The sequence below is a fragment of the Misgurnus anguillicaudatus genome, chromosome 22, assembly GCF_027580225.2.
Source record: "Misgurnus anguillicaudatus chromosome 22, ASM2758022v2, whole genome shotgun sequence".
NCBI lineage: Eukaryota > Metazoa > Chordata > Actinopteri > Cypriniformes > Cobitidae > Misgurnus > Misgurnus anguillicaudatus.
The window spans coordinates 45,186,964-45,259,052 of NC_073358.2; the positions used below are offsets into that span (position 1 = coordinate 45,186,964).

Sequence of the window (72,089 nt, forward strand, 5' to 3'; positions counted from 1 at the left end):
TCTCTCTCTCTTTCTCTTTGCACTAAATGGCAGTGCCGTGTTTGGAGAATGCAGATTAAGGGGTGGTATCATTGACTCGCTTCCTACATCACAAAACAGGCTGAAATATCTGTTTTTTTCACATGCTTGCAGGGAATGGTTTACCAAACAAAGTTGATCTTTTTCACGTTTCCTAGGTTGTCCCCTTAAAGTACAAATTGGATTTTGAGTTAAAGTCATTTTCTTAAAAATAAGATGTCCTAACTGTCACTGTCCCACAGGTGGGACGCTTGGCATTACATATTTAAAACAATAACCTACACCAATCTTGACAAATATGGTTGGAAAGCTCTAAGAATGTAGTTTTTATATTTTAACACCATTTTGCAAAAAAAGTGACGTAAGAGTAAGAGTCATTTTCTAAAATGTTGCGGGCCAACAGGTGGGCCCAAGGTGTTATTACATATTTGTTTGAAATATCCTAAAACCTGAAATAATCTTGACAAAATATATATTTTGGAAAGCTCTAGGAATGTAGTTTTCATATTTCAAGGCCATTTGATAGAAATTGTATTGTGACAGTCATTTTGATAATTGTCATAGACCCCGTAGGAGTTCGTATATTCATAATTCTAATATTTTGAATCTATGAATCTTCAAAAATCTTGACAAGCTATATATCATTGGAAAGCTCGAAGAATGTAGCTCTAAGAATGTAGTTTTCATATTTCAAATATTTAATTTGCAATAACAATGCAGAGACAGTCATTTATTAATTTGTGACAAGATAATGCACATACTGGCCTTTGTTGGTAAAACCAGTAAAAGTCTGACAGAAACCTCATTTTTTTGTGATTTTCACTTGAAATTTGGTTCAGAACTAGTTGAGACTTATGTCTTTATTGTTGTCATGTTTTGCGAATAAAAATCATATATTTTTATTATTTTTAAATCTGAAATACATACTTTATTGCATTATTTTTTATTATTTAAAATACATTTAAACTATTTTTAAATGTAATATTCCCAACTTCTAACACTTCAGTGAAAAACTTTAAAGTGTCTTCTTAAAAAAGAGACCAAGATTTTGCTTCTAGACCAAAAAAGTTGACGTTATAGTAATTTGAAGGTGCATATCACCGTTAAAGGGTTACTTTTTATACATTTTGTAATGCATGTCTGGCCGTGACTAAGAATGAGAAAGTAACAAATAATACAAAACAACATCTGTTGTAGGACGGATTAAAAACTATTTTTTTAAATACTTAAAGATTTATTTAAATTTTTACATCATTTACAGTAAATAGAATTCGGCTAGCTTTTAGATGCTGTTCACCTTTTTTTAAAAATAAAGGTTCCAACATTTTAATCACTGCTTAACTTTTATGCAGTTCACTTTAATTATTTAACAGTGAAAATACACTTTTTAAAGTACAAATATTCAATAAAGCCTTTTATATAAAATAAGATCTGAAGAACTTAATTGTTAATAATCATAAAATACTTTTAAAAAATATTGTGCTTTAAATGAATTTTATGTAAAAGTACCTGTCAAGTTAACTTACCTCTCACAGTTCAGTTTATTACCCACAACACTTCCATAAACAAAGTGTGATTCCTTTATTCTCTGGCAGATGGCAGTAATGTGTCTGTGTCTACTTACTGTTGCCCTGATCAATGTGGAAGATGATGACAGATAACATGACATGATAAAAATATCATTTATAAATGTATGCATTACGCAGGTACTTTTATTCAAAGTGACTTACAGTGCATTACAAGATACAAGATTTTTATCACTATGTGTGCTCCTAGGTTGAACCCATGACCTTTTGCCCTGCTAATGCAATACACCAGTGAGGTAAGTAGGAGGATTATATATTACAGGAGCATATTATATTATATTTTATAAATATATTACATTATACATTTAAATAACATAAGATAAATGTGATCAATATAACCTTAGGAACATCTCTCACCTCTGGATCTATGCCAATTGCTTAGGGAAAACAATCTTAAGCATCAAAAGAAAAAAGGAAATAAACACTTCCAACAAAGCGAATGTAGTTAATTGTCAGAAGAGGACAATATACAAGCTAAAATAAATGATGATATATAGGTTAAATACAGATATTTTGTAGTTGGGTTTGTTAATATATTACACAACAAAGGGTTAAAACAACCCAAAAATTTGAGTGCATTTATCATTTCTACTCAAGTTTATATTGCAAGTGCAAGGCAACTCAGTGCATGACAAAACAACTACTCTATTATAAAAATGCATGTGTAACCATGTACAATGTAACCAAGCTGTCACGGGGAGTACCAAATTTCAAAAAGTACATCTTTGCACCTAAGGAGTTCATATTAGTACCTCGGAAGTACCAAATGTATGCATATCTGACTGTACAGAATGCTGTTGCTTTGCCTGTGGGTAGTTAAAGTGAATTTGTTATTGGGGTCGATGATGTTGTTGTTGTTTTTACAGTCAGACAGGGGATGTGGGCGTGTAATGGGTAAACAACAAAGACCCTCCACTGTCAGCCATTCTACAAACAAAGCGCAGCTTATCCTACCAGTAGCAGTCTGGTACAGACAACACAACAGCAAACTGACAATAAGCAAGATCCCGCTCGGGCAATTTACACAACAAACTTACACTGTAAAAAAAACTTTGCTGCCTTAGGATTTTTTGTTGAATCAACTCAGATTTACAAGTCATGTCAACAGAAATTAGTTGTCACAACTTATAAAATAACTATCACCTGTAGTTATAACAACTCATCTCTAGTCAAGATAAATAATAGAAAGTTGAAATGACTTGTAAATCTATATTTTATGGCGTAATAGCACTTTGGGGAGTATTTCGACTCGGCGCAGTAACACCCTCCCTCTCCCATTATGAGAGTGAGAAGGGAAGCGGACTTTTCAGGCGAGTCGAAGTACTCCCAAAAGTGCTATTACGCCATAAAATATAGTTCCTCTTTTAAATCTGCTTAGAAAAGCGCTACGTTTTATTTTGTACCACCAAACTTGCTCGTATAAGTACTCGTCTTAAATAGGAAAAACGTTGATGTGTTTGGTCACTTCTAACTTTATCTCTAAATGGTAGCATTGAATGAATGGGGCTAAGCTAAATGCTATCGAAGTGTTGCAGCGCGCTCCAGCGCTTACGTGCACGCACACAGATGACAGAGGGATGTATCAACAATTCTTAGTTAAGGTAATAACATTTAATATTGAAAATGAGTAGACTATTCCTTTAACTGAGCTATAGGAACATAAAACAGTGGATTTGCAATAGACTCAATTTTTGACCTGTGTCTAGGGCTTTTAATAATTCAAAAAGGCTGTTTTACTGTAGTAATATCAGTTATATTGATTTTTAGATTTAAGCAATTGCTAAAATAATGTAGACAAAGCTAAATGTTTCATAGTGTACTAAAAGTTATTTCAATAACAGCTAAAAGTCAGTTTTCAGTTAAGACCAAACTAATTTTTTACTACCTTAGGATATTTTGTTTAAAACACATGCAAATGCTGATAATCTTTTGTTTAGATAAAATACAAATAGACATCTATTACCCCACACTGTTGAGTTGTTGGGTCATGACTGCACCACTTTAGACGTTTCACAACTGGTTAAACAATCGTTACTTTGGTTAGACTTATGTGCAAGATTGCAAAGATTTTGATGTGGCTGCAAGAGTTTATTAAAGTCCCAAACTTTATAGTCATATTTTTCTGGACCTATAATGAAATTATGTATTAAGTTCTGCAAACATTTTCCCGTGTCAAACCCAAACTTTATAAGTTTTTTCTTCTATTGAACACAAAATTAAAATGTTTGAAGAATTTTTTTTCTCAATATAGGCACACGGGGATAAAGGGGGTGAGGAAAATATAAATATAAAATATTTCTTCCACGTTTTTTTAAAGGTATTGTGTGTAGATTTTAGCGGCATCTAGTGGCCGGATTGTGAATTTTAACGGCTCAGTTCCCCCCATTTTGAAATGCATAGAGAAGCTACAGTAAAAAGTAGGCTAAATGTTGGGAGTAACTTAAAAAATTACTTTATATACAAATATTTGTACTTTTTTTTACTTAATTTGATTTTACTTAAATTTACTCAGCATTACATTTTTGTAAATGTTACCAACTGAAGTAATTTTTTTAATATGTACATGTTTGTAAGAAAGTTTTTTTTCTAGTGCGATGTGAATATAAATGCTTTAAAATATATTTTATTAAATATATTTCAAAATATACAAAAAATGGCAATAAAAAATTTTTGGCCGATATTTCTAAAAATATTTCATATATTGGCCATTTTTGCTATATTTAGAAATAGGGGGGTTTAGCTCCCATAATCTTAGACATAATTCGAACACTATTTTTAGCACAGTTTTTTTGGCCATTTTTCTGATAGTGTTTGAATCACATTCTTAATGAAAGAGATTTAAGCTTACTGCAAATAATCAGCAGTTTTTCAAAAGCAAGTGTTTCTGAATGCTGCTAAAAGTCAGATTTATTCGTAAACCTGCTGTCTATTATGTGTACTGAAGTAAAGGGCCAAATGGAGAACATGAGAGTAAGTAGTGAAACTTGTATAGATTGTTTATAGTTATGTACACATGGTCTTTTGCTAATGCTATCTGTCACTTGCTACTCGAGACTGCAGAATTAGTAGGGACACTGCATTTAGGGTGGGAGCGTCTGTGGCTTTTTACCTATTGTTTTGGGAGTGTTTGAAGGATAATAATGGGGTGTTTAAAGTCACACCCATTCACACACACACAGTACAGAATCCAGCTGGTTTAGTCCCAAGACGATGTTTACCCAACCTGAGATTACACATTACTGTTTGTGAACAGTCTGTTCCTTTCCCACCTGCTTCTGGATGAAGAAAATGCTCGCATTCATTTTAAGGAGGGTTTATTGTCAGAAATGCAATATAATATACGTAACTATATTTTGAGTGTACTCCCATAATGGACTGTACTGTTTTTTTATTTTAGAATAAGATGTTTTTATCTTCATACACCGTGTAACCCCTTACATAGAAGTTGTCATTTTGCCCCACCATGTTTCTACAGTAGTCCTAAACGGACAAATTGTAAAGTCGGATCTACTTAAAGTTTTGAAAAGGTTTAAAGTTTTGAACTGTGAAAATATATTTTATAAACTTTCATATTTTGTCCAGGATTTTTTTTTTTGCTGTATGGGTTGTAAAATTAGATATATTTTATAAATTATTGATATATGAATGTTAAAACAAAATATATTGTCAAATTAAGAAATATATTTCTTTCTTTCTTTCTTTCTTTCTTCTTTACGCCATTTCAGGATCTATGGCTATAGTCATGGCGAGAACTGGTTAATCCATATACACAACTTGGGGGAAAGACAATTTGGCATTTCCAATTTGCCTAACTTGCATGTTTTTGGCCTGTGGGAGGAAACCGGAGTACCCGGAGTAAACCCATGCTGACAAAGAAATATATTTGATTAAGCTTTACTTTCCACAAAGTGTATTAAGCATATATTTAAAACATATTAAAACCAGAGAAATACATTTTTTGCCATATGAGTAACCATTTTTTACCCTTCAAATTAATGTAAATAATAGTTTGAGATGAATTTTTGAAAAGCCCCTTACCCAATCCTAAATCTAAATCTAACAATCTGTCAATTCCTCCAGAAAACAGTGTGAGGCGCACTTGAGGGCTTACATTTATTTTAGAGAAACATATTTTTGATTTGTTTATTGCAAACTTGGGGCAAATAATGAACAGAATTGCTTTGTGGCAGTGCAGCATGAGAATTTTAAGTTCATGAAGTATTTTAATAAAAACCAGGCGACCCCCCAATAGATATTTTTGTGCTTTATAGGGGTCCCTTAATGCTTACAGGAGGTCCGGGACCACCCCAGCCCCACATCAATTCGAACACTATGCCATTTAGGTAAAGATGTGTATACATAATGTACCTCTGAGGTACTAATATGAACTATTTAGGTGCCCAGTGACCGTTTTATTGACGTTGCATTAGTGTTAAATAACATTATATTCAGCAATGTTAGGTGAATGTTGTAGTGAACATACAGTTAACATTTATTAGATGTCACAGCAAAAAAACATTTCCTGTATTGTAGTCCTATGCAAACTACATGAGATTCTAAAGTAACTGAAATAGTGTTATGGGAATTTCAGAGGCTGAGCATTGTTGTATTTTTAGGCGTGCAACTGCAGTCGAGCACACAAGCGCCTTGGTGAATAAATTGTAATGCTAATTAATGGTAATTAGGTTGGCAGCATTGGCACTGCATTGAAATTTCCTCAACGGTCAGTTTAACTCACAAACTATTGGCAAACTTTGCGAGTCGAATGTCACAACAACTTTGCCGTGAGTCAGTTTTCACTGAAATTGGTGGTTGGTTTCATCATCCTCAGGGTTATCTGCCAACTCACATGTTATTTCACATCTAACAACTCACTCGGCCCAAACCCAGCATGTCCCTTAATCGCAGATGAAAATGAATCAGCCATGAAAATAGAGAAAACCAGGCAACTTTAGGGACTCGCTGCTGTATAATTGAAATGATAATGTGACAGATTTGTGGTCTTGGGTTTATTTGTGGACTTTCTGGATGGACTAAAAACACATAAGATGGAAAGTGAATGTAATGGACTGAAACATGTATGTCTTAGATGTTACAGTCTGCAGGGCTATTGGGTTAATCCCATGATATTAGAGAGGTGGATGAGGTCACAGTTTCTTTATCAACATTTTAGTTCACATAACATGAGCCTGCTACACATGGGGCTGTCCCTGCTATTGGTGTACTACAGAGGGAAACTAGTAGAGAAACTATTTGCTTCATGAGACGAGAGTAACTAAGTCCAGAAGTTAATGTTTCATTTCCCTATTTCTGTTTGACACTATATAGGCCTACACCCTAACAAAATAGTACAATACAAAGAATACAGACGTTATGTTCCTGGGGAGAAAATGGTTATTAACATTAATATTTAAAACACTATCAATACTCCATGTTATAATTTTATGTTTTAGATTATAACAATAACGTATAAGGTATTTCTTACAATAATGTATTTTGTTTCACAAAAAGGTTCTTTGTGGTGGGATGCGCAAGATGGTGCTGGGGGGTCCAGTTATTTTTATTATAAATTTAACCATAAATATAAAATTAACCCATGATTTACTCACCCTCAAGTCATCCTCGATGTATGATTATTTGCAGAGGCGGACACTGCTTGAATATTTTAAGTAAATTTTCCAAGCATCTGTGCTTTATCAGACTGTTTGTCATGGGAAAAAATTTACTTTACTTAAAAATGTTCACTACATTCTAAAGCATAGAATCATAGTTTGTATTATATTGCATATTAAATTTTATTTAATACCTAATTACATAAAATTGTGTACTTTTACAAAAGTATAAGTAAAAAAATAGATGTTTAATGTACTTAAATATTAAATATAAACCAAAAACTTGAAATTATGAAATGTCATGGAGTAAAAATTATGACAATATGCTTTGGAATGTATGTTTTCCAAAGAAAAACACTGATAAAATACAAATACTTCAAAATTTACTTTTATGTAGAAAATAAAAATACTTAAGTAGTGTCCGCCTCTGATTATTTGTACAAATTAGAGTTATATTAAAAATTTTGGTAGTAATGGTAGTAAACAGGGACCAGGGAACAACTTTTGACTTTGAAGCCCCCAAAAATGCATCAATCCTTCACAGACGTAATCCCCCACATGGCCCCAGGGAGTTAATAAAGGTCTTCTGAGGATAACAGATATGATTTTGTAAGAAAAATATCAAGGTTTAAAACTTTATATACTATAATACCTAGCTTCCGGGTCAATGCTCATTTTTGGCATCTTGTATGGCATGATCGGGTTTAATCGAGTTTCTATGCCCCAAGGTTTAAATAATTTTTAAAAGCCACAAAACATGGCTGACGGAGAAAAACATTATGCCCGCATTTGACTATCACATTGTTAAATTTGGTGTTTTTATTAAAAAGAAGCAGTATTTCTATATAATAATATGATGAGCTAAGTTTTATTTTTCATGCATGTATAAAGGGTTGGAGGCATAAATTAGGGGACATCATACGCAAATGAAAGGCCTGGTCCTTCTGCGTTACTATTTCATTATTTAATAATTTTCATTATTTTATCAATTTCTGTATTTTGCTACTGTTTTAATCCTTAATCCTCAAACCTTTATTATTTTTCATGCAAAGCATTAAAACCTTTTTTGGGGAAAAAAAACCCAATAGTGCTACATCTAGATTTACAACGTTGATTGAACGACTAGTATGGTGTAAGGTAAACAGCACTGTTTGCTCACCACACAGACCCATTTTAATGAAATGAAGGTGTCAGACTTCACATTCAACAACTGTAACCCAGGGCTACACCTTTAATACACAATTCCTCCACTGTTAACAGGATAAGACCAACTGTAGATCATACCGTTTTTATGCCATTCCAACTTTATATAAAAATGTTTTTAGCTATATAATCTACAAATGCATTAGTGAATGTCACCTTAATTCAAACCCAATCATATAAATCATATAAAGTTGCTGTAAAAGGTTCTTCACGGTGATGTCATAGAAGAACCCTTTTTTGGTTCCCCAAAGAACCTTTTAGTCTGTTTATTTTTTCCTAACTTATTATAGTCTGTACACCGTAAAAATACTTTGCTGCCTTAAAATTTTTTGTTGAATCAACTCAGATTTACAAGTCATTATAACTTACTTCTATTTATTTAAGGCAGCAAAGTACTTTTTACAATGTACAACCCTTATCTACTACAAAGAAAGTTTCTGTAAATGTTAAAGGAACCATACAGCCATAGCCTACCATACAATTTTTTTTTTAGGAAACTTTATGTTTGTATGCAGATTGTATGTAAAAGTATTTTCCAAACAGTCCATTGACTTCATGCAAATTTATGTTGTACAACCAGCAAACCTTTTTCCCTACACTTTCAGGAGGGATTTTTAGGACATGAAAAGATTCTCCTTTGTTCAACTGCTCTTTTGAACACATACCCACATCTTCGCTCAAGTAATGTTTGACAATAAGCCTTTTACAACTGAAGCCAAAATAACATACTTCAAATGGTACAGATCAGAATACACAAGCAACAAAGATGAATGGGGGTTTGACCCCTTGATGTCGTTTCCTAAAAAAATGAGAGGATTAAGAGGAGTTTTCTGATGCAATCACTTGTAATAGCCAAATACTGAATTTCATGTGATTTCTTGCAATTCACTACACTTTGCATTTGCATATACCCATTAGCAGACCTTTTATATCCAAAGTGTTTTACAAATGAGAAAGCATTTGACATTTTGTCTAAGGAGGCAACAAGAAGAGACGTTTACATCTAGGGAAAGATGAACAGTATAATAGTCCAACATCTATATACTACAGTTTAACAATTTTTATTAATGCATGGACTTTGGTGCAATAGTCCCTGATGCTACTTCCAAAAAAACTAAAAAGATTAAAAAATAAATAAATAATAATAATCTCCAAAAGACACACGTGATCAACACTGATACAATTTAAAGGAATTCAAAATCAGAACATTGCAGTGAATTTCTGCAATATATTTCATTTCGTTTTGTTAAAAATTAATTTCTTAGGAATTTTTTTGTCTTATTATCTCACTTGTTGACAAACAATAATGGTACAATTTCGCCTTCCACATAACTCGAAACTTGCATCAGATATTTTAACCAAAGAGGAAAAACCGACGTCATGTGACGTCACCGCGCCCTATAGCCAATCGCGTCGCACCACGACGATAGAAAAAGAACGCGAGCGCTTCCACTTCTTCAATATTCAGAGATCGTAAGGGGGAAGTTACACGGGAATTAAGGCGATTTTTCGGACATTTTCCCACCCCTGAACAGGATCTTAGCTCAGATCCTGACACAGAAAAGCATACAGTATGGTTGTCGTAACAGCAGGCGTCGGAGGGGCACACAAAGTCCTTCTGATATCGGGAAAACAAAGCGCTTCGGCCGGCGCGACGCAAAGCGGATTCAGCCGTTCCATATCTGTCATGCTATCGAACCAGGCCTCCTCTGATTCGGACTCCAACAACTCCGGACCACCAATGCGTAAGAGGCAGAGACTCACACATCTGAGCCCAGAAGAGAAAGCACTTCGAAGGTAAGGAGATTTAATATAATCCAGTCTGTGTTAACTGGTTTAGTAACGAATGATTTCACCTGGGTGGTCAGTAACGTTATTTACTTAAATGTTTTTTTTTTACACACAAACATTTCGACACGTCATTAAAACAAACGATAGAAATGAACCCAATGACACTTCCATATGGAAAATCTGAATCCAAGCCAAGATCCGTGAGCTTTGCCGGTCAGTTCCTCCCCCTCTGAATCATATATCCACATCTGCTTGCGTGGCAGGGCTGTGGCCGGGACTGCGCATGCGCCGTTTCCTTCTCAGTTTGACGTGCCAATATGTTGGACCGTTTAAGATTAAACAAATAATCATTTACATATGTAAATATAAAATAAATTCGTAAACCTGAAAAAAAACATTTAAAGTTTACCTCAGATTTGTTTAGCACGTTTGCAAAGCAGATTTACAAACAACACATAAAAGAAAGACACACAGAGACATAAAAACTGTATAAAAATAAGAAAATTATGTAAAAGATGCTGCACATTTGTTTAATAAAATGTGCATTGCAAAAAAGTAAAGTCTTCTTTCTATAAAAATCGATTTATTTTTTGACCGAACATGGAGTTTTAATAGCAATGCTTTAATATCTAGGAAACTGAAGAACAGAGTTGCTGCACAGACAGCAAGAGACAGAAAAAAGGCAAAGATGGGAGAGTTGGAGCAGCAGGTCTTGGAGCTGGAGCTCGAGGTACTACAACATTATTGTTGATTTATCTATCAACTGAGAATAATTTTTTTGAACAAGGATTTTAAGTGACTATTCCCCCTCAACAGAATCAGAAACTTGACCTTGAGAACACGCTTTTGAGAGAGAAGATGAGTGATCTTCTGAGTGAGAATGAAGAGCTAAGACAAAGACTAGGGTTGGATACCCTGGAAACAAAAGATGAGGTAAACCAGTCTGCTTGTAGCATCAACAGCTCAGTTGGCTAATAAATATATAAGGACGGTTGATTCCTCATCTAATAATGAATAGAGCAGTGGAAAGTTACTTTAGTTTTTAAATAAAGCCTCGGGTGCATCCTCCTAACTCTCTGGCTCTCTTTTAGGTTGAGGAGATGGAGTCCAAAGTGAGCGATTTGGGTTTGGTGACCGGGTCTTCTGAGTCCGCAGCACTCAGGCTACGTGTGCCTCCGCAGCAGGTGCAGGCCCAGCAGTTACCAGATCTGAAGACTTCACCATGGATACTCACAGCCCTGACCCTGCAGATGATGAGGTGAATATCAGTGTGGATGAAACGTTCCTTGTTTAGGCTAAAACTGAGCTGAATTAGTCAACAACAAATTGTGTTTAATCTAATTTTCCCCAATTTCCTTTCTTCTGCAGTCTGATCTCCTGCTTGGTATTCTTGACATCCTGGACCCAGATCTCTTCCTCAAGACTGGGATCCCAGATGCTCAGGAAGCTCAGCAGCCACTGCTGGATGGGGGTGCCGGAGAGCAAGTACCTGCCTCCCCGTCTGCATCTTTGGGGACCGCACCAGTTAAGCTGGAAGCCCTTAATGAACTGATCCACTTTGACCACATTTACACGAAACCCGCCGAAGTGGCGTGCGAGGAGAGCATTTGCGAAGTAAAAGATGAGGAGATTACAGACACCATTGCTTTTTCCGCAGACGATGAAGAAATTGAAGTCCAAACGGTGTCCGTTAAAGACGAACCGGAGGAAGTGGTCATCCCGGAGACGGATGAGAATCCCAGTGTGGTTGATGACTTCCTGTCGGACGTCTCTTCCTTCAACGACTACGAGAAGGTTTCGTACCTGACAGATGCATACAGTGACTCTGGATGCGAGAGATCTCCATCCCCTTTCAGCAACATCTCATCCCCTCTCTGCCCTGAGAGCTCTTGGGAGGACATGTTTGCTTCCGAACTCTTTCCCCAACTGATCAGTGTCTAAAATAAATTTGCGTACAAAAACTCGCTTGCCTTTGCTCTTACCAGTGTATCTGCCACCGTGCTTCATAATGATGTACAAAAGAGTTTAAATCCCTCTTAGACCAAAGGCGTTGCTTTAGGGCTTCTGTTGTAATACTGCAGGTCTGTATTGTATGGTTTTAGCGCAAAGACTTTTTTATTTCGTAGCGGTTCGATGTACAATTCAAGAGCAACTCAGTATTTTTGTTGGGGAAAGAGAATTGGGGGGGTAATTGTTTTAAATGGAAAACTATTTATTTGTTTATCTCTCTCTCTCTTTCGGAGTCTTCTGTATCATAATCTGTCTTTTTCGGACTAATTAATGCTTCATGTACAACCTAATTTTATTGTAAATGCTCTCCTCGATCATATTGCATTAAAAAAATATTGCATTGCACAATACGACTTTGTCTGTGACTGTAGGGAGTGGATTTTGAATGCATGCCAAAGCTTCAGCATCTGCTTATTTCGACATTTGAAACTTTCTTTAAAGAGACACTTCACTTTTTTGAAAATATGCTCATTTTTCAGCTCCCCTAGAGTTAAACTATTGATTTTTACCATTTTGGAATCCCTTCAGCCTATCTCTGGGTCTGGCGGTATCACTTTCAGCATAGCTTAGCATAATTCATAGAATCTGATTAGACTGTTAGCATCACACTCATAAATGACCAAAGAGTTCCCATATTTTATTATTGATATTACGCAGTGCCTGAAAATTGTCCCCTGCTATTAAAAGTTACCAAAGGGACTATTTCGGGCGCTGCGTAATATCATTGTGCCTGCTGCAGCCATGTTACAGCAGCAAAGTCCTTTATTATTAAGTCAGAATGAGAGTAAAGTTGCTAGCCATATCGGCCTAGAAAATCGCAACTTGTAATTATCCGTCGTTCTTGGTACACGATGTAGCTACAGAAGAGTCAAGTTTTAAAAAAGAAAAATGTCGAAACTCTTTGGTCATTTTTGGGCGCGATGCTGATGCTCTAGTCAGATTCAATGAATTGTGCTAACCTGTGCTGGAGTGGTGCTTCCAGATCTGGAGATCGGCTGGACGGATTCCAAGACGGTGGAAATCGGATGTTTGGCTCTGGGGGAGCTGGAAGATGAGCCTATTTTTAAAAAGTGGAGTGTCCCTTTAAAGCATTCAAGAGCTTCACTATAAACAAAGTTTACAGGAATTGTCTGTGTTCGATAAAGTCAGCTCTCCTTAATCTAAATAGATGTGCTTTACAGAGCGCTTATCCATATTATGGCACTATGTAAAATTATCGGTAGTCCTAGAACCACAATCTCTGGTATTTCTGGTACCAAGTCAAACTGCCCTTGGGACTTTGCCATCTGCTTTCTGTATTTTTTTAAATGGGTGATAAGATAGGCGTATAAAGTAAATGATTACACAACATTTATCAAGTCAAAACCTCTTTCTATTTGAAGGCCCGCTGAGGCACGACAAATAGGGCTTCTGTTTTTACGAGAAATTTCTGTTGCAATATTTCCTGTGTTCCCGTTTCAGTGGAAAGTAGGATGGTTGTGGTGTGATGTATGTGAAGGTTTGCGTCGACAGGATCTTGTAGGATGGTTTACACCTACAGGGCTAATTTAGTCAACGATGGGTGGCGGCCAAATACAGGGGTAGACGTATTAAAACCCTCGGGGGGTTAAATTCCAAGCAACGCCCCTCTTGAAAATGATAATACAAGTTGTTCTTTTGAACAAAGACTACAATGTTTACTGCAATGTTTGATACCTCTGAATATCCACCAACAGATAAACATGACGGTAGTTTATGTGGCAGACTTTCTTTTGAAGTCAAACTTTCCCTCTGAACACCTCAGTTTCTTTGTAAAACCACATTGTGGTACATCTCACCCTGTATGCTTCACACTTTTAAAAGGATGTGCTATTTTTTTTACAATTTTTTTTAACACATTGAGGCGGTTTCCCAGACAGGGTTAAGAGTAATCCAATTTTAGGCGTTAAATATATTAGGACATTTAAGTCAACAATGGTGTGCATCTTGAGTCAAAACAAAGACACTGATATACTGTATGTTATGTCAGTACAAGGTATTTTGAAATAAAGGCAGCTCAAACATGCATTTTATTCTGAGACTAGCTTAAGCCCTGTCTGAGAAATCCCCCCATTATGTCCAAGGCTTAGCTAAAGCCAGAACTAGGCCTTAGTTAAACTAAGATGTTTTATAGGCATGCCTTAGAAAAGCACGCTACTGGTGTGCATCTTGAGAGAAATCAATGGCACTGGCGTATTTTAAGATCTGTCGGTGCAAGTTATTTTCAGTTGAGACAGCTCACTACGCAGTCTCACTAAGGTTTCGTGATATAGTCACATAAATTTTTGATTTTTTTTGTGATATCACGAATTTCCGTGTTTTTTTGTGATCGTATAACGAATTCCTGTTTTCGTGTGATTATCACGTATTGGTTACTCAACTGCTTTTTCCTATTTTCAAACCATTTTCGCTTCGGTTTAGGGTTAGATTTGGTGCTTGCTAGAATGTCACTTTATATATTGGTTTATACTATTTTTTCTGATTTTTTTATGTGTCACCTGGCGTTAGGGTTAGAGTTGGGTTTAGGTAAGTATGTCATTTTATGTAAATCTAACCCTAAACCAAAGCAACAATTGTAAAAAAAATAGGACAAAACAGTTAAGTAACCAATACGTGATAATCACACGAAAACAGGAATTCGTTATACGATCATGAAAAAACGCAGAAATTATGATAATATCACGAAAAAAGAATCAAAAATGTACGTGACTATATAACGAAATTTCGTGAGACTGGGCTGTCTATGACTAGCCCTACAGTGATAGTTCACCCAAAAATGAAATTTACCCTGTATTCTTTGTTTTGCTAAACACAAATGAAGATATTTCTAATTAAAGGTGACATAGAATGGTTGAACGGAGTATTTATCCTTGTTCTGTGATGTGACATGTAAACAAAATTTTTTTTGTTTGGGTCTGTAATGCCTTAGAAGCTTCCTAAAAACCTCTCTCAGATAGCTCTATTAGGGTGGGGGATTTCAAACAAGTGGTTTTGCACCTATTTGGCTCCCCCTACTGGCTTAACTTGCAATCTCATTACTGATTGGCTGACTTTGCTGCCACTCAAAAAATGTAGCCAATTATTTTAAAGTGGAGGGGCAGTTAGATGCCTGTGATGTCATAAGCATCAGTTTTTTCAGATTGGGCTGTTTTCTGGCTGACATTTCTAAAAGAGGAATATCTATGAGACTGAGATGTTTAGCATGTTTAGCACTTTTTGTATGTTTGTAAATGTGGGTAGACTACCACTATTCAACAAAGACAAGGTAAAAATGTTTTTTCATTCTCTGTCCCCTTTAAGCAGAAAACAAAAGCACCATTGACTTACATATTTGGAAAGAAAAATACTATGGAAGTCAATGGTGCTCAAAGACATTTTGGTTACAAACATTGCTCAAAATATCTTCTTGTGTGATCAGCAGAACAAAGAAATTTATACCGGTTTGAAACAACATGAGGGTGAGTAAATGATGACAGAATTTTCATTTTTAGATTAACTATCCCTTTAAGCTTTGTCTTTGAAACCAGGAATATGTGTCATTTTGTGTTAAAATAAATAAAAGATGACAAGTTGTGTTAAAAGTAACAATTATAACACAGAGATGTATCTATTTTGGAACCATGCATTTAGTGTGTTGTCCCAAAAATAACGTGTGTGTTTTTTTTCAACACATCCGTTTTTAGAGTACATGTCAGAAGATGCCCTGACGTCTACAGAGGTAGAAGTTTGCAGCGGATGACGTAGATTTTTGGGTGTTGTCTTGTGTAACCTAATGAGACTTTTTGAAAGAATGAGACAATGGAATATATATGCCGTTGTCACTTGCCATCCAGGTTAAAGTCTCATAATCTAAATTTGAGATTTGGACCATCAAAGTTTATTTACTGATTTCCCTTTGATCTTACTCAGTCAATATTGAAGATATCAATGTTGTATTTTCACAGAATGTTCTTTACATTATGTAGGATTATTTTATGTTGGAAACGACTTTAGCTAGGTTTACACAGAATGGGTCACATTTATTCTTTGTGATGTGGCATTAGATTATTATTAATTATCTCATTGTGGATCTAGTGGAAATGGCAAAGTTCATGCTTATACAATGCTCTTCAAGCTCTTAAAATGGCACCGTCATCTTGTGGGCGATTAGGATAAAGCCTTCAGTAACTCTAAGCTTACAAGTCTCAGCAAAGCTATAAGGAGCCCGGCAGCTGATGGACATTGGGTGGGAAATACCCACAAATACCACTTGTCTCAGTTTCAGGGACTGTCCAAACATCTGACTTCATGCATCACATGCGCATGGCTACGGTTTTAAATTTTTTTTCATCTGTCCTACCAACTGCACATTTTATGATGTTCCTGTATTACCGGTAGAGCATTGTGTTAACGGCACAAAGGTCATGGGATCAATTCAGGGAACACAGATTATAATACAAATATACCATGAATGCACTGTAAGTCGCTTTGGATAGCATCTACCCTAGCCATAAATGTGAAATGTAAAGGTTTACGGAAAATACACGGAAAATGCGTCCGTGATTTTTCTGGGAATGTTTGATTTTTGGTTTATTCACACTGCTAATGATTTTCCGAAAATATATATCCCGTATATATCCCGTAAAGACACGTGACGTATTTAAAGTACTGCACTTGGTTGTTTTTCCACAGCGTCTGAAGTTTGCTAGTTATCTTTGATTTCTCTCTCTAGAAGAGAAATATTTTTGCTTTTCCAACCACCCAGTACCAACTCATTGTTGTCATTAAACATATAAACAAAATTTTAATGTTGTCAGTACATGCTTCAACATTAAAGGAAACTAAATCTATCTACAACAATGTGTTGTACTTGACCCATAAGGGTAAACACTGAGCTCACTGAACAACATAACCCAAATAACGGCCTGTAATTCCTGTTCAGGTGTGTGTAGTTTCTGGTTTCAGACTGACTGAATGCATCTGCAAGACTAGAAATACAAGCTGGCAATGACGTTAAGACAAAACTAAACACACCTTTTTGGTTGACTTCTCTGTGTTCCATGTTGTACTTCCTGTTTAAACAGGAAGTTGGTGGTGAGGTTTTTCAATTAATTTCATGTTTTTTTTTTAAATATCTTTTCATTTCATTAATATTTCACTTGGTAAACTCCCCTCCTAAGATCAAGCATCAAGGCTCACTGTGACCAGTTACTTAAAACAGTTCTGGTGTAAAAATACTATATGTTTACTGTGACATATGAGTAAGTGCGTAGGAACACTGTCCATGTCTGCAAGATCAAGCAGATGGCCAAAAGTGGAAGCACGACTGACATTGAGATAATTTGTTTTATGAAAATGAAGAAGTAATATGAGTAAATATCCTGAAGTGGTTGTGACAGCATGCTGTTTTTTAATAGATAGAGCCTAGAGGGAGAGAAATGAAATAAACCATATTCTGCTGTTGACATGGTTTGACTTCCTGCAGATGTGGTGCAAAAATATTTTTATCACCTCCAGACTATCAGCCATTTCCTCTGTATAGAAAGTGCATGAGATAGAATATGCAACAAGCTTTTTTTAATGATGCCTAAGTAATGATTTCTGCGCCATCAATATGCTGCAGTGCTCACAAGCAGACAGCCAATGAGCAGGCGGATAAACATTTATATTTAAAGTACAGGCAAATTGACACCTGAACTTGCTGTTAGTTATCAGATAAAGACAATGAATATTTAATGCAAATGACTTTAATTTATGCACTGACTTTATATACTTTATAGACTTATATACTGGCCTTAAAGGAATTTACTCTGGACTGTTGCACTAGAAAGCTAAAGGAAGTAAGAAGAAATATTACAAAAAATCATTCAGTTCTGGTAAAGATTGCAAACCAGGTTTTTCTAGTTAAGCACGCCTGAGTGATTGTAAATTAGATGAGGAAAACACACAGCTTTGTTTTGCTACACTTGAAAAATACTGTTTTTTTGCAACTGTTATTTAAACTACACTGGGTTGTTTTAACCCAAATATAAACATTTTCTGGGTTAACTTAACCCAACAGCTGGGTTTGTCCCTTTTTGACCCAACGCTGGGTTGAAAAAAACCCACACTGTCTTTGCTGCCTTATTTTTTTGTTGAATCAACTCAGATTTACAAGTCATGTCAACTTACTATTATTTATTTTGACAAGAGACTTAGGGGCTGTCCACACGGAGACGCGTATCACTGCATACGTATAAATTTGTTATCGTATTGGCGTTTCATCCACACGGATCCGGCGTTTTGGGAGACTGAATCCGCTATTTTTTGAAACCGGGTCCTAAAGTGGATAAATCTGAAACCGACATTCTTGCGGTTTCGTCTGTACAGCTAATCCGTATATTTTGTGAAGCGAAAACGTCATCACATCACGTGTCGGAAGCGTCACATGTAACAGCAACAACAATAACGGCGGACTACATGATTGTGTTCGTGCTACAGAAGCTACTAAAGCCTACTAGCTTTATTACAGCAAAATCTATTGCTTCTATGCAATTGTGGTGAGCAACAGGCGATAATGGACAACACCATACGTTGGTTATGCGCATGCTCAAAGTCTTCTTCTCCGTGTATAGTGTATATCTGTGGCAGAATTACAGCGCCCCATACTGGTCCGGCATATATACTACACCGCTTTCAGTCGGTTTCAGTGGTTTCGTCTTTACGGATTATTTTTTTAGAGCAAGGAAAAAAAATGATCGGATAGGGAATGCAGCGGCTTCGTGTGGATATAGCCTTATAAAATGAAGTTGAGTTTTTTAACTATATTTTATACGTTATAACAACTCATCTGTATAACAACTCATCTCTAGTCAAGATAAATAGTAAGTTGAAATGACTTGTAAATGTAAATCTGAGTTGATTCAACAAAAAAATGAAGGCAGCATAGAATGTTTTTCCAGTGCTTTTTTGTATATTTTGTATCCAAGACAAACATTATTTGCATCTTGTACTGAATCTTGGTTTCACTACAGCACTGTAAAAAAATTGTGTTACTTTAAAACAACTTGGTTTTGCAAGTCAATTCAACCTACTTTAAGTTTTGACTTGTGATAAGTTAAGATTGTTTAACTTAATTTGTTAAGTTAAAGTAACATAAAAATACATTATATGCTGATTTGACATCCATGCTGAATTTTTTTGCAGCAGGTGCGTACTTTAGCAACATTGTTAATTAATTGACATACATTTACATTCTGTTTTTTTAAAGTTGCATAGCTGATGGCCATAAGCATAGACTGAAATGTAAGCACTTGTTGAGTTTTTAATATTAGTTTATGTAATAAGGGCAAGGTTAAAGTGATCTCAGTGTGTATGTCATCATAACCACTGTGACACAGGACATCATTCAGTGAGGTCAAGATCAATGAATAAGTGTCAGAATGACTGCATAAGAAATGTTGTCTGTCGGGACTTTGAAATAATTAATAAATTCCTAAAGCTGTAATCGTTTTTAAAATATGTACCACAGCTGTCACTGGGGCTGTACCCATTTTAAAAGTACAGCATGCACACCGTAAAAAAATGCAGCATGAACTTAAAACAACTTGGTTTTGCAAGTCAATTCAACTTACTATTTTATGACATGTGATAAGTTGACATAATTATTATTTTTCAGATATCTATTTAGAAGGCAATATGCACTGAATGTAAACTTCAAGGTTAAAGTCCATTCATGGCTTCTTTTAATGTCAGGTGACCTATAGATAATAAGGTACATTGGTGGAATGGCCAGTGTGCTGCTGGTAATTGAAAAGTAAATATTGAATTTTCCTTCGGATGATTATTGACGTTGTGATAAGGCGGAAGGCCAATCTACACTTCCCAGCACTTTACACAGACAAACAACTAAAAGTGAAACATGCACACTCTTTATGTCTTCATTTATGTAAGGCTATTTCAAACTACACTATTTTAGTATTATTTCAGATGGCAACCTCCGGCATTTATGTTCAGGTGCTTGGCAGATGTGATTACTCATGCTTGTAACTACAGCTGCTAGACACTAAATTGCAGCGTCTGTTTACACCAAATAAAACCAAACAGTCCCTGTGAGGACAGTTTAATGTTATCCTCCGAAAGAGTTTTCAGAGGGGTACAGATGTGTTCTGGACCCAGACGCTAAAGTGTTTTAGAAAATTCAGCTCTACTCCCCCGGGTGAGCTTTGACCCCTCAAAAGTTCAGAGTTCCTCTCGCTAAGAGTAAAAAACATGACTGCTTATCGTGTCGGATAAGAAATTTAGCTTTTAAATGGCAATCATAGAACCAGAAACATATGGTGTATTTGTCAAATAAAGACTTTAATACCAGAAAACTCTCAAAAAACAACAACTGTACTGTTACATGTTTAGAAATTCCTGAAGTGACACAATCATTTGCTCAATACAGCCTGACTGTATTATTGATTTCCACATTACTGAGCAACACGATCTGAGAGAAGAAACAAATGGATGCCTGTCACGGGTGCCTGGAGAACGGAGCACGGCTGGTAAAAACATCCTTGGGTTTGTCCCACCATGACACATAATTCAATTGTGCAGTTAAACAAACGTTAAAACATCACACAGAGAAGCTGATATAAAATCTTGTTTGAGAAAGAGGACAGTAACATGATGGAGACGAAGACAGTAACATGATGGAGACAAACTAAGTGAATCTCATTTAATCTTCAAAGTGCATTTCTTGAACAATTCACACAAAAACTAAAAGAAAAGAAAGAAAATGGAGCCTTTTATGTTGAAAAAAAAAACAAAACAATTAAACACATTGTCCCCCAAACTATTTTAGTACTGTAATGCAAAAAGCATTACTATTACAGTAATGAATATATTTTATTTAATTCAATAGCACTTTTCACATTAAAATTACAGAAAAAAACTGTATTTTGTATTACGGAAAATTTCTGTAATTTATTGTGCCCGTTATTTTATGGTATTTTCCGGCACCCCAGCTGCTGGAATTTTACCGTTTTTTACAGATTTTTTTACAGTGCTTTACAGAAACTGCATGTTTATGCTAGACAATAAAGTTGTTAGCTAGTAAAATTATAGTGTTTACAGTTGAGGAAATTAATCTAAAAAAGGCTGGGTTATTTTCAACCTACACTGTAAAAAAATTAACTGTAAAAAAATTCCGTAGAAATTGCAGCTGGGTTGCCGGTAACTTACTGTAGATTTAAATTTATGTTTTTTACTGGCAACATTTTGTTCAAAGTTAAATGAACATTAAATATTTACAAGTCTTTGTCTTTACAGAGTAAAACTAAAAAAACAGCATCAAGCAAAACATTCTGGGAAACAAAATCTGAAGCAAAAAACACAGAAAAAGGTTGATGATGATTTCTGGTTCCCAGAATGCTTTGCATGAGGCTGTTATTGTATAGTTTTGAGGCTGTTATTGTATAACTTTGAACAAACTCTTGCCAGTAAATAACATAATCTAAACATTAAATATTTACAAGTCTTTGTCTTTACAGAGTAAAACTAAAAAAACAGCATCCAGCAAAACATTCAAAATCTGAAGCAAAAAACAGAAAAAGGTTCATGATGATTTCTGGTTCCCAGAATGCTTTGCATGAGGCTGTTATTGTATAGTTTTGTTCTGTAAAGATAAAGACTTGTTGATGTTTGGCGTTTATTTAACTTTGAACAAACTCTTGGCAGTGGATGGCATGGATTTGAATCTGCGGTGGATTACCGGCAACCCAGCCGCAATAACATTGAAATTTCTACGGATTTTTCTAAAGTGTAGCGCTGGGTCAAAAAGAGACAAACCCAATCCACTGGGTTGTAATTTAATATATGCTGGGTTGCTTTAACCCATTGTTCTGGTTTAATTTAACCCAAGGCTGGATTTGTCTCCCTTTTGACCCAACGCTGGGTTGAAAATAACCCAGCATTTTTAGTAGAAATAAATTCATAAAGTTATTATATATGGCATATATGCTCATTTTAATTCAGAAATTATAAACTTTCTATATAATGCCGTATTACTGTATTAAAGTAATACCGCATGATACGATTTTAGGTGTTTAATATTCTTAAAGGGGACATACCATGAAAATCTGACTTTTTTCATGTTTAAGTGCTATGATTGGGTCCCCAGTACATCTATGTACCAAGAAAATGTAATAAAGATCAACCCAGTAACTTGATTTTAATAAACCATTCTCTGAAAGCACATGAAGAATGAGATCATTGAAATGTGGCTCCCCTTATGATGTCAGAAGGGGATCTTATTATAATAATACCACCCCTTAATCTGCACTATCCAACCATGGCACTGCCATTTAGTGCAAGGAGAAAGAGAGAGAAATAAAATAATTGACAGCACAATTTACTTTCAATTTCAACAAACCAACATGTGATCAATGTTTGCATTTCATCAACTCATTTGCATTTTAAAAGAACACCCAAAATGGCACATTTTTGCTCGCACCTACAAAGTGGCAATTTTAACATGCTATAATAAATTATTTATGTTTTTAAGCTAAAACTTCACATATGTACTCTGGGGACACCAAAGATTTATTTTACATCTTAAAAAAAGTCTTTTGAAATGTCCCCTTTAAATAATATTAGGCTTTGGTACACAAATACAGAAGGTTTTTGATTTACAGAAAATGACTTTAAAAATGTTTCATGAGATTCAGATTGGAAAATTGGAAAACAGCGAAAGACCAGGCGAATGATAATTTACGTGTAGTGTGTTGCCCTCTTGGTGGTCTGTGGTTGGTTGAGTCTGCGTTGTAACCATGAATCGTACTCGGCCTTGGGCATCTTTACTACATTCTCTCTCACAATCCGCAAATGAGAGAGAAAGACAGAAAGATAAAAGAGCACTTCTCATAATTACAACCCACTCGCATCCTAACCTCCCAGTTACTGACAGTACCTTATTACCCAACTGGATAATCCATCATTATACGGCCCAAATGATGGCTTGTTACCAGCAGCCTGTCTGGACATGGTTTAAGGGAGTCAGCAGAGTTTTGGCAGTTACAATTAAATGAGATAAATAGCTCTGAGAGTTGCTAAACCTGAAATCTAAAACGTCGATAATTACAGACTCATTAGTATGTAGATTGAAAGAAACTAAGCCGAAGGTGCGCAATTTCTTTTAACTTTGCTCAACGTCCACAACACACAAAATATGTGGACTTATTCTGGTTGTCTAGGGTTATTGCTGACCAAGCTGATCATGGGGTTAACAATTAACACTCACTATATCATCTCAGTATGTACTAATTAACTACTTTCACATTCATTGGCCAAGACTAAAACTTCATTCACACAGCACTTGGTCCCAGAAAATTTCTGTAAATTTGTCAGAGAGCCTGTATGAACACAAACACGTTCTGTAAATGTTCTGGGATCGCTCCCGTAAAGGGGACCAATTTGCAAGATTATTCACCAGCATGTGAAGCATATCACATGGTCCTTACGATCTTATCATAAACAAAGATGCATACGTGTGGTTTCGTGAGAGAGAAATCACGGATTATAAACAAACTTCAGACGCTTTGAAAAAACCAAACAAGTGCAGGACTTACGTCACGTGTATTTACGGGATGTTTATGGTATGTGTGTGAATGCACGTACAGATTTTGGAGAATCATTGGCAGTGTGAATGAACCAAAAATCAAATGACAAATCCCCAGTGCACTTTCTGTGTATTTTCCGTAATCTCTGTGTGAAAAGGGCTTAAGTGTGTGTGTACAAAATGTAATTCATGTTAAAAGTGATTGAAAAAAGCTGTGACGTGTCGCACATTATCGGACAGAAATGCATCGCCATCTATTGGCCTGGCATGCATTATACAGCGTTTTAGTTTTTTCATGGGTCCATGTAAGCAGGTGATTCTCACGAAAACTTGGTTTTAAAAATGTCAAGCATGAAAATGTAAAAATTGCTTAAATTTACTTTTTTCCCACCAGACATTGAAAAACAAAGTCTGGAGTAAATGGGAACATTAATTTAAAAACTTTTACTCATCATTTAACACTTTTTGTAACATAATTAAAAAAATTAGTCCTAAAAAATCTCATTACCGCAACAGTCAGAAAACATCAACACTGACATATTTTCAAAATGACATGAAAAACCTGAAAGAACACAATTTGGAGATTCTGCACATGCATTTAAAATCAAAGTATTGTGCTTCTATTAATTAAATTAACATTTAATAAGCATCTGTTGCGGTAATGATAATCAAAATGTTGTGTAAGCATTCTGACAAGACAATATTTCAAATTAACTGTAAAAAAATTATCTTACCTGGTAGCCATCTTGAAGTAACTGGTCCATGTGCTTGGTCACTCAAAATCAAACTTTATTAAAATTCTGTATGTGTACTTAAACTGTTCTCAAAAAGTGTTGCGGAGGATGAGAACATCAGGCATGGACACATCATTTTCTTAATTTTTCTTCATTATTATTATACATGAATATTCACTAAATATTTTTTCTGTCATCTAAAGTAGTCTAGCAAAACATCCATTTATTTTTTTTCTTAATATTTTTGTGTTAATTTGATTAAATTACAACATAACGCATGTTCAAACACAGCCGGACACATTGCGGTAATGAGAATTTCAGCAGAAAATGAGATAAAATTTACAATTATAAATTTTTATGTTGAAATCACACATTGTGCAAGGTAGAACACATTATTGTGTTAATTCTGATGCTTTTTAATGTTACTATATTACACATTTTAAAGCTAAAATCATTAGTGCAGTGGTGTTTCAATGGTTTCGTGAGAATCACCCATGCGCAGATCTTTTTGACAGCATTACACTGCAAAAAAAGATTTTCAAGAAAAAAATTCTTAGTATTTTTGTCTTGTTTTCAGTAAAAATATCAAAAAATTCTTAAATTTAGATGCTTTTTCTTGATGAGCAAAACGATCTCTAGTTTTTAGACCAAAAATATCAAATTTAAGTGATTTTGTGCATAAAACAAGCAAAAAAAATCTGGCAATGGGGTAAGAAAAAAAATCTTGAACATTTTTCTTAAACACTAAATTCAAGAAAAATTCAAGACAAATTTGCTTACCCCATTGGCAGATTTTTTGCTGAAAACAAGATCAAAATACTTAGATAAAAAGAAAATTTTATCTTGAAAATCATTTTTTGCAGTGTATTATGCGGACATAACATTTTTCAAAAACTTTTGAAAACTTTTCTGTTGTTTTACATCATTGTTATGTAAATGTAGCCTTTTTAAGATTACTGTTTATAATTTAGTTTAGTGCAGGAAGAAGTATAGTATGTAGGCAATGAGAGGTATTGCAATTTTTGAATGCACATGCGTCAAACGTCAGCGCATGTGTACAAGTCAAATAAACTATGCTTTGCAAGGGTGTGTGTTTCCTTGTCTAGGAAACCACTTTTTTTTTCAACAAGGTCAGTTTAAGTCCTTAAAGTCTTGTGCCATGGCCCCTTTAAAAAACGTTTCATGCATTTTAGCTGTTCATTTACATGATGCGGTTTTGGGGGCCTAAAAATGCAAACTTAAAAAAAAAAACGTGCAAAGTTCAAATTTTGAAAATAATATTGCTACTGTAAACTAAAAAAGCATGAATTTGTGTGACATTGCCAACTACTGGCCTACTGTGCGCGTGAATGCTTGTGTATGCATAAAATGACTTACTGACCTTGTTGGAAAAAAAAAGTGGTTTCCTAAAGACGAGGAAAGACTGGATCACATCTGTGCGAAGATAGATTCAGCAGCCAGGCAAAAATGTAAAGGATTAGTCAATTTTCTGAAAAAAAATCCAGATAATTTACTCACCACCATGTCATCCGAAATGTTGATGTCTTTCTCTGTTTCGTCGAGAAGAAATTATGTTTGTTGAGGAAAACATTCCAGGATTTTTCTCATTTTAATGGACTTTAATGGACCCCAACACGTAACAGTTTTAATGCAGTTTCAACTGAGTTTCAAAGGACTCTAAATTTTTGGCAAAAAAAGCACTTTTAAACCACAACTGTGATGCGCCAGCGCGACCTCACGTAATACGTCATCACGTCAGGTCACGAATGATGTATGCTAAACTACGCCCCAGTGTTACAAGTGTGGAGAAAGAGGACCTTTCCCATGTTGTTTTATGTCGAATGAGACTAATAAATGTCTTTGTGTCAGTTTATTGTTTAAAATGGTCCGCAAATGTGCGTTTCATATATGTAACACGTGACCTTTTCATGGCATTACGCAATTGTGTGAGATCGCGATGGCGCATCACAGGACCGGAGATAGACGAGAACTTGTGGTTTAAATGTGTATTTTTTTTTTGTTGTCAAAAATGACAATCTTTTCTCTAGATAAGACTATAAGTGTTGGTGTCCATTAAAGTCCATTAAAATCCTGGAATGTTTTCCTCCAAAAACATAATTTCTTCTCGACTGAACAAAGAAAAACATCAACATTTTGGATGACATGGTGGTGAGTAAATTATATGAATATTTAAAAAAAAAGGACTAATCCTTTAAGGATTTATAGCTAACATTGTATACATTAACTGTACACAGCAACATATAGCTCAGTGTTGTAGTTGATGCACTTTAGCTATGATTTGAACTAAGGTTATTTTGCTTGTTATCAGAAAAAATAAAGAGACTCTGTTGTTATTGAAACTTTGCTGAAGTCTACCAGAAGTTAAAGGACAAGTTCGGTATTTTACACTTAAAGTCCTGTTTTCAGATTGTTTATGGTGAAATAGAACGGTTTTGACTGAATTTTTGACATATCACCTCACAGCTCTACAATGGGTTTAATGGTGCACTGGAACAATCCTTCCTAAAATGCATTGAACTTTCATTTACAAAGCAGGTCGGGGGTGTTCACTGATGTGCTCACGCAGGGATCGCTGCAAGAGATGCTTTCCAACAGGTGTTTTAGCATTCGTTGTGGACCTATTTTTCCAAACGCCTCACACGTGTACATTCTTCCGCTTAGAGCTTGAATAATAGACACTCCAGCCCAGATGGTGGCGCTAATCCGCCATTGCCAATTACAAGAATACAAACAAAGTTCCCGGCGCGGAGTAATACCGTACCTCACAGCACATCTAATACAAGTCAATGGAGTTGGCAAAAACTACGCTAAAACCTGTTGGAATGCGTATTTTGCAGCGATTTTTGTGTGAGCATACCAGTGAACACCCCTGACCACTCGGTGAGTTTCACGTCTTTGTAAACGAAAGTTTAATGCATTTTAGGAAGGATTGTTCCTGTGCACCATTAAACCCATTGTAAGGGAGGTGAAACACAAACACGCGAAAATTCTCGGGGCAGCCGCATATGTCGAAATTTCAGTCAAAACCGTTCTATTTCATCATAAACAATCTGAAAACAGGGCTTTAAGTGTAAAATACCGAACTTGTCCTTTAAGTTTGGGCCACCAAAGATGTATGTTTATGTTGCTGCCGCTGAATCCGTCCATAAAAGAGCTGGCAAAACATTTTTAAAATAATCCTCAGCTAGTACCTTGTAAACATTAGGTGATGTATTTACAACTGACAAGATCATTATCAAACTGATGAAAGGCCACATGAAGTGCAGTGTAGATACAAATAGGTGTCTTGCCAAACAAAACTGCAGTTAATCTGTCAGAGACTACAAAACAGAAACAGTAGATAACAGCAGCTGACAGCTAGTAAAAAACACTATTCATGCCTGTCATTCACCTTTAATCTCTTGTTCTGTTTGTGATAACAGTATATGCACTTACACATATAGACTTACACGGGCTTGTCTCTAAACTTCATGGGGTCTAAAGCAAACATTTTTTTAAGGTTCTCCTTTAAATCACACAGCCGTCCTATCAGAGTCACCATGTGTGCAGTTTATCACCTTACCACTATATGGACATTTCACTTAAAGGGGCCATGGCATGAAAATCTGACTTTTTCCATGTTTAAGTGCTATGATTGGGTACCCAGTGCTTCTATCAACCTAGAAAATGTGGAAAAGATCAACCCAGTAACTTAGATTTGGTAAATCATCCTTTACAAGCACATGAAAAAAAAATAGGTCGTTGAAATTTGGCTCTGCTTATGATGTCATAAGGAGCTCTTATTATAATAATACCACCCCTTTATCTGCACTATCCAACCACAGCACTGCCATTTAGTGCACAATTGAGTTTTAATTGTAACAAACCACCATCATTGTGATCAGTGTTTTAATTTCATCAGCTCATTTGCATGTTAAAGGACACACCCAAAACGGCACATTTTTGCTCACACCTACAAAGTGGCAATTTTAACATGCTAAAATAAATTATTTATATGGTATTTTGGGCCTAAAAATGAAAAAAAAAAAAAATACGTGTAAAAATTTGGAAAATAATACTGCTACTGTCTCCGTGTCAATTAAAAAAACATGAATTTGTGTAAATGGTTACGCCATGCTCATTCATAATTTATGTTTTTGACATTGTGTGACATTGCCGACTACTGGCCTAGCATGCATAACACAATGTTTTTGGTCGTTTTTACAGATCAATGTAAACAAGGGTCATTTTGACAACATTGTTATTGTGTAAACCTACCTTAAAGGGATAGTTCACCAAAAAATGATCATCCTCAAGTTGTCCTGTATACACAAATGAAGATATTTGTAATCAATCAGGAAACAGGAGCACCATTGACTTCCATAGTAGGAAATAAAAATACTATGGACTAAGTCAGTGCTGCCCAAAAACAGTTGTGTTACAAACATTTCTCGAAATATCTTCCTTTGTGTGCAGCAGAACAAAGAAGTTTATGTAGAATTGATGACAGAATTTCATTTTTGGGGTTAACTGTCCCTTTAAGACATTTAGAAAAAATCCACATAATTTGTGTCTTAATTTTAAACTGTATATTTTTTGCCTTAACCTAACAAACTTCCTTTCAGTGAACTATTTAGCTTAAGATGTCCATTTGTGCTGTCTTTAACACAAATTCCACTTGGAATGATTTTTTTGTTTAAATAGAGTGATTTTATTAATTCATTTTATTTGAAAAGTTTAACTAAATTAACTCAGTAATAAATGACAGTGTCAAAATCACATTGTGTACAGTAAGTGTGCAGTAATTGTATAGTAAGTGTATACCTCCATAGACACACATAGGTCCAGACAGCAGCGCCCCATGTCTGGAGGGAGTTCAGGACCCTGAGGAAGCTGTGTGGATAAACCCGCATTGTAAGGCCTTCTGTAAATCGACTTAACTTCTCCAGCAAACATGCGGCCCTCCCATCTAAGAAGTGTTTGATGGGGGTCACGCTACCGAGCAATCCTGAAAGCCTTCAACACACGCACGCATGCACGCACACATGCAAGCATAGACACACACAAATATTGTGTTAGTGTAATGTTATTATAAACACCAGCACACACACTCTTGTACATCTGCAAACGTTCGTAGGATTAGGTGGTTTACTGAATCCTGTAGGGTCATTAATGTAAATTTAACAAACACGCGTAAGTGGTTTAGGATAAATGCTTTCAAGAGCACTGAAACTGACGTAGACCACCGAACATCCACTTAACACGCACCACTGGGTGCTGTATGGATCTTCTTAACACACCGCAGCAGTCACTTTTGACTCATGCACTGTTGCCGTAGAGACCGCAGAGGTTAAAGAGGTTGCATCACAAGGGATTTGTCCACGGGACATTGTGTTACAAAGAGACAGATATCGCTGGACCCCAAATTCCCACCTAGTTCTAGAAAGAGAGACAAGAGGAAAAGAGTGAAGGATGTATTGCAGATTTTTCTTTTTTAATGCGGTTTTAATGATTACAATCTTTCATTTTGTTTCGGCTCTCTACTATGTCACTTTATATTTTCATTTTGTCATCATAAGATGCTTTTATCTCATTCAACATGGCTTCCTTTTCATGTACGAGTTGTGTGACAGGGAAACTTATTGCATAACAAAACTAATAATATCATTTAAATACAAAAAACCAACATGTTAATATTGTACAATAATGACGCACCAAACTAAACAATGCACAATAATAATGTACAAAACATGGGAATAAATCTGAAAAGCTTTGGGGTTTTTACATTTGGGGCTACACCCTACATGCTTTTGCACGCATGTAGGGCATAGTGTCAAGTTCTATTCCCATGATGCACACATTTTCATCATTAATGGAGAAGGCCGCTTTACACTATACATATGCATATTTCCCACACCTAACTGGTAATCCTTCGCATAGTAGGTGAACATTAACATTACAATCACGCTTTGAGCCAAAGCCGCTTACAAAAGCTTAGGGAAGAAATAATATATAAATGCTATAGATTACAAAGTTTTAACCTTTTCATTTTGTGATGATGAGTTTTTGATCAATTCATTGCACAACCATTCGGCTAATTCAAAATAAAACATTTTGCAAGCACACTGGTATCTGTACTGTACTTTACTTTGGTCATATTGACCCAGTTGTTTCTGGGTCATACTACACTGCAAACTAAAATCTAAAAATCTATGAGCAATTCCACTTGATAAAATAGGATGACAGAGTTTAAATTCATTTAATTTTCTTTTCATAAGTGGTTTGTAATATGCTAAGAAAAAGTCAGACACACCTCTTTATGCTTTGAGACTTTGTCTTTTTGGCCTTGTTGCGCTTTCTTTCAGGATGGACTTTGGCTGATACATTACTATATAATAACAGAGACATACATTCATGTAAAAGTTCACAATAATCACACAACAAGACAGTAGTCTGGTGTCATCACCTTCTCACATGATCATCACATTCTCATTATATTCACATTACATTCTTACAGGTGATCGGTTAACCTGTCTGGTGCTCCGGTACGCTTCGTGGCCAAACTTTTAAAATCTTAAATGATAAGGTAACACTTTAAAATAGCCAATTAGAAGGAAACATTACAGGCTATGAGACCTTTTTAATATCTTAATTCTCCTAGACATCAATGAGAATAACCAGAGAGCAAATGGAAAGTTTTGCTTGCATCTCATGAGGAAAAAAAGATCCAGAAATGGTCACAAACTGAGCTCAGATGTGTCAAGTCTTCAAAAAGTCAATATTATTGAAGAATATTTCAATATGTACTCAAACATTTCTTATAAAATTTACCCAAATCCAGATTATTAAACTACATTAATTGTACATACTCCTAATACATTTTATAAGACGTATATGCTTTAGTTAATGTAAATGGTTCATAAGCAACAAATAGATATACAAGACAGCTGGTACCAGTTAAGCATTTTGTTAAAATGACAATATCTATATGTCAATAATATCGTTGCACTATGCAAACCCACCTTGTTTACAATAATAAAGGACCATATGCACACTGTCAGAAAAAAGGTTTAAAACTGTACATTCTCTGTCACTGGGGTGGTTCCCTCAAAGGTTCATTTTTGTACATTTATGGGTATACAACACATTAAAATGTTATAACTTTTGGGTAGAATATTATACCATATTGTGTACCTTTAAATTTGGTAACAGTTAAATGTTAGGGGTACAAAAACATTTGAGGGTACCTTTAAAGGTACACAATAGATCCTTAAGGTACAGTAATGTACCACAAAAGGTTTTTTTGTTTTTTTTTTTTTTTTTTTTTTTTTTATGTACCACAAAAGGTACATTGTATAGAGGGTATGCACGTGACGTCACCTTTGGTGAAAGTGACTGCGGGCACGCCCACTGACTGGCAAAAGACAGAGCGGCAGCATTTGAGTACAGCGTGACATCGGCGAAAACACGGTGAAATCGCGTCTAAATGGGAAACAGCTGTTGTGCGATAAACTGAACGAACAGATTTAACAAGAATTCTGAGCTATCGTTTTACCGACTGCCAAAAAACACAGAAAGGAGAAGTAAATTGATCGTTCATGTCAACGTCCACAGACCACAGGTGGGTTGACAAGTTGCTAGGGCATAGACTGTAAAAAAAGATGGACGACGCGACGTCGCCTCCCCACCATTGTAATGAATTGAAGCCAAAAATGTCCGACCACGGTCGCCGCCATGTTACGTAAAAACTTCAGTTTGGAGCCAAGGCATGCGCAGAAGGAATCGTCCGTGGAGCCAGAGGCGGAGCCGCGGCACCAAACCTCCGCCCAAACGCTCACGCGGCCAATTCAACCACTCCAATCATAACGACACGCCCCGTTTCTATAGCATCAAATTACAAGCTAAAATGAAACTTATCACAAAAATGAACACTTGAACATATATCAGCATGATAACAACTACTTGAAAGGACCAAAACCATCTTTCGAAAACTTTTATTGGAAGTGTAAATTTTTTTTTATTTAGAGCATAGTCCCATTCATTTGAATGGAGAGGGCGGGGTTATGACTTGTACTGCAGCCAGCCACCAGGGGGCGATCAAAGAGCCAGAGGCTTCACTTTTCAAGGCTTATGGGGCACACCCGTGCTAGGGTCACTATAAAGCAGAGGTTTTACTTTCTACTTAAAAGTATTTTTCAAGTATTTGTATTTTATCAGTGTTTTTCTTTGGAAAACATACATTCCAAAGCATATTATCATAATTTTACTCTATTACATTTCATAAATACAAGTTTGTGTTTTACATTTTAATATTTAAGTACATTAACGTACTTTTACTCAAGTAAAAGTACACAATTGTTATGTAATTGGGTATTAGAGTGTAGTGAAGTAATTTTTCCCAAAGACAAACACCCTCACAGATGCTTGGAAAATATAACTAATGTAACTAAGTATTGCACACCTCTGCTATCAAGTCCAACTAAATTTAATTTAAGCTTATAGTCAGTTTTACTTACATTTTCGAAGTAGCCGCTATGAACACCAGTCATTTTATTGAACGTTTGCCACTCAACAGGGCATGCTCCGGCATGGTCACGTTGAAAAGTGCATACCCTCTATTATGTTTAGTATACCTGCAAACTACCCCAGAGACAGAAAAGGTACAGCACTTTTTTTTCTGACAGTGCACGTGTAAATTATCCAAGTGCGCCCTCTGCTGGTCTACAGATATATATCACTGTAATTGCGATTCTTTACAGACCTCATTTACCAACAGCTGACAGAAACAAACATTCAGGCTCCATATCCAACTAATAACCATTCAAACAGATCTATCACTATGGATATATTTTCCTCAAACACTACACCTCATTAACCGACACAATACACATCAATCTTGTCTGTGAGGATGGAGTTTTTGCATAAAAATAAACTAGGTTCTTAGATGAAGATGAAAAGAGGCATAACTCAAAAATAGATTGCTTCATAAATACAAACTATAATATGCGTTCCCCTGGCTTTATTATCTATTAATAAATTGGGAGATTAATTATATTTATATAAGCTGTAATAATAAATAATAAATGCTTACGTTAAGTCTTTCCATCATTGATGATGTAATACATTCTCAGAATGCTTTTATCTTTATGTAATTAAACTGGAAACAATAAGAAAGATATCTTTACAGTCCAGTCTCTTAGATTTTGCCCCTAAATCTTCAGGATTATCCATTCGCTTGATTAACCGTTAGGACGATAAAACGTCTTAATCATAATATAAACAGTAATAACTGGGCAAAAACAAAGGCAGCTCCCAAGCTGTAGTCCGGACTCAATTGATCTTCTCTGTCTGATGGATTTTAGCTTATTATCTTCAGGCAAAAATGTAGGACACCTATGGTGTCTGTTAGGCCCCTATCACGAGATGGGGCCCCAAATCGCCACAGGGACAGAAAACGGTAAAAATGTGATACACAGTGAAGGCATACATCTTAAAACCCAGTGAAGGAGTTCAAAGGGATGTAAGATTCTTACAAAATGGCTTTTTTTTCCAAAATGAGATTTTCAACAGTGTGCACCGATATACACGACAATAGGGCAATTGTGAAAGTGTCTTGATGGATATTTTTCGTCTGTTTTTGTCCTAAGAGCACAGCACAGCACTGAAGTGCATGATAATGATAATAATGACACGGACTGTTGCCATGACAATGTGCTTCATGTGATTGTGTCAGCAGGGTAAGTGTCAGTGAGATGGGAAACAGATAGCGCTCATCATTCGGCCCAAACCTTCTAGAAACAAGGCACTGCAGAAACTCACTTATAGGGTGCGAATCGGTCAGCGTGTGTCTGCGTGAATTTCACGGCCTCCTCCTGTGTACCCAGGCAGCAGGCTAAAAAAAGTTCACTTTTTATATTTTAATAACAAATACGAAGGAGAAATATTGTGCACGTTCAGAAATAAAGGTACAAAACCTGTCCCTGGGGCGGTACACATTCAAAAAGTACACTTTTTTACCTAAATAGTGCATATTAGTACCTCAAATGTTGGCATCAAATACATATCTGTTCTGTACCTAAATGATACATATTAGGACATTTTAAAGGGTACTGCCCCAGCTTTTTTGTATTTTGAGAGTGTGTACTATTATTTTGAGTAATCGTATGTGACCTTGGACCACAAAACCAGCCATAAGTAGAAGTATGGCCAACAATACATTGTATGGGTCAAAATCAGGGGCGCCGTTAGGGGGGGTTCAGAGTATGCCAGGCATATGGGCCCATAAGTCCGCTAGGGGGCCCCACCGTCACCACTTTTCCGTTTTTTTTATTGTACACGTTTAATTATTACCACTGTAGTAAAATGTAAAGTAAATTAATATAAAACTACTGTAAATGACTTGAATTGAGACACTTTAAAAAAAACAGCGTGCAATCATGACCTAGATGCAATTACATATTTGGCGGTTCTGGTGGTTTTTAATTTGATTGTGCGGGTATGGATTTGGATGAGTAGACAACATCTTTGTTTGGGATCAGTTTGGTGGGTTTGCTATGCAAAGTTACCACAAATAGTCGACAGCAGGGGCGTAGGCAGAAATTGTATTTTGGGCGGGCCGGGGCAAAAGTGAGTGGGCCTATAGTTTATATTAGAATAAAATGACTTGAATAATAATTAAACCTTAGAGTAGAAAAAAAAGAATAGACAAACTGCAAAGCAGTGACATCTTTACTTTGCAATTTTCGGCAAAGGAAATAATAAAACACTGTCTAAACATGTTCAACCAACACAGAGCTCAATAAAGGCTGGACAAACCAGGCCAGCATAGACAATAAACTGTCTTATTCAGGCTAATCAGCAGTGCAAAAACAGTTCACCTGAAATAAAGTAGGCTAAACGTAACAGAAAATTGAAAAAATGAAAACTCTCAGCAGAGCACGGTTTGAAATAAATAAACGTATAGCAACTCATTTAAATTAAACAATGCAAGTTAACCTATAAGGCGTACATCTATACACAACACACATTATTAGATCACTTCAGGAGCAAAAATAAGGAAACGAGTTAAACAACAGGCCTACCTTTGTTGTTTTCATTCTACAAGATGCAAGCGCCTGGCAGGGACGGATTATGGCGATGATGTGCCCTGGGCACGGATGTCTCAAAGGCTCCCCTTTACCAATTTTTTGGGCAACAGCGTTGCACCTGTATGCACAGGGCTCAAGTGTTGGTTCGCCTCTGCCTGTATGCCCCATTTTACAGGATTAACAATTGCACTAATACGCGGGGAGAGAATGCACACAATATTCTGTACTTTCACACCACAAATTGGTTTATTTATATCTCACCAGTATCTGACAACATACTGTACAACATACTCAATCAAAAAGCCCGGTTGCATGAAAGTCCTTAAGATAAGAAATCCCTTAAATATAAGGTTAAGGGTGATCTTAATAAAGAATGGGTTGCAAGAAAAAACCTTAAGTGAACCTTAAGGCTGTCAATAAGTATTTACCCTTAAATGCTAAAGTATTACCTTAAGTTCTGTTATGCGTTGCTACAAAGTCCTTAAGTCCCATTTTTCCCTTAAAACTTAAGGGAATATAACAGGTCCCTTAACCTCACACGCGATGGCTGATTTTATGGTTATTTAAGAAAATGAAGTACCAAAGCGCATTTCTAACGTTTGGAATAATCCCTTAGAGAAAAGTGATGCGCATTTATTAGGAGAATAGCGGTTTGATCGTCCGTCAATCTAAACAGTTTCCAGTTTGAATTACTTTCAGGTTTTAAACATGCGGCACTTTACAGTCTGTTATTTACGATGTTTCATTGTACACAAATCCGCCGTCTGTTGAGCTGCGTGGCACGCAGTGCGTGCGTTGATTTGTTTACGCTGTGAGATTTTGTAATTATAGCAACCGCTCCTTCTCTGCTGTCTTTTGGCAGAGCCTATTGTAAAATACTTAGAATAGACACTTAGGTAAGGGTGACAGTTAAGACCTTTGTTGCAATGCTCTTAAATAAATGCCTTACCTCAGAGATTTTTTTCTCCCTCAGGGAAACCCTCACTTAAGGAGTTTCATGCAACCGGGCAGGCACACCTCTCCAAATCATATCACAGGAGAAAATTCTTATTTGAAAAATTGGAATCAATTGAAAACATGCGCTGGCCGCGAGTGTAAAAGCTTTGTGTGTCCAGCCCCTTAAATCTTAGAATAAAAAGTTGGTTTAAATTTACCTTAGCTTCCACAACATCATCAAAATCCAGTTCCCTCACAAGATCGCATTCAATGGCCATTAAAGACAGTGAATTTAGACGTCCTTGACACATTTTGCTTCTTAGTTCGTTTTTTACTCTTGCCATTAGAGAAAATGAACGTTCTACTTCACAGTTGCTGACCGGCAAGGTGATGAAAAGCTGTCCTTTTTGTGCTTTCTTATCACTCATCCACTTGGTTGTGGTTTTAAACTCATTTTTGTTTTGGTTTTTGAGTAACCGTCTTCTACGCGTGACTTTTATATTACGCAATGCTTTTCACTCGCCTCTAGATGTCCCTCTCAACAGCGCAGCAATACATAAAAATTATTTATTTGATTTATTTACTAGTTAATAGTTTGCAACTGCAAAAAACACATTATTCCTCAATATTTAACACAATTTTACTGAAAATAAAATTAAAATAAAAATATTTATTTGAAAAGAATAGACACAGTAAATTTGACAGGGCCCCCTGGTGGCCAGTGCCCTGGGCAAGTGCCCAGTAGGCCCGTGCGTTAATCCGTGCCTGGCGCCTGGGTTTAATGTTGAAAACAGAAATGATCTCATTATATTCCAAAGAGTCACAGAGTTTTTTCTCAAAAACAAAAGGCACAGGTTTTTGAGGCGAGTAATCGAGTCATGGATTCAAATTGGGTTGTGAGGGTGGTTTATAATTTGCCGTTAGATCGGCGGGTAAACCTGTGTCAGGCTGACCGGGAGAGAGCTGCCGCCAGGGAGCAAGCGGCAACCGGCACCACCAGCGCCTGACTAGCCTTCTTGTGGGTTAATGAGTCTGAAGAACTGCGCTGGTAGGACTCGGCAGATGGAGGCAGTGGCGTATCTTCTTCCTCAACACTTGCGTTTTTAAATAACACATTAAAGAAAATTTAGCCATTATTGTGGCAATGTTAATAATATTAGCTAAAAAACGCAGTTAGCAAAGTTAGCTGGCTGGCTGCCTAAGCCCGCCGCTTCCCACAGAGTCTACCTGTCAGAAGAACCCCTAGCAACCAAGCAACCAGTTACGTTCCGGCGGATTCCTACAACTTGCTTCAACAATTCCATTTTATTTAGAAAGCAAATTAAACACACACCAGTCAAAGATAAATCAGGTTTATATTAATATATTTTCTTAAATACATTTGAATAATAAAAATAAACTAAAAGTGTATTTTGATGAAACTTGCCTGGGCGGGCCAGGGAGTTAAGTGGGCGGGCCAGTGCCGCCCTGGCCCATTACTGGCTACGCCCCTGGTCGACAGCCCTAAAGTTTGGCATTTCAAGGTAAGATCTCACCTGCCACTAAAAGCGTTCATGCTGATCCGTAAACTGTATGTTTCATGAAAAATGAAAAATATTTGTGTTAATACAAAAGGACAGCAAGAGCTTTATTTAAGGAAATATTAGCATGGCGACTGCTGACAACTATTGCATTTCTAAGACGGACAATAACTTAATAGGCGGAGTTAAAAATATTATTTTCTAAATAAACATGAAATAGGAGAATTGTCTAAGCCATAATTGAGTTAAATTTTAAATGACTAAGAGCTGGTTTTAATGTGACAGCGCATCATTTTCAAAGTGAAAGTGATTCATTTTTATTCAGGGTTGCAACGGAGGTTTTGCCCAAAATTGTAAACTTAGTGCAGCTATTAAACGCTATGTCAGATTGTTTTTAACATGCATCCTAATTGAGAATGTCTGTTTTATATTTATGTTTGAGTATTGTTGTGTTTAAATATTGTTGTATTGCTGTTAATGTTTTGTTTTAATTTAATTCGATTATTAAGACTCTAATTTTAAACGCCATATATTGGGCGTTGTAATGGATTGAAGGCTAATATGACGTTACAAATGGAGGCGGTCATTAGACATAATTTTCGACTTTAAATTAAGTTTTGTTTGCTTCAAATGTTTGCTTCAAATGAATTTCGTTTAATATAGTTTGTTTCTTAATTTTAATCAATGTTTTGTTGATAAGTGTTGTGAATATTAAAGAAAAAGAACATTAAAAAGAACACCGTGCATTTCATTACGTAACAAATATTAACTACTGCAATATAGCCTACTACCAAATGCCAAAACATGCAGTATTATCTTTGTAATGATAGTTGTTGGATGTGCAAAATCATATTAGGGGGTATATCACTTTAATCACTTTTCAAAAAAAAAGCCTTCAGTGCACAGAAATAAATTTGCATGCTCATCAGCAGCACATTTGATTGCGGCATGTTTTTGACTTTAAAAATCAACGTCATATTTAAAACTTTAGCCGATTGTGCTTTTTGCAATTTCTGTGTCACTGGTGAAGGGCGTGCGCGGGCGAAGCGCACACTCTTAAAGATCAACGTAATATTAATTTTAATTTTGCCGGCCACGCTTTTTGTCATGAGCGGAGGACGGAACACATACCACACGCACAGAGAACAGCGACATAAACAGAATATAAGTTATTTGGTGTTTTTCTGACGAATACAGTCAGTTCGTAAGAACATTTTTAAATGAACTATAAGATAATCAATATGAACTCTGAACAATGAACTATAGGCTAAACATAATTGTACACATTTCGCTTCTAAAACCGCACAGAAAACTCAACTGCCGCGACTTTCAAAGAACCTTTCATAGATTTCCATAGTTCAGAAATGCATCTCCATGCATTATTGTTCTTTTAGTGATCTATTTAAAATCATGTGAATGTTTTCTGCCTTACCAGATTAAAATGGTAGGCTATTCGTTTTTCGAATAAATCTTTTTGTTTTACTTCATGCATTTATTTTTAGTGCAAATGCGACCTGTAAAATTAAATAAATGCACTCAACTGAGTAATTTTATATAGCTAGACATTATGGTATGAAAATCAAACAATCCTCTAAAGAAAGGGGCCCAAAATTCTGTCTTGCATACCCCCCTTGAAACTGTTCATTGCGCCCCTGGTCAAAATTATAATTTTTATGCCAAAAATCTAGGATATTAAATGGGACATATCATAAACTTTTTCATAAAGGGGTAACTTTGGTATCTTTCAATGTCAGGGGACTGTTTTCGGGCATTGCATAATATCATTGCGCCTGCTGCAGACATGTTACAGCAGCAAAGTCCTTGATTATTACACCAGAATGAGAGTATATTTCCTAGCCATATCTGCCTAGAAAATCACAACTATTAATTTTCTGTCAGTCTTAGTACACGATGTTACTACAGAGAGTCAAGTTTCAAATAGGAAAAATATCAAAATTCTTTGGTTTTTGATTTTTGAGCACAATGCTAATGGTCCAATCAGATTCAATGGATTGTGCTAAACTATGCTAGAGGTGGTACCGCCAGACCCGGAGATCAGCTGAATAGATTCCAAAACGGTAAAAATCAAATGTTTAACTCTAAGGGAGCTGGAAAATGAGCATATTTTCAAAAAAGTGGTGTCCCTTTAAAGATGGACTCCTTCTTGCTGTCTAAACCATTTAGTGCATCCCGGTACCATGAAAACCTCATGTAGATCAGAGAAAGAAGGTGAAGGTTGACTGTGGTGACCTACATTCTGATGATGAAGGATCAGAATCAGGTTCTCGCCCGCTCAAGGCATCAACACCCTCACCGAAAACAGGGTCATCACATGTGTCTTTAGGAACCGCTGCCAATGATGACAAGCTGCCCACAGACTTTAAGGTCCGATGGTGTCCTTAAGAAACATGTAACGGTCTCAAAGTAAGATGCCATGACTGTTGGGAAAAAGTGACAGAGAGTACAGTAAAAACTTTATTGTGCATACATTTCACATTAAACCCCCCCCCCCAAAAATGATGTAATTATATGTTAAAAATATATAGCCTACTGTATATATATTTTAACATAATGAAGAATATGATCCCTTAGAGACAACAAAAAGTTATATGTTACCCTAATGCACAAAAATATTTGAATTATATATTTTTATTTATTTATATTAAAAACTTATTGATGAGCAAAACGACCCAAGAAAATAAGTCTAGTTTTTAGACCAAAAATATCAAATTTAAGTGATTTTATGCATAAAACAAGCAAGAATTTTTCTTGAAGTTAGTGTTCAAGATTTTTTGCTTACCCCATTTGCAGATTTGTTTGCTTGTTTTATGCACAAAATCACTTAAATTTGATATTTTTTTGATATTTTATTTTCTTGGGTCGTTTTGCTCATCAAAAAAGCATCTTAATTTAAGAATTTTTACTGAAAACGAGACAAAATACTAATACATTGTTTTCTTGAAAATCATTTTTTGCAGTGCAGTTGTACACTGCAAAAAATGACTTTCTTACTTAGTATTTTTGTCCTGTTTTCAGTACAAATATCTTAAAATTCTTAAATCAAGATGTATTTTCTTAGCGAGCAAAATGACCCAAGAAAATAAGTCAAATTTTTAGACAAAAACTATACAATTTATGTGAATTTGTGCTTAAAACAAGCTAAATTATCTGCCAATGGGGTAAGAAAATTTTGCTTAAATTAAGTTTTTAAGAAAAAAGAAATCTTATTTTTTAGATTTTTTTACACCCCATTGGCAGATATGAAGAGTTTTGTTGCAAAACGAGATAACTCCGTTTTTTAATTGTTCAGAAATCTTGTTTTTTGGTTGAGCATTCCAATTAATATCAATTCAACTGCAGCTGGTTTTTTTTGATTTAAACCTTTATAACTGAAAAAATACAGCTAAGCAGCACCATAAAACAAAATAATAACATGATAACATTATAAAAAACATGTTTTGACAAAAATATTAAAAACGGAGTTATCTCGTTTTGCAACGAAACTCTTCATATTTTTGCTTGTTTTAATCACAAATTAACTTAAATTGTATATATATATATATATATATATATATATATATTGTTTAAAAACTAGACTTAATTTCTTAGGTAATTTTGCTCATCAAGACAATTTTTTAGATATTTCTACTGAAAACAAGACAAAAATACAAAGTAAGAAAGTCATTTGTTGCAGTGTAAGTCAAAAAGTGGTGGGGATAAAATCAGCCATTTTAAAAAGTGGTGGGGACATGTCCTCAGCGTCCCCAGTGTAAATGACACCTATGCTCATTCACCACTAGCCATTTTTTGAAAAGTTGCCAGCCAGCATTTTTTGTGATTTTCACAAAAGTTTCACAAAATGCCTTCCAGGAAAATGTTCTTCTAAAAGTATATAAACATATAAATATATTAAATGAAAGAACAGACTCTCTTCAAACAAACAAAACGGGGGGAAAAGTTTCATCCTATCTATTTTTTTTCTCTGCTTATAAACTCTTAAATATGGGTATTTTTCTTCAAAAATATTTAAAATAACAACATCTAAAATAATTGCATTTTTGTGAAGGACTTTTGTTAGAGATCAGATTCAGAACGATTATCAAAACATACACAGAGTTTAAAATGCGCTAATAACGTTTTGGCTTCAGTTTTTATATAAATTGATTAAGTGCGCATCTAGTGGATAATCGTGGTATTGCAGATTAACATAAAAATTTATCAGGAACATGCAAATGTTTTCTCTTAATAAACGAGACATCAATGGCGGGGAAAGAGTTAAAGTCCCACTGTGGGGAGAATCAGGTTTTTATTGTTATTTATATGTGATGTTTTTATCAGGACAAGCCATGTGGAAATTCATCATTTTTCTTCATACAGTTGGAGACAGTCTTATTCCCGCAGTTTAAAATCCACTGTGTTTCCAACGTCACAAACATGCAATCAATCACATCAACAAAGTTGAACGCATAGATCAGTAGTTATGTATGGATGCCTTGTAGCCTTTGTGCTAAACTGATTGCAGCACAGCTGTTTGAGCTCTGCTTCTGTGATGCTCACACATGCAGTGTGAATGCTGTAACCTGTAAACAACTACGCTTAAAGATGAGTGCTGCAAACGCGCATTTCACGTATGCATTGTGTGAAACTGAACTTAGCAGTTATGTGTCTGAAACTTCCGTATGTAGCATCTATTTAGATATATGTCTATGGTCCGAGCTGGTGCAATAGAGTAGGGGTGGGGACAAATTTTGCATATTCATAGAATCAAATGTTTTAACTTCACATTAAAAAAATAATAATAAATACTGAAAAAACGGTCCATTTGGTTGCATGATCTAAACATAAAACCTTTTAGTGACCAGCTCAGATCTTTAACCACTACACCACACTAAAAATGATTAAGGAAAATGGGTATTTGAATCAGTATGCACACTATCAGTGTATGTGTTTTCCCTCCTAATGTTTACTATGTCTTAGGAGAAAGACCACTGCACTTATCTAAACCCCACTGGCACGCTTTGAGAAAACATAACAGTTCACAGAACCTCGGCAGAACCAGAGCTACACAAACATTTCAGTGCGAAAGAGTCAATTTGGGAGAGAAAACCTTCGCCATGGCGATAAACTGCTCCCACTTGGCCTCTATAGCTTTTTCCTTATTCAGTGTCTTTATTGTGATTCTGCTTCTTCCAGGGTCCCTGAAACATACAGAGAAAGTGAGAGAGAGAGAGAAGTACGGAGCGAGAGAGATAAAGAGAAAATTCTTGACATATTAATTATTTGTGCAATCTCTCTATTACGTGCTCCCCAAACCTGGAGTATTATCAAAATCATATGTCACCTTGAGAGGACAGTAGAAATTGAGGGAAGGGCCAAAACAAGTGTGCAGATCCCGTCTCTCTCTCTCTCTCTCCTCCTGGGTTGGGCTTTAATGGCTGCTGATAAAGTTTCATTATTTTTTGTAATATCTCCTCTCTGCCGTGCTGTACCGTTTCCCATAAAGCTTCACTTTATTGGAAATTGGATTCTGGGATGGTAAAAGCCCCTCCAGGCTCTTCTGGGAGCTGCTTACAATCTCTCTCTCTCTCTCGATTTGTCTTGGGCTCCCTCTCTTCAGCCATCACTAACACCTACCTGTAGCTCCAGGAGAAGAAGAAATACATTATTTTCATTCCCTGTCTATTTTTTCTGTTTCTGACTGTCTTTTCCCCTGGATCTCTCTGTCTAACTCCAATTAAACTCTGTGATGTAATCATTTGTTCATTGACTTTTGTATGCTTTTCTTTTTATATCATCTTTGTTGGGAATGCTTTCAAACTTTCACTTTCTTAGGCTAGTGACTAAATAACTAGCAACCAGCCAACAATCACCCATGAAACCTTAGCAACTTCATACAGTACCAATAACCTAGCAATCACCTAATGAAAACCTTAGCAACCACATAGCAATACCCTGGCAACCACCTAACAATCTGCAACATCATTGAACAAATAGCAATGTTCTAAAACCCACAACAAAAACCTTAGCAACTGCATAGCTATACCCTAGCGACCACCTACCGATCTATAGCAATACCCTAGCAACCACCTAACGATCTACGACACAGTTGACAGTCAAACACATAGCAATACCCTAGCGACCACCTAACAATCTACGACACAGTCGAACACATAGCAATGCCCTAGCAACCACCTAACAATCTACGACACAGTCAAACACATAGCAATACCCTAGCAACCACCTAACGATCTTTGACACAGTCGAACACATAGCAATACCCTAGCAACCAGCTAACGATCTACGACACAGTCGAACACATAGCAATACCCTAGCAACCACCTAACAATCTACAACACAATCAAACACTAAGCAATACCCTAGCAACTACCTAACAATCTATGACACAGTCAAACACATAGCAATACCCTAGCAACCACCTAACGATCTTTGACACAGTCGAACACATAGCAATACCCTAGCAACCAGCTTACGATCTACGACACAGTCGAACACATAGCAATACCCTAGCAACCACCTAACAATCTACGACACAATCAAACACTAAGCAATACCCTAGCAACCACCTAACAATCTACAACACAATCAAAACTGCATGGCAATGTGCTAAAAACATATTGAACACCTTAGCAACTGCATAGCAATACCCTAGCAACCACTTAACAATCTACAACACAATCAAAACTGCATGGCAATGTGCTAAAAACATATAGCCTGACGTTGTCATACTCAATTCTAGTCAGAATTTAAGTCTGATACCGCTCCATTGAGCTATAATTATGAGGCGTGTCTCAACCGAAAAATGCCTCTGCACTCAATTGGATAGACCTACGACCAATCAGAGCAACGGAGTGTGTGACGTATGTTGAAATTACGTCTTTGCAGCCTGACCAAACTGCTAGTTTTTTCGCTACAATGACACTAACATTGTGATTATACTGAGTTAGCGAATGTACATCAATACCTACTATGTTTACAACATTTCGTTTATATCACAACATGAAGTATTTACTAAGTGATAGAGTAAGACTATCTATTACCATTTGTACGTTAGGTGAACTTCATCCACGACGATACCCATTACGTTGGCTTGAAAATATTGGAGCCTAGCATGTCCCTCCACTTATTCAGCAACCACGATTCCGGGCTTCCGAAAAGAAGCTGGCAACGTCCGCTAATTACAGTATATCCATCTCGTCGTGCACGCTGAGTCGCATCGCTGTGATAACGTTAGCCATTTCAGTTGCGACCAACTTTTGCCGAATAGGAAGGACGGCAAAAACATCAACAAATGCCCTGCTCGCGTTTCTCTGTTCCTCTTTTAAAATCAATGCTCTGTCGATATCTTTTAGAACAGACTCAATGTCAGAATCCACACAGCTGAATTCTACAGCGGCAGCCATTCAACACACGCGCTCTTTGGTGACGTGGTTCATTACGTTACTGTTGATTATCTGTCCATCATCGTATAAAGCCCGCCCTGACAATTTGATTGGTTCGACCAGCATTTGTCCAAGCATAGTAGCTTCTCTACGGAGAAACCCCAGACCGATATTCCCGTTTTCAAAATCTTGTGGGCGGGGGTAAGATCGGCTGGCACCCAGGCTAAAAAACATATTGAACACCTTAGCAACTGTATAGCAACACCATAGCAACCACCTAACAATCTACAACACAATCGAACACATAGCAATACCATAGCAACCAACAAAAAATCTACAACACAGTCGAACACATAGCAATACCCTAGCAACCACCTAACTATCTACGACACAGTCGAACACATAGCAATACCCTGGCAACCACCTAACAATCTACAACACAATCAAAACTGCATGGCAATGTGCCAAAAACATATTGAACAACTTAGCAACTGCATAGCAATACCCTAGCAACCACCTAACAATCTACAACACAATCAAACACATCCCTGCTGAAAAAACCAGCAACAAACCAGCATGGACCAGCATGGGAATTATGCTGGTCTATGCTGGTTTAGCTGGTGGTCACCAGCATACCAGCACCAAAACACAACATATGCTGGTATGACCAGCATGGGATGCTAGTGCTAATGCTGGTTTAGCTGGTGCTAATGCTGGTTTGGTGCTGGTTTAGCTGGTGCTAATGCTGGTGCTGATGCTGGTTTGATGCTGGTTTAGCTGGTGTTGACTAGCAAACAAGCACCAAAACACAACATATGCTGGCCTTCCTGGTATGCTGTTTTTTTCGGCAGGGATAGTGTTCTTAAACCCACACTGAAAATCTTAGCAACTGCATACTGTAGCAATACCCTAGCAACCACCTAACAATCTACAACACAGTCGAACACATAGCAATACCCTAGCAACCACCTAACAATCCACGTCACAGTCGAACACACAACAATACCCTAGTAACCACCAAACAATCTAAAACACAATCAAACAAATAGCAATACCATAGCAACCACCTAAAAATCGACAACACAGTCGAACACATAGCAATATCCTAGCAACCACCTAACAATCTACAACACAGTCCAATACACAGCAATACCATAGCAACCACCTAAAATCTACAGCACAGTCGAATACATAGCAATGTACTGCATTTATCATAGATTGTTCATTGCAGGCATAAGATCAAATGATGCTCTTAAAACCAACAGGGGCAGTGCACACCTTATCTTTAAGAGTAAAACAGATTCTCCAATGCTGTATAGCATTAGATACATGGTCTACAACACATCTTGGAATGTCATAGCACACATAAAGGCTTAAAATCTAGCGTTGGTTTTGGAGAAAGCTCTGGGCGAGTAATGCGTGCCCCTAAGCAGGGCAGTTCACTGCAGGCTACCCTAGAGGGAATTATCAATGCAGAAAGTATTCCGTAAGTTGTTTCGGATGAAACAAAAGTGCCAGCTAGCAAAAATAACAGCTGACTGAAAGCTGTTTGCATTCAGTGAAACAACAGCATTTGCAGGGCAGTCTGGCTGCCAACTTGATCTTGGAAACCTACACCTCCTACGTCCAACTTCAGGCACTTAGAGATTATTTGCATCTGATCCACACATTTTTGTGTCCACACAACACTACAGATGTTTAAAACAACAGTAACATAAGTGGATGACTTAGTAAAACAGTATTAAATGTGAATATGTGACTATAAAAAGGCAAGTTTGTGGTTGATTTAGTAACAATTAACCCAAAGGGTAACAGTTTGTAGTAGCCTACCAGTCCATGAATCATAATGAACTAAGACCTAAATTTATTCTGACTTAAATTTGAATTAATGATGTTAAGGCGTGTCTTAATCACAAATTAATGATCATCATTACTTAATAAATCATCATTAAAGGAATCGTTCACCTAAAAATGAAAATAATGTCGTTCCAAACTCGTAAGACCTCCGTTCATCTTCGTAACACAGTTTAAGATGTTTTATATTTAGTCTGAGAGCTTGTTGACCCTTCATTGAAAATCTACGTACGGTGTACTATCCATGTCCAGAAAGGTAATAAAAAAATAATCAAAGTAGTCCATGTAACATTAGTGGGTCAGTTAGAATGTGTTGAAGCATCGAAAATACATTTTGGTCCAAAAATAACAAAAGTGACGACTTTATTCAGCATTGTCTTCTTTTCCGCGTCTGTTGTGAAGCGCATGCGCAAGACTAAAATCACTCCATGAGTGACGCAGATGACGTGCGACACGGCTGACGTGTTATCTGGTGCGCCCCAGCTGTTTTTTGTGTGCGCCCGGGCTTCGTTTACAGCCTGAGGGAGACACACGCTGTAAGTTTGTAAAAAAAAACTTTGCAAACATGTCTGAGGATAACACGTCAAGTTTAGTCTCACGCATGGGCTTCACAACAGACGCGAAAGAGAAGAAAATGCTTAATAAAGTCGTAATTTTTGTTATTTTTGGACCAAAATGTATTTTCAATGCTTCAACACATTCTAACTGACCCACTGATGTCACATGGACTACTTTGATGATGTTTTTATATGTGTAAATGTGTGTATATCTCGCAAGGGTTTTTCCCTCCTAGGACTTTTTTTTATTTCCTCGGCTAAACAGCCCAGGGTTTTTTTTTCTCCTAGGGGTTTTTTTACCCCGGGGAGGCAGCCTTCTTGGGCTTAACTTAGCTTCCTCTTCTAGACGTTACATTAGTAATACGCTCGCTTATAATGTCGAGTCATAGCCGCAGCAAATTTGACTGCTTATGCTATTGTGTATTATGTTGTGCTATCTGTCGTTTTTTCTGTGCTTTTACTGCTTCTATTAATGTAAAGCTGCTTTGAAACAATTAACTATTGTGAAAAGAACTATATAAATAAAATTGAATTGAATTTAATGTTTTTATTACCTTTCTGGACATGGGTATACTGTCCATGTCCAGAAAGGTAATAAAAACATTCAATTCAATTCAATTCAAGTATATAGATTTTCAATGAAGGGTCAACAAGCTCTTGAACTAAATATAAAACATCTTAAACTGTGTCTCGTAGATGAACGGAGGTCTTACGAGTTTGGAACGACATGAGGGTGATTCATTAATGACATTATTTTCATTTTTGGGTGAACTATCCCTTTAAGAACAATGTGACCCTTACCCTAACCCTAAAGTTAAACTTTTGGTTTATTTGTTCTGCAAATACAATAAAATTAAGTGAGTAAATGATGAAAGAATTTTCATTTTTGGGTGAACTTTCCCTTTAAGAACAATGTGACCCTTATTTATTAATATATGAATAAAATCCATCTTAGTTTGATACTTTCTAATTGTTACATTCTAGTGGCGTGTCTGCATGTGATCTCTCCTCTGTCTTATTACTTTCACTTTTAGACGCCGCCATTGGTCAGTATCCTTGTCAGTTTCAGCCCTTGCATGCCAACGTCATCACCCGATCTTCCAATCACCAATCACTCCACCCAAGACTTTGGAACATGTTTCAGCAAAACATTTCTAACATTTATAATGTGTTTAGAAAAATTGTTGGAAACTTTACCTAGTTTTTAAATCAACTTTAATTGCTAAAATATATTCAAATGCATGTTTTTCACTCACCTGGCATCCCAACAAGAAGTACCAGGTCCAATCCTTCCAGAACGATCAGGAAGCCAGGTCAACACACCCTCTTTGAAAACTCAAATGCGATAATACAGCAATAGCCTGCAAAACATTTCTATAAAGTATGAAAACCACCCCCAGTATGCAAATGCAATTTTCCTGCAAAGTGCAAAATGATGTAACATTGTCTAAATCTTGCACGTCTGTAGACACATTTTACGGCTGTTGTATTAGCTGCGAAACCCTTGAGAAAGCGGTAATCAAATCAAACAACATGTTAATAAATTCGGTGTTTAATCCACTGTTTAAAGATGAGAAGAAAAACCATTGATGGAAAAAAGAAAAGCAATAGAACGTGGAAACAGAAAGCGAGAAAGAGAGAGAGAGAGAGATATTCTTTCTGTGTTTTGACCAATCTATTTCAAGCTAACAGCTCAAGGCTATCTACAGTACATATCGTATGAATGAATTCCTCTCCATTTCTTTTCGACATAAAGGCATTGCAATGCTCTCTGCTTTTAATCCATCAACATCAAGGTTGAAATTCATAATCAGGACTTAAGTGAATGAGATCCACCTACTCAGTGTTGGCAGACAATAAACTTCTTGACATCACACACCATACAGTATGCCAGTACGTAAAACTGTGCTTTGTCACACGTGGGTTAAATGTTCAAGTTTGACACAATTGCCGACTGGTGGATTGGCATCAGCTTGAAGTGCGACCAAAGTACATGTCTCAAGTTTTCATTTCTTGCGTAATGCTTTTCTGTAGTTGGAAGTTTAAAGTAAAGGACTTTTATAAACTTAAAGTACTGTAGGACATTTTTGTGAATTCTTTTTTTCAAACTAAAAGGCTCGTTAGAGTCGTGCGTAGGTCCTACTGCGTAGCCGCAACGTCGTAGGCTCCGCGTCGGTTTTCATTTATACTTTTGCGTCGTCATCCGCGTCGACGTGCAAACACATGCGTAGACCGCTGGTAGGCAGTATCCACATGTGCAACCACAGTAACAGCGCGACCATCAATAAAGAAGAAGCTTGGCAAGTTAACCCACAAACGAAGAAGAAACAGCAACTTGTGTATGATTTGAGAAGACCAACAATGATGGAAGTAAATAAACAGCGACTTTTGTTGCAGTTTGAGTTAAATCACTCCTCAACATGGCTCATCTTTGTTTTTTTATCGTCGCAAACGAAAATACCTATGACACGTTTTTTTTTACCTGACGGGAGGCGTTCTGGTGGACCAATCACAGCGCTTGCGGTCCGCATAGAACTAACGAGCTGTTAAAAATTTTGCGAGGTTCACGTCAGGCTACGCAGAGCTACACACAGGCTACGGATAACCTACGGCGTAGCTATGACGTAGAGCTTACGCACGACTATAAATTCGGGCGTAAGGGAGGATGTTGATACATTTAAAGAAAAACACCACCGTTTTTAATATTTTACTATGTTCTTACCTCAACTTAGACAAAATAATACATACCTATCTTTTTTCAATGCGTGCACTTTTAATCTTTTTACAGTGCATTTTGAATGTGTTAGCATTTAGCCTAGCCCCATTCATTCCTTAGGATCCAAACATGGATGAATTTATAAGCCACCAAACACTTCCATGTTTTCCCTATTCAAAGACTGTTACATGAGTAGTTGTGGCACAAAATAAAACTTTTGTTTGGAGCCATAGGAATGAATGGGGCTAAGCTAAATGCTAACACATTCAAGAAGCGCTGCACAAAGTTTAAAAGTGCACGCACAAAAAAAAGATAGGTATGTATTAATTCATCTAAGTTGAGGTAAGAATATAGTAAAATATTAAAAAACTGTGGTGTTTTCCTTTAATCAATTTCAGCGTTATGGATGTGACATTTTCAGTCAAAAATTTTAATATTTTTTTAGAGAATGTTTTTAATTCTAATATATTGAACCATCTGTTTCATAAACCTCTAATGATAGAGTTCAGACCCCAGAAAAATATGTGCATGTGTCTGTGCATGTTTTGCTGTTTTAGATAAGCAACGTGTAATGGATGTGACAAAAGAAAGTTTTTTGAGAGAACATACTTTGTATGAATTCAGTAAATACAAATGCACAAATCAGAAGCAATAATACATATAAAATAAAGAATTGGAGAAGAGACGGCTCTTCAAAGAACGAAAAATATTTATTTAATTTACTTTTTGTGTGTGCATTTATGAGGAAGTAACTACGTTATTTATGCTGAAAATTCTGTTATAGATGTGACATTTTATGCTTACCTAACTGAAAAATAATAATAACAAAAATGTTAAAACACTTGAATAGAGACCTTGCATGGGATTTCAAGGTAGCCACCAAATATTAATGAACTAAAAACATTTAGTTAAAACTTTATTTTTTATGGTAAGATTTGCATGGAATTCTCATTTGTATTAAATGAATTGTAACCCTTTTCCTGAGTAAAAAGTCAAAGCTTTCTGGACAAGGACAATAACTGACATTCAAAAAGGACCCTTACCTGTGAAATTTTTACTTGACAAGGCCTAGTCCACACGGACACGATGTCAGTGTGTGCGCTACTGACTGCTTTGTTGACAATTCTGTGCAATGGCGGATATTGCCCAAATCTCCTTTTTCCTCTGTGCGTCATGTTGTTATCCTAATGGAACTGGTAATAACTTTCTGTTAGGCCTCTGATTGGCCAAGGTGGCTTTACAATTTGGGTTATATCGCCGCCTGCTCGGTGGCATGCTCTTGACAGCGCTTGATAGCGTGTTTCTTTTTCATGTTCACCGAGATTTCTTTAAACTGGGCATGTGTGGACTGGATCTTTTTTTCTGGTTATAAAAATATCCGTGTGGACTAGGCCTAAGTGTGACAACTTGCCCCGGTGTCCCCTTACAGGCCACTTTTGACAGAGCACTGCATTTATAGTTCAGAAACTACAAAAACAACGGTTTCAAAACAGAAGTGTGCATGTGTGGCAATAGTGATCCTATTATAACCCTAAAACAAAGAGCTTTCAACTGTTGGTAATTGTCAACCTTAAACCCATAAGAGCCTGTATGAATGTTATGTAATGCTCGGCAGGTCAATACTAATAAAAAATATTGATAGCCTTTCCTCTAAAAGCTTAGATGCCATTAGACTAAACCACTTCTTCAGGTTACTAGAGGTAACTATAACATTAATGAAACAAATAAATAAAACATTCAGCATCCAAGTACAGGGATAAAATGCAAATAGGTTATCAAAGAGGTAATGATGCAACAAAGATGTACTTTGACTTCAGCATGACATTTCGTTCCATCAAGAGACACCGTAAATGAGCCGTGTTTATTTTTTCAGATATTTACAACATTAGGCCCGAGATATCCAGAGGGTAATCGCTCTATCCCGCTGGCTGAGGTTGACAGTTGAATGAGTTTTGTTTTTTTCTCGCCCGCTCGTGGTGAAAACTTGCTTGGATTGCTGTAGATATTTACAGCAGACACAGAGGTTATTTTACTGTTTTGCTTAGTGCCTTTTCTTTTCTGCGAGGGAAACATTTTGGTGTCGGTTTGTGTTTATCTAAGTGTTAAGTAAGAAAACAGGCCGATATGTGTCAGTATTCCAACGAGCCGTGTGGTAAAAGTGACACTCGATTGTTTGGAATCACAAATAACTTTTGTAAGTCGGCATTAACTTTGGTCTTGCTTGCAGCTCTTGTTTTTGTGCCATGTTACATGCAAGTGTTTTGTGCCATGTAAGTTTAAATGTAAGGGCTGTACTCATATAATAAATACAAATTATTTCACAGGAATAATCCAGAAGATAAAATAAAAATACAGATGCTTATGGATGTATTTAAACGGCTACCTTAAACAAAACTCAGAGTATATAATCCTGCAAACCTGGTTGGTAGTGCATTGTTTTAGCAGTGGAAAAGGTTGTGGGTTTGATTGACACCCAACTGATAAAATGTATAAATTAAATGCACTACAAGGTATACAGTATTTTTATTTTTGTATATGTATATGTGTTCGCCACTTCTGTGCCACTAATGCAATCCTCTACCACTGAGCTAGAATTACAATAAATAAGATTCATAGATATTTCAGATCTCATCTGACACTCAAAGGCACTCTCAGGTTTTCCCAAAATGGGATAAGATAAAATGTAATGCTTGAATGACAAAAGGGATTACCAGGTCGAGTGGTCTTACTCTGTTAGCTGGTGGGGCTGAGCTGAGGTCAATGATCTGTAAATGGGTGTAAATTTCCTTCTGTTGCATATAATCTCTGAAGAGGACCATGCCACAGCATCACACCACCTAACAAAACAGCTGTGTTTGTCTGAGATGTGTTTACATTACATCCAAGTGCTCAGTCATAGTTAAAACACAATGTTTTAGTAAAAGTCAACATCATGGCACAATCCATCTGTGTATGATAGTCAGGCAGCTGTTGGTTGCATATGGATAGAAGTGTGGGATCAGATAAATGTGACAATTTTTAATACATGACTTCTGAAAGGCAAAAAGCTGACCATTTTTGTTCTTGTATTTTAATATTTTTGTATAATTTACATACTAACAACAACACAAACAGGCTAAGAGTGTAACAGTCAGTGGCGACTCGTGACTCCTCATCTGAGGGAATAATTAATCAAAATAATTGTTCCCAGCATTATGTGTGTGGTTCCCTTCCCCAAAATACCTGTCCTGCGTGTCGAGAGACCCCGTGTGCATCACGTGTTTTGTCAAAATAAGTGCCTGCTGCACACGCGTCAAAACCGTTATTATAAAAGAGACGCTCACGTTTACAAAATACACGCAAGACACTACCTTAACAGTCAACTTTGATTACGCATAAGATTATGCGAGTATCTGGCAAATGTCAACGAGACTGCTCCATCGAGGAGTATGTGGAGGAGTTTTTGGTGTAGAGCAATCTCGCCAATTTTTATGAGATTTTGTTGATGGACAGTTTTTTTGCTTAGGGTTAGAGGACTATCTATGTTACCTAATGCCTAGGAGTCGGGAAGTAGGGTCTTTTCTGGAATTTATTGTGTTAAGCGGATCCTCCTTAACTGTGGGCGAGAGTGAGGAGGAGGCCTCGCCTAAACATTTTTTTGGAGAAGGCTTATTTTGTTATATTAAAAAAAACCTTACTGCACTTGGATCCGCTGCCTACACACTTCATTACAAAGAGAGAGTTCACCCAAAAATAAAAATTCTGTCACTGTTTATTCACCCTCATGTCAATCAAAACCTCTATATGACTCTGTGGAACACACAAAAAATATTTTTTACTCTGTGATGTATGCGTCTATACAACAGCATGTCCATCTGAAACCACGCCCACTGTCAGGAAAGCTGCATCCTTTTAAACAAATAATTTACTTTCATAGAAAAAAAATCTGATAATTTACTCACCACCATGTCAGCCTAGATGTTTGTCTTTCTTGTTCAGTTGAAAAGAAAATACGTTTTTCTCCATAGTGGACTTTAGTGGACCTCAACAGTTTCAATGGAGTTTAAAATTGCAGTTTCAAAGGGTTAAACAATCCCAACTGGAGCATGAGGATCTTATCAGGTGAAACAATTGTCATTTTTGCTAAAAAAAGGTACTTTTAAAAGACAAATTGTCTTCTTCCCACATGGAAAGAACCTATATGTGGATATATGTGCATATATGAAACCTATATGTAGCTAATATGCACATATATGCTGCACATATACACCATATATGCCCATATATGCTGCATATATGCAAAATTGAGGTGCATATATGTGCATATACAGGCCATATAGGTCTCCTGTATTGCTTATTTATATCCACATATAAGCCCTATACATACAAGTTATGTCTCCTATATAGCTCATGGCAGGATCTGGTCATTTTGTAGCTCATATCCCACTTTGGCAAATGTCATACATGATTCCTAGCTCATATTCTCTATTATCAAGGCAATAACTAAGAACTAACAAAAAAAATGCAAGAACTTATGCATGTGCAAACACATGAAATTGGTATCACATATAATTGGCATGTTATGGAATTTAACTACACTCTAAGAAAGGATGTGTTAATCCTTTATTTAAGACATTATGTGTCATTTCGTGTTGATTTTGAGTTTAAATAAATAAAAGGGACAAGATTTGTTAAAACAACACAAAGTGTGTTGTCACAAAAATTGAAATTTAAAGTTAACACATTAGATGTGTTATTTTAACACATTCCTTTTTTAAGAGTGTATATGGCAATTACAGGAGATGAAAATTTATGATGTCTACATGTTTTCCCAAAACATTTACAAGGTCTATTCTTTCTTGTATGAAGATAGTGGAAAAGAAGGACATGTATAACAAAATGGTTTTTAGTCTTTTTTTGTCAATCAAGACAAAATGGTGACAGTGGTGCAGATGGTACAGTGGGTTGTCTTATGATTGGAAGGTTGGGTGTTCAAATCCCAACAGTGACGCAGTTGGGAGTATTGGTTGTTTTGTGATCGGAAGGTGGGAGGTTTGAATCCTGGCTCCTGCAAGTGCAGACTGTCATTGGTTTGACCTTTATTTATGTTTTATTTATTAGCAGCTACAGATTTTAATAATTTTACTAGTATATAGGTTAACATATTGGTATATATATGAAGAGTTTCGTTGCAAAACGAGATAAACCCATTTTTTAACATTTTTGTCAAAACATGTTTATTATTATGTTATCATGTTATTCTTTTGTTTTATGGTGCTACTTAGCTGTATTTTTTAAGTTATGAAGGTTTAAATCAAAACAAACCAACTGCAGTTGAATTGAAATTAAAGGAGTGGTCCGCTTTATAGATGGGGCCCATTGACTTACCATAGTATTTTTTTTCCTACTGTAAAAAGTCAATGGACCCCATCTCTAAAGTGGACTACTCCTTTAATTGGAATGCACAACAAAAAAACGAGATTTCTGAACAATTAAAAAAAACGGTGGTTATCTCGTTTTGCAACGAAACTCTTCATATGTACATATATGTACATATAGACCCCTTCAAGGTTTGTAAACATTGAATGACTATCGGGTGCGCGCGCAGCATGGGGTCAAACTGTTCATACCATGCAGGCTTTATAATTTAATCTAACAGGGCTGAAAAATGATGACTTACCTCAAATGAAGTGAGCAATACAAACACAAGCCTCTTTGATATTTGCATTGTTCCAGTCTGCACGTTAATTGCTTGCAGTGGCAGATGTTGTCTTTTTTGTTTTTGAGATTCTGCAGGAATCGCGAAAACTTAACGGAAGACCTGGTGCGATTTTCACAGCCCACGACGTAAGTAGGCATTTTTGATGATACTGAATAATACGCAACTCAATATGCTATAATGGCTTTTTTGACCCCGACATGCGCAGTGGGAACCGCCTGTGACGTGAACCGTGAAGGAGTCTATATTTTATATGTGTCACATATATTAAAAACCTATATCAAAACCTATATTGAAACATATATGTTTATAAAGGTTTTTTCCATGTGGGCCGTGTGACGGGCCAGCGCAACCTTACGTATTACGTCATCGCGTGTAAAGGTCACGCGTTACACATGTGAAACACACACTTGCGGACCATTTTAAACAATGAACTGACATAAAAAACATTAATTTGTATCATTCCACATACAACAACATCTGAAAGGTCCTCTTTCTCCACACTTGTAAACACTGGAGCGGTAGTTTCGCAAACTTCATGTGTACATAAGGTCACCAGTAGCGGCAGACGTGTCTAAAGGGGTTATGATAAAAGAGACACAATCACATTTGCCAGATACTCGCTTAATCTCATGTGTAATCAAAGTTTACTGTTAAGTTAGTGTCTTGCAAATATTTTGTGAACGTGAGCGTCTCTTTAATCATAAACCCTTTCGATGCATGTGCAGCAGGCACGTATTTTGATGAGACGCATGATGCACATGGTTCACATGACACATATTTTGACATGAAGAACAACACACAACACTGCAAACACATTTTGAATTTGTGCCCCTCGAATGAGAAGTCACCAGTCGCCACAAGGCTAGTGCAAGATAAGAAATGTGGTCGACAAATAAGATGCACACAAAATCCTGGCCAGGACGCGTCCAGGAAGAATGGCACGTATGGTCACCCTATAGCTAAAGCTATAAACCAAGGGAGCCTAGGAAGTCTGGTAAAGGATAGCATAAATGCATGTTAAACAAAACATATGTTGTCGAGCAGTTATGGTTTATGCCAGTTATTTCAGCATGTTTGTAAAGAGTAAAAGAGAAAAATAACGATAGCTATTGTCCCTTATGAAAAGAGAACTGAGCATGTATATTTCAGCACACTCAGCTATGGCCATGCTGTCATAAATGTCAACCATTTAGTGATGCACAACAAGAGAAAGGGTGAGAGAGGAAGAGAAAGAGAGTGATAGAGAGAGAAAGAGACAGCCTTCTAGCCTGTGTTGCGATTGTATTAAATTCCCTGACAAACAAAATGCCATCGGTGAGGTCGGCCAAGGTTTTAACCATAGCCGCTGGCCAGGACACAGACTGGGGATGTGGATAAGAGAAAATGAAAATAATAGTTTATACAACACACAGTTGATCGTGTAAATTATTACTTATAAAGCAATTTATTTTTATGCTTTAAATTTCATTTGATGTGTGCCAGTGTTTACAAACTGTGCTGTCAGAAAATTGAATTTAATATTACAATAAAACGCCAGTCCTGGCTTCAGTGTTTTTTTATTCCCTGCTCTCCTTTTTTGATTAATTCATTTTGTTGGTTGATTTGATCGATGGTCTTAATGTGACACATACAAAATTAAAAGACGGTCTTCTGCCTAGGCAGTGTGATCATAAATTTAAGGTTCTGTTATGTTTGATAAGTTTTAAATCGCTGTGCAGGTGGTTTTATTGCTGGTAGTCCCAACTGGCCCTTAATATTGTGTTTGAAATAGTCCCACACATATAGATCTCTATATATACATTTAAATTGTCAACATGTGACAGCTTGCCTCTATGGGTTAACTATATGGTAGTATTCATTTAATTGATCACAAAAAGTTATACAAAAATATCCAACTATTGTTGAATGATAATGTATGTAAGGGATAATATAGGCAGCTGATTGATATAGCAGAAATAAGCCTCGAAAGTGTAATCAGGACCCGACGTGCAGCACAAGGTCTTGTATCACACTGTATTACTTCACTGTCCCGCTTATGACATGGCTATTTACCTAATTGTAAGGAACATTACACGGCACATATTGCATTGCTAAAAAACGTATTTTGTGTATTTGCTGTAATACAATGGGCTATTTTATACACCTGGCGCAATGCAGCGCAATGCGCGACGCAAGTGTCATTTGCTAGTTTCAACCCAGCACAATGATCATTTTCAAGTTTAGCGCCACGTTGTTTAAATAGCAAATGCTTTTGCGCTAATTTTGCACCCAATTTTGCGTTCTGGTCTGAAATAGATGTTTTTTGTTATTTAATGAGCGCGTTAGTAATATGCACCTATAAACGGGACGACAACGTGGGTTTGCTTAACACACGTGGATGCGCAGCAGCACAAAACGCTTTTAAATATGAAAAATTTAAGGATTTAAATGTAAAAGATTATTATTGAGTCTCCTGGACATAAATGAGGACTATTTATGAGACGTTAGAAGTCACAAAGAGCTGCTTCACCTGTAGCCTGGCAAGTAAATAAATGCTTTGCTTTAAACAAATGCATCTCTTTTTAAATGTTTTTTTAAATGCTACCCTACGGATTTATTGTATATGATGACTCTGTACCTGTGAATATCGTGAGATGAGAAACATTTTTAAAGCAACACTATGTAGTTTTTTACCTTTAAATAATGTCTCTAAAATTATTTCAGTGATAGAACAACTGGACAAATTGTACTGTTGCTGCAACCTGAGCAGCCTCCTAGCTGCAACGAGCACACTCCGAAAGTGGCGGTGGAGGGTAGAGCACACAGCCCTGCCCCTCCCCCTGCCTGCAGAAGAGTGTCTGATACCAGGCACTGTTGCGCTTTTCAACCACATGGGGGAGCTGTAAGTCATTTTACATGGAAACTACATAGTGTTGCCTTAAGTAATGTTTTTTAAGAAAAAAAAAACATGGCGCTGTCAGAGTGCTGAAACGCTTCGGCTCTCCGCACGTTTGTAAATTCTTTATTTCTTGTTTGTTAAAAATAAAGTATTTTTAGAGTACAAACCTTTTCTTGAATATTTGCAAATTATTTTATGAGATTACAATGATTATGTAGGATATCAATACATTTACAGCAACTAAAACCCTGCTATTTGTACTTCTATGCCTGAAAGAAAACGTCTTTTAAAGGCTTTAACCCAAAAAATAACAATTTCAATAAAAATGAAAACAACTAAATTTTTTAACATTATTCTTAAACTGGTGGTCTTCTTCCTCCGCTTAGTTTTTCAGTTTACAAAGTCCGTCATCTAAATAGGGATTAGACATAGCGTTTAAAGGGGATGAGAGATAAGACTCTCATTGGTTTATTACACGTTACGCCCCAAACACACCCATTACTCATTAGGAGAATAGAAACAACCCTTTTCGACCGTGAGCTTGGCGCACAAACCATTTTTCTCGTCGTTAAATTAGCAAAAGTGGAATCGGACACGCCCATTTAGACGGTGCGCTGTGCGCTTTAGACAATGCCCTTAGATTGTTTAAATAAGGCCCAATGTGTTTGCTTGGTTTATGGTAAATACAGATTGGTTTGCATATCTCTTATGTCAGCAGGAAATGTGACGCTCCTTACCATGTTTGAAAGATTGCAATAAATTTAATAAATACATTTAAATATTTTTCTGGATCTCTTACAGCTCCTTTATGCATTCAAAAATTAAAACAGTGAATAGATTAAAACAGTGAATAGAATAAATGTGACATTTATAAAGTCATAAAATACATTTGAATCACATTTCTGGAAAACGTTTAATAATAAGTAAATAAATACAGCATGAGTGGATGGTGCCCACTTGGATAAACTGCACATTGATTCACACACAAACAATACCATTACTGCACAGCAGGAGTCCTAACCTTGTGCGGCGTAAGTGTTTGCGAAGAACAATGTCCTCGCTTTTCCAAGACCGGGTGTACTTTGGTGGCAATTTCTGAGAAAAAGGTAATTATTTCAGCAAATGCTTTTTCAAACAACTTAGATGCAAAATAAAGCAAATAGCCGCACTAAAATATAAAGTTAACATAACCTAACCGGCCTAACACGAGCGCTATTCTCAGAACGTGACGTTCCACGTAGAACTTGCACCCTTTCACACAACAAAACCACAGATTTTAATTAACACGTTTGTTTGCGCCCATGTCGTCTGCTGTCTCATACTTTTCACTCAGCTGCAGAAAGAGGACAAGCATGTGGAGATATAATCATTGGGTACGTGCGAGAAAGTTGTTGCTGCTGATAAAGCCTCACACTTCACTTTCCTGCGAAGAATGTAGAGGGGTTTTGTTATCCAGATCATCATTAACTTCAGAGATCTCCCCCTTTGGTGCCTATTAAAAAAACACCCACAAGTCACTTGAGGATTTTACCACAGTCACAGTTGCATATAGGAATGAGAAAAGAGTCATGTGCCAGTACGGCCCACAGAGTCCTCGGTTCGCGCGTTTGCTCGTGATAAAAATGAGCTTTGGGCCAAATGAGCAAATGAGACAGGTTTAAATCTGGATTGTGTCATGTCCTGACCACATTCATCTTTCTACTTTTAGGTCTATTCAAATTTATTTATATCGCGCTTTTAACAATGTTGTATGGTTTTAGCTTTACGTGAAAAAGTAAACTGAATAGAAATGGCCTTAAAAAAAGAGAAGATTATTTAAGAACTGGTATGTAACATACATAGAAAATTAGTAATACCGTGAACAAGGGTGCAATTATGTCCAAATATAAAAAAAGTTATAAAATGTAAAAAGTTATATAAAGGGGTATTTAAAAATTAACACATGATTTACTTACCCTCATGCAATCCGGAGTACACATTTATTCCCATCATCTTTCAGATGAACACATTTGGAGTTATTTTAGTAAATGTTCTTGCTCTTCCATGCTTTATAATGGTAGAAAACCATTGTATGTATGTATTTATTTATATAATTATGCAAAACTTGCATTGGCCTTATGCAAATCCTTGCTTAGTTTAGGATTTGTAAAATTGTAAATTCTGTTAAAGTAATACTTCAGCCAAATATTAAAATTACACCATGATTAACTCACCGTCAAGTCATCCGAGATACATATGTACATTATCTTTCGGACGAACGCATATGGAGTTATTTTATTAAATGTCCTTGCTCCTCCACGCCTCACAATGGTAGAAAAAGTGTTCTGCTGGTAAACGATGCGATTTTATAAGAACAATATTAACTATAAAAATAACTATAATAACTAGCTTCCGCCATCTTGGAATCACACGATTCACGAGACGCACTGTGCAATGTACCTATGGTAACGAACAGTGTTGGGGGTAACGCATTACAAGTAACGTGCATTACGTAATAATATTACTTTTCCGAAGTAAAGAGAAAAGAAACGCATTACTTTATAAATGTACACATTAATATTTGAGGTACTTTTTTTTAAGTAATGCAAGTTACTTTTCAGTTTAATTAATTAGATGTAAAAAAAACAATGTACTGCATTAAACTGAATGTATTGAGATAGAATTACACACTCTATGCGTGAACAGTTTCAGTCAGAAATGAAGATGGCAGGACAGAGCTTGACATTTTTGCGATGGAAATATGCAATTTCTGAATGCAGAACTTCTCAGTCATAAAAAACAGTCATAAAAAATACCTGCAAAGTAAGAAAAAGTAACTTAAAAGTAACTTAAAAGTAACTTAAAAGTAACTTAAAAGTAACTTAAAAGTAAAGTAACTTAAAAGTAAAGTAACTTAAAAGTAACGCAAAAGTAACGTAAAAGTAACTTAAAAGTAACGCAAAAGTAACGTAAAAGTAACTTAAAAGTAACTTAAAAGCAACGTAAAAGTAACTTAAAAGTAACTTAAAAGTAACTTAAAAGTAACTTAAAAGTAACGTAGGCATTACTTTCCATGAAAAGTAACTAAGTAACGCAATTAGTTACTTTTTTGGGGATTAACTTAATATTGTAATGCATTACTTTTAAAAGTAACTTTCCCCAACACTGGTAACGAATGCTCACTACACAAAAAACTGGTGAATCAAGTGAGTTCAAGATGGCATCGTTACTGGAAGCTAGTTATTATAGTTAATATTATAATTAATATTTTTATAAAATCGCATTGTTTACTCGCAGAAGACCTTTATTAACCCATTAGAGCTGTGTGAATTACTTCTGTGAAGCATGGATGCACTTTTTGGGGTATAAAGTCAGATTACCTGATCCCTGTTCACTACCGTTATAAGCTTGGAAAAGCAAAGACATTTACTAATATAACTTCAAATGTGTTCGTCTGAAAGATGATGTGATTCTTGGATGGCTTGACGGTGAGTAAATCATGGAGTAATTTTAATTAAATTAATTTTAATTTGGTTGGAGTATCGCTTTAACAGAAATTACAATTTTACACTAAACAAGGATTTGCATAAGGCCAATGCATGTTTTGCATAATTATATAAATTATAATTATTTTTATTTAATAAATTATATCATAATAATAATAACAACTTGCATTGTCCTTATGCAAATCCTTGCTTAGTTTATGCCAAATATTAAAATTACTCCATGATTTACTCACTGTCAAGCCATCCAAGATACATATGTACATTACCTTTCAGACACATTTGGCACACAGCTCCTTGCACACAGATCTCAGTACGTCGTCTTCTCTTAATATGAAACACCAGAGTTTCATCCTTATAATTCTGAAGCAGAAGACAGAGAGAAAAGAAAAGTGAGGAAAAAGTTTAAGAGTCAGATGCTGAAAGATTGTGTCTTCTCTCGGGCAGAGGTCTCTTCTCCGGCCGCTCCCTCTCTACCGTCCTCCGTGCCCTTGTTCTCCCCCTGCTGATAGATGATCTCATTTGCAGTAAATCTGCTGGTGTTTGAGGCAGACGTGCCAGAAGAGAGAAAGAGATCCTTCTCTGTCTATCGGCTCCCTGCTTCTCTAACCGTACTGAGCTTTAAGCCACAAAATATGAACTGTATCTAAACAAGTTTAGAGGAATTGTTAAGCACTTAAACCTGTTGCATCTATTCTTTAACAGAACCACGAACACAGTCAATAATCACAAAGCCGCACAATCTAAACGATAAAATATACAGTTAATGCAAATATACACTTACACCCATATTCTCCATACAGTTTCTTTTTATTTAAACATTAGGCATAGGCAAGTGTGACAAAAAGGTGCACCGTAATAATCATCCTTAAATTGTTAGAGAAATACTTTAAAGGATTTGCATTAAGTACCAGTGTCTTATAAAGCTCTCTGTAGAATGCATTAAAGTGCTCATCTACACAAACACAAATGTTGCCATATGGTGGCTTTATTGCTTGTGAGAGGTGTATACACTTTAAGGCATTGCAAATAAATGGTAGCACGCCACAGAAGCACAAAGGACATTTGTTTAATCTTCCCTTGGAGAATCACTTATGGTTACTTTGTTTCAATACAACTGGAGAGTCTACAAGAACTGATTCTGCAACTCGAATTATAAACATGGTAAATAAGACCGCATCCACACGAAACCAGAGCTTGCTCTAGCCAATCTTTAATTCTCATTCTGAAAAACAAATCCCCGGTGGCGTCTCAAGAAATGCATACACACGAAACCACTAAAACCGACTCAAAACAATGTAGTGTACATGCCAGACCAGTATGTGGTGCTGTAATTCTCCCACAGAGATATGCTAAAAATGAAGAAAAAACTTTAGAGTATAATAACTGTCATGTCACTTTAACTACAATCATGATAATGTCTAGTACTCTATTTACAATGTACATCCCCATAATGCATTAGGCTTTCTGCATATTAACATCCAAAGCGTAACTGTATACTATAAGGCACGTAGTGACAGAAAGTAATGCCGTCGCTCTGGCTCATTTCACAGACGTAATTGTGTTTCAAATGGCAGCCTCGGTGTCTCATTCACTACATCTGTGTTGGTTATTTAAACCCATTGGGGAAACTGCAGAGTTTCATAACTACAGATCAACATTTATTGTAATACTGTAGCTACAGACCCTAATGGAGCAGTCTGAACAGAAGAGATGCTCGCAAAAGTCGTGAAGTGAATAAAGGTGATGCCCAAATTATAACAGGTAAGTCTGTCAGTATTATAAATAAGCCTTGTATCCGCATGGTTGGGTAATGTGGACAAAAAAGTAAATTATCTGGGTTTAAATTAAAGTTGCTGAATCAAGCAAAAATGCTGACTTGTTTTAATCCAGGGTAAAATATGAAAATTTTCTAGGTTAATGGGCTGATATCTTATTTTTATTAAAAAATGCATAGAAGCGTTGGGTCAAAAAGGAAGGACCCCAACTCACTGGGTTGTAATTTAAGCTATGCTGGGTTGGTAAACCCCAACTGCTTGGTTGTTTTAAGCCATTGTTTGGTCAAATATAAACATTTTCTGTGTTATTTTAACCCAATGGCTGGGTTTTTCCATTTTTTACCCATTACATTGTTTTTCCGTTATGTTTTCACGCTGCCAAAAGATGGTCTCCCGCAAATTTATGGAAATGTATAATGTTTTTCCATAGAGTTATTGATGAATGAGTGTTTTCGTGGCATGTAAGTACATTTTTTCATCATATGTTTTTTTTCGGTGGGTGTGTAAGATACCAAAACCAATGGTATGTCATATAAATCAGTGTTTTGACTAAACAATACAACAACAACAGTACTGCATTAAACTGAATGTATTGAGATAGAATTACACACTCTATGCGTGAAAAGTTTCAGTTAGAAATGGAGATGGCAGGACAAAGCTTGAAATTTTTGCAATGGAAATATGCAATTTCTGAATGCAGAACTTCTCAGTCATAAAAAAATACCTGCAAAGTAAGAAAAAGTAACGTAAAAGTAACTTAAAACAAACGCAAAACTAACGCAAAAGTAACATAAAAGTAACATAAAAGTAACATAAAAGTAACATAAAAGTAACTTAAAAGTAATGCAAAAGTAACGTAAAAGTAACGTAAAAGTAACGTAAAAGTAACGTAATGTAAAAGTAACATAAAAGTAACTTAAAAGTAACATAAAAGTAACATAAAAGTAACTTAAAAGTAATGTAAGCATTACTTTCCATGAAAAGTAACTAAGTAACGTAATTAGTTACTTTTTTGGGGATTAACTTAACTCTTTCCCCACCATTGACGAGACATCTCGTCAATCAAGAGAAAACGCTTCCTCGACAATGACGAGTCTTTCCGCAATACCGCTATTATCCACCAGGTGGCGCACTTCCGCAACTTTTTAAACCCGGAAGTATTGCCCTAGGGCAAACAGCTGCATGTCCGTGTCTGTTTTAAAGATCGCTCTGAATGGGAACTCTATTAAAAGTCCGTCACAAAAATGGAATTATCTCAGCTTTTTGCTCAAAATGTGGTGTTTTTCTTTTTTTAAAAACGCTGGCGGGGAAAGAGTTAATATTGTAATGCATTACTTTTAAAAGTAACTTTCCCCAACACTGGTAACAAATGCTCACTACACAAAAAACTGGTGAATCGAGTGAGTTCAAGATGGCTTAAGATACCAAAACCAATGGTATGTCATATAAATCAGTGTTTTGACTAAAACATAGCATCGTTTTGAAATATGTTTGCAGCTCTTAGCAACTTTTTTGGTGGGCTTGAAAATATTTTGACCAAGCGGGGTTAATTGTAACACTGTGTTACAACTAACCCCTTAGCACTAACGATATGAAAACAGCTAACTTTAGCATAATTCTTGCCGTTGTTTAAATGGCTACACAAAAATGATTGCTGGCTGCCAACAAAATAAATCTGCCTGTCTTATCAAAAATTGTGTGTTAAAATGTATTTTGTTCATATCTTAAATATTGACTGAATAAGGTCACGTCAAAGATTAAAATCATAATGAAATGAATGGTAAAATCAGAATTTGATGCTCATTATCTCAGAATTAGATTTTGAGACTTTAGTAAGTTTTTTTACAGACTGGGTCACACATAAAAATGTGTTTTGCTTCTCACATATTTAGACATTTGTATACATTTATTATTGAACTATGGTTAGATAAGGGATGAAAAGTGTGGATACCTGTTTATTATAGATATATAAACAATATCCACTTCAAGAATATAGACAAAATAGTATTGAAATATTTGCCTGCAAACTTATTTTTTAGCAAGTGTTGCAACTAACCCCCTGCCTGTTACAGTTTACCCCACCTATGGGGTACGTTTGCACTTCTGTCACGTTTGGTGTAATTGTCCAAGAATGGTAAGTACCAGAAAACAAACTTCAAATGTTCATTTGTAGCAGAGATGTGTGTGTTGCTTGTGTAAAATATAATTAATCAAACTCAAGAATTTTTTAATGATTGAGCCAAAACCAAAAAGCGTTAGGTTGTGCCCCGCTCTTCCCTACACATCAAGTAAAAATCCATTCCTGTAGTACTCAGTTACGTTGATCTATGCGCACAAATTGCCATCTTATTCAGATAGATACTATAATAAGTTTATCCAGAAAAGCAGCGGTAGTCAAATAGTCAACACAAAGTCTTGCAGTGCAGCTGAGCCTGTTGTTCGGCGTCGGGTTGCCAATGGTAACAGAACCATTGAAAAACCAGCTGGATCCTGCCCTACAGCCAAAGTACTTAATGCCACGCTGGAAAGATTATTAGTTTGGTTGTGCATCACAGATATTGCTTGAGCCATACTGTGTTGGCTTAAAATAGCAGGAGTTAACTGAAACAGTATTTCATTTTATAAATTGATTTTTTTAATTATGGGACACACCAGGCACAGACTCCAATGCTCGAGATGAAACAGAATCCGGACAAAATAATAAAATGTAATTGCTCAATCAGCAGCGCGCCGCTGCAGTCAGCACCAAGATTAATAGGGGTGAGTCTGCAACACCGGGTTTGTGCACATTTTCAGTCGAATTTCAGGAAATAAAGTTACCAAGCACTCAGGCACCTTCACAAGCCCTATATCAGCCCATTATTATAAAATGAGTATAAGTAGTATGAAAAGTCATGCAATAGATATGCCAAATTCCAATTTTGCGTGTATATGATACGCCAGTCCTTTCTGTTTACTTAACACTGTGCATCTTTTTGTGTCGTTTTATGTACAGTATTGGTTTCTAACTTTTTTCTGTTTTTACGATTATCGCTTGTGTTTCAAATGACATCCTAACCTAAACCCCAATTCTCATCCCAACTCAAAGCGACCATGGTTTAAAAAATAGACAAAAACATGGAGAAACCTACATATTATGGGGACATTTAACAAGACTAAAACTTTGGTGTCCCCAGAGCATGCATGTGAAATTCTAGCTCAGCGCAGATTATTTATTATAACATGTTTAAATTGTTACTTTGTAGGTGTGAGCAAACATTTTTTGGGTGTGGCCTTTAAAATGCAAATGAGCTGATCTTTGGACTAAATAGAATTGAGATAGATAAATAGATTAAGGGGCAGTATTATTAGAATAACACCCCCTTCTGACATCACAAGGGGAGCCAAATTTCAATGACCTATTCTTTCACATGCTTGCAGAGAATGGCTTATTAAAACTAAGTTACTGGGTTGTTGTTCTTTATGTTTTCTAGGTTGATAGAAGCACTGGGTACCCAATTATAGCACTGAAACATGGAAAAAGTCAGATTTTCATGATATGTCCTCTTTAAAGGCGCTCTAAGCAAATTGACACGTTTTAGACCATAAAACATTTTTTGTTACATACAGCAAACATCTCCTCACTATCTGCTTGCTGCCTGTCCGCTGATCAAACTGTAAAAAAACGCGATCTCTGTAGACAGCTCAGGCTCGACAAACGACAATATCAACATAGTGGCCAAACCTAGCACAACAAAACATAACAAAGTGTTCCAGTCAATAAACGACAAGAAGGATTTGGGGGTGGGGGTTGGGCGCGTTCATGAAAGTACGGACGGGAGAAGGAGGGGGAGGCGTAGCTACGCTCCGTTTGTTTGAAAACAGTTCAAACATCAACAGGAAGTGACGTCGCACATTATTCGCTTAGAGAGCCTTTAAATGACATACTAAATCATATCTCAAATCTAAAATTGAGAAGCCAATACATAAAACGACACGAAAAGATGCACCGTATTGAGCGAATGGAAAGGACTGGCGTATCGCATGTACGCAAAATTGGAATTTTTATTTATATGTCATTTAACAGACGCTTTTGTCCAAAGCGACTTACATAGGAGGTAAACAATAGAAGCAATTATAGCAACACAAGAACAGCAATACATAAGTGCACTGGAAATAGTCTTATCAAGTCCAACACAGTATATATAGCCACGGGTTGGTTAGTACAATTTTTTAAGAATGTACAGATAAAGAAAAAGGAAAAATAGTGGTGGTTTTAAAGGCCAGGACCAGAGCTTTGAATTTGATGCGAGCTACTATAGGAAGCCAGTGTAACTTGACAAAGAGAAGAGTGACGTGCGCCCTCTTTGGCTCATTGAAGACCACTCTTGCTACTGCGTTCTGAATCATCTATAGGGGTTTGGTCGTGCAGGCTGGAAGTCCAGCCAGTAGCGCATTGCAGTAGTCCAGCCTGGACAGGACAACAGCTTGGACTAGGACCTGCTTAGCATGCTCATTTAGGAAAGGTCTAATTTTCCTTATATTATAGACGATGAATCTACAAGAGCGAGCGGTGCTGGCAACATGCTCCGTGAAGCTTAGCTGGTCATCAATGACCACTCCCAGGTTTATGTCTGTCCTGGAAGGCGTGATGGTCAAGGAACCTAGCTGAATGGAAAGGTTGTGATGAATCTTTGGTTCAGATGATATGACAAGCAGTTCTGTCTTTGCAAAGTTAAGCTGGAGATGGTAATCCTTCATCTACAGTGAGATGTCCCTCAGGCATGCGAGATGCGGGCAGAAACTGTGGGATCATCAGGGTGGAACCACAAGTGGAGTTGAGTGTCGTCCGCACAGCAGTGGTAGGAAAAGCCATGTTTTTGAATGACAGAACCCAGGGATGTCATGTATATCGAAAAGAGCATTGGTCCAAGCACAGAGCCTTGAGGCACCCCGGTATCGAGACGTTGGGGTTTGGAGTCGTCACGTCTCCGGGATACCCCAAATTACCTACCTGAGAGGTATGACGCGCTGTGTCAGAGACACCCATAGCCATGAGGGTCGACAGGAGGATGTGTCAAAAGCGGCAGATAGATCCAGTAAGATCATCACAGAAGATTTGAAGGCTGCCCTTGCCTGCCTTAGGGCTTCAATGACTGAGAGCAGCGCAGTCTCAGTTGAGTTTCCGCTGTTGTAACCAGACTTATTGCTATCCAGGGGGTTATTTTGGGTGAAGAAAGAAGTGGTCAGTGAGCTGCATAGAGAAATGAGTGGAGGACTATCAGAAGTGGCCAGCTGGTCAAACACCACACATTCAAGAGTCTTAGTCTGTAGTTCTTTAGCATAGCAGGATTGAGTGTAGGTTTCTTCAGCAGCGGAGTTATCCGGGCCTCTTTAAATGTTGCGTGGAAGGTACCGGTGGAAAGAGATGAATTGATAATGTGGGTGAGAGCAAGGATAACCGATGGAGAGATGGCCTGAAGGAGATGGGTGGGAATGGAATCTAGCGGCATAAGTATTGCACAACTTCTCACACTGCATGCTATATATACACATTTTATGAGAATGGGATGCCCATATAAATGCTTCAATACAATAAAGGTTTCTACAATGCCATTAGCTTGCAGCACTTAGCTTGCATGCACTTAAAGGGTTTTGCACGTGAAAGTCACATTTGTCAAATATAAATTAAATGGCTAAAGTGACACTTTTGAAAATAAGTATTTTAAAAAATGCTCATTTACAAGAAAACATGTCAAGTGTACTTAGAGGGTTCATATATTCTAATATATTGTTTAAAGCTTTCTGTAACATGCCAGGAGGTTTGTTATGAAATTAAAAACTGAAAAGGTTAACAATCAGCTCAATATAACAAAGTTCTATGTGCACATAAAAGTTAGATCTGGATCTTACCCAGGCTGTCCAATCTCATCAAGAAGCTATTTGTTGCTTCCCTTTAAGATCCATAAATATCCTCAATTAGCATCTCCCATAGAGCCCAGTCAGGCCACATTGGCAGCTGACTGAACTATCAAACCATCACTTCATCCCTACATTCCATTCCAGTAATATCATGGTTACTGGTTAGTAAGTGCTAAAACACAAAGATCCTATATAAACACAGGCTGAGATATCCACCAGCCACATTCTGACTTTGCAAACTTTTGCTCCACTTTTTTAAGCTCGCATTTCAATTTCCCCACCATGGCGGATGCTATTAAGTTCTCACCTAGGCCTCAATATTGTCATGATGTTTCTTGGTATCCCCTGAGCTCCAGATGGCCCAGCGTAATCTTTAACCAACACTTTGGCCTGCCTCCATTATTGGACCCTAGAGACCTGAGTTGGATGGAAGGTATCTTCAGAAGACTGGGGACGTCTGCTTGGCCCGGGTACGTGCGGGCACCTGCGTTCGCTCCGTTTAGTCAGGCCGCGGGACAGACCATCTCCAAGCTGCATAGAGAAATGAGTGGAGGGCTATCAGAAGTGGCCAGTGAGATGTGCAAGTGGAAAATTAGTTTGGATGTCAATCACTTCGCTCCCTCCGAGATCACGGTTAAAATACAGGATGGATTTTTGGAAATTGCAGGTACGAATGAGATATGTTAATGAAGGAATGAATGTCTAAATATAAAAATCTAGTAAGTAATTTAAATATAAAAAATCAATCAGGTAATTTTGTTGTATTTTTATTATTTAAAGTGATAGCTCACAAAAAAATTCTGACATTTTTTTAGTCACCCTCATGTTTAGTCACCAGTATGTATTTCCACAAAGGAAGATATTTTAAGTTTTGTTTGAAACCAAAGCATATTTGAGCACCATTGACTTCCATAGTATTATTTTGCCTACTATGGAAGCCAATGGTGTTTCTGTTTCCTGCTTCATTACAAATATGTTTCTTTGTGATCAGCAGACCAACGAAATGTATACAGGTTTGTAACACCGAATTTTCATTTTTAGGTTAACTTTCCCTATAATTTTTTTGAATTAAATAGTAATAAAAATGTAATGAATTTGTAATTCTAAAACACAAAAGGGCAACAAAGGCGTATAATAAATTCACATACACTTTACAATACGGTACATTATTTCTTTACATCATTTAAACAAGTCATTTTTAAAGCATTTCTTTATCTTTATTAGTGTTAGATAAAGTTGTTCATTGTTGGTTTAAGTTTAACTGATGCTACCAGATACAACTTTTCAATAAAATTTTATACCTGTAGTGCAGAAAACAACCTTACATGGAATAAAGAAAACACAAAGAAAATATCTAAACTGAACAATAGGGAATAACATGGACTAAACATTTGATGTAAAATTGTAAAAGTGTTAAAATTAATAATAATGATGATTATTAAATGCGGACCGTAATGTTCATTCTAGTTGTAGTAGTTTAGGAAACTAATAAATTGTTAATAATAATAATAATAATAATAATAAATTGTAATAAATAAGAATAAAATAATAATAAAACAATAAATTAGCAGTAATACCTTGTATTCTAATATAGAATATATATCTGGATAATAGAGCCGTTTCCCAATTTCTGTGCGTTTTTTAAACTGAAATAGGTGTTTTTCCACCTCTTTGTCTGATTGGCTCAAATTGAGTGGGTGATTCCCAAATCCAGTTTTTTCGAGAAGGAGGTTTCACCAAGTACAGG

At 36.4% G+C, this 72,089-nt stretch overlaps 2 protein-coding genes and 1 long non-coding RNA gene across 3 annotated transcripts in view; 2 read left to right on the forward strand and 1 right to left on the reverse strand.

Moving 5' to 3' along the window:
- Positions 1-9,856: 9,856 nt before the first annotated feature.
- On the forward strand, positions 9,857-12,568 carry xbp1 (X-box binding protein 1). The gene is given in 6 exon segments (XM_055198559.2): positions 9,857-10,216; positions 10,844-10,940; positions 11,027-11,143; positions 11,302-11,358; positions 11,361-11,468; positions 11,579-12,568. Coding segments are annotated over 6 exon segments (1,176 nt in total). The 5' UTR covers positions 9,857-9,992; the 3' UTR covers positions 12,152-12,568.
- A 27,167-nt stretch (positions 12,569-39,735) lies between these two features.
- On the reverse strand, positions 39,736-43,991 carry LOC141358916 (uncharacterized). The gene is made up of 3 exons (XR_012365445.1): positions 43,417-43,991; positions 43,183-43,273; positions 39,736-40,513 (listed from the first exon to the last, which is right to left on the reverse strand). It is a non-coding gene; the product is annotated as an uncharacterized lncRNA (long non-coding RNA).
- A 26,386-nt stretch (positions 43,992-70,377) lies between these two features.
- LOC129439766 (uncharacterized) overlaps positions 70,378-72,089 on the forward strand; it is a 4,623-nt gene continuing 2,911 nt past the window's right edge. The window contains exon 1 of the mRNA XM_055198557.2: positions 70,378-71,009. Within this exon, the coding sequence (XP_055054532.2) occupies positions 70,625-71,009 (385 nt within the window). The 5' untranslated portion in view covers positions 70,378-70,624. The remainder of the gene's footprint in view (positions 71,010-72,089) is intronic.